At 35.2% G+C, this 72,089-nt stretch overlaps 1 protein-coding gene across 1 annotated transcript; it reads right to left on the reverse strand.

Annotated features, from left to right (window-relative positions):
• Nucleotides 1-30,345: 30,345 nt before the first annotated feature.
• RGS21 (regulator of G protein signaling 21) lies at nucleotides 30,346-57,002 on the reverse strand (the record flags this gene model as incomplete). Its single annotated transcript, XM_080918330.1, has 3 exons — nucleotides 56,933-57,002; nucleotides 50,755-50,921; nucleotides 30,346-30,549 (listed from the first exon to the last, which is right to left on the reverse strand). The coding sequence occupies exons 1-3, from the start codon at nucleotides 56,955-56,957 to the stop codon at nucleotides 30,346-30,348; spliced, it is 396 nt and encodes a 131-aa protein (XP_080774456.1). The 5' UTR covers nucleotides 56,958-57,002.
• Between the last annotated feature and the right edge of the window lie 15,087 nt (nucleotides 57,003-72,089).

Raw genomic sequence — 72,089 nt, forward strand, 5'->3', positions numbered from 1 at the left:
TATCCAAGGTGTACAAGGAACTCAAAAAGCTAGACACCACAGAATCAAATAACCCTATTAAAAAATGGGGTACAGAGCTAAACAAATCATTTTCAGTTGAGGAACACCGAATGGCCGAAAAGCATCTGAGGAAGTGCTCAACATCCTTAGCCATCAGGGAAATGCAAATCAAAACAACCCTAAGATTCCACCTCACACCAGTCAGATTGGCCAAGATCCAAAACTCAGATGACAGCAGATGCTGGCGAGGCTGCGGAGAAAGAGGAACACTTCTCCACTGTTGGTGGGGTTGCAAGCTAATACAACCACTCTGGAAATCTGTCTGGCGATACCTCAGAAAATTGGATATAGTACTACCTGAAGACCCAGCTATTCCACTTCTGGGCATATACCCCAGAGACACTTTAATACACAACAAAGATATATGCACCACAATGTTCATAGCGGCTCTATTTATAATAGCCAGAAGCTGGAAGGAACCCAGATGTCCTTCAGAAGACGAATGGATACAAAAATTGTGGTACATATACACAATGGAATACTACTCAGCCACCAGAAACAATGACTTAACCAAATTCTTAAGAAAATGGCTGCATCTAGAGAAGATCATCCTGAGTGAGATAACCCAGTCACAAAAGAACAGACATAATATGCAGTCACTGATAGTGGGATGCTAACTCCAGAGGCTTGCACTCTTCCAGAAACAACTCACAGACTGTATGAAGTCCAAGAAATAAAGAAAATAAAAAATACACATATATTCACAAAACAAGAAGACTTTGACTATTCCCATGTTGCGTTTTGTTTTGCATGTACTTTAAGCTTATTGCACCTAGTACGTTTTCAATGCAAACTGTCAAGCCCTTGAAAAAAATCAAGTACTGACTAAAAAACATATTCACATGGTTTTATGTGAAATTTATTTAATGTCTGAAAAAAAAGTACTGACAAAAATGTATAATTTTAAGCAAAAAATGTTTAAAATCTTTACATTTATCTTTGTTTTGCAAAATAAAGTCGTTTAGAAAAAAAAAGGAAAAAAAATTTGCTATAATGCAAGCATTTGGACATTAGTCAGAGGACATTATTGGCTTCATATGCCTACTAAATATTCTGTGAACACATTTATATTGTACATGACTGCTAATTTTCTTTTTAAGTTCAAGACCATTTCTTTAATTTATAGGATATTATAATTTTATTATAAGATACAATATTGCATATCTGGTATTAAATGAACATTCAAATTAGCTTAAATAACTTCTACATTGTTCAACTGAATGGTTCTTTTATACTACAAAAACTGTTTCCTATTATTAACTTTTTTCAGTTTTACTCCTAGAAAAAGATGACAATGTAGGTTTGATTAAAAATGAAAGAAAGAACTTTTATGTATACTAGGTAAAATTACAGCATCTTTAAATTCTGGAAGGTATAAGAAAAAATGTCAATAATAGTGTATTATTTTGTATATTTAATTCTAACTTCTAGAAATTATGAAATGAGTATAAATTATGAAGTAAGTATATACAAAATAAGTATATTTCAAAACTGGGTGTCAAGACATGGCATTGAGAACCAACTGTTTAGCATGTAGAACATTTTCATCATGGTGCAAATTTCATTTGACTCAAGCCTGATATTTTTCTAATTAGATGTGGCTTTGTTTGTTGCATCTATTATTTGCTCATATATGTCAAAATGTATGCCTGCATACTTGGATATTGTGTGTTCCTTTTGTGCAACATTACTTGTTTAGCTTTGTGCTGATTTCATTCCATTGTACGAAAATTTTCTACTGACTTTGTCCCAATATTTTCCTCTGAAAAGCATACACAAGTGACTATACGTCTAACTAAGCTTACGTACTTAGCTTAAGACTAGTTGTGCAAAACCTCCTGACCCCAAATTTCCTACCCTCTGTATTTTCTCATTCTCTTCTTTTTCTGCTTAGGGCCTTGTCACTTAATAATGACCTGCTGGTCCATCAATTTCATTACATTATTTTATTCAAATATTGTCTTAGATTTGGCTTTACAGCTGTGAAAGGATACCATGACCAAGGTAACTTTAATAAGAACAACATTTATTTAGTGCTGCCCTACAAGTTCAGAGCTTCAGTCTGTCATCATCAAGGCAGAATCATAGCAGTGCTCAGGCAGGCATAAAATAGGAGGAGCTAGGAGTTCAACATCTTGTTCCAAAGGCAAACAGAAAACATTTGGCAGCTTGGATAAGGATCTTAAAGTTCATTCCCACAGTGACACACCTACTTCAAGGCCACACCCACTCCAAGGCCACACCTTCAAATAGTATTACTTCCTGGGCCAATCATAGTTAAACCACCAGAATGCAATGGATTTATTCATTGCATTGTCTTTTCTCCCTTTCCTAATAGTATCCTGCCTTTCTCTATTTCTCCTTTTACTTTCTTACCATATATATTTGGGTTCTACTTCTGAGGGGAGCAAATAAAGCTAGTCTTCATGAATCTGGCTTGTTTCCACTGTCACAGTGATCATCAATTCTATTTTCCTAAAAATGGCACTCACATTTTAGGATAATCTTTCAGTTTCTCATTTTTGAGGATGATGTTAAGTGTAGATTTTTGATATATGACAAATAATATGGTAAAGTAATTTTCTTTTGTGTTTTCCTGGTGGGAATATTTTAATCTTTAAAATGTATTTATGCTTAGAAAGCACTTTGTCTAAAGGAATAAGGTGATTTTTTGATCTTTTATTCTTTTAATGTTATCTTATTGATTAACTTTTACCTATTTTGCATCCTTGAGTCTCAGAAAAAAGTTCTACCTGTTTATACAAAATGATCGTTATGCAGCTGAATTTGAATATATATATATATATATATATATATATATATATATATATATATATATATGATTTTGGATTTTGTTTACATACCTATGTTTTTTATAGCATGTAGTTCTTACATTGAAAAAAGTATTTTTTCTTGCAATATATTCTGATCAGTTTCTTCTTTTCAAATCTTCTCAGATCTTAACCATATCCACTCCAACCCAAATAAACACCTCTACTTTCTCTCTGTCTCTCACTAGAAAACACATGTATCTATAAAAATAATACAATAAAATAAGTCAAAATAAAACAAATTAAGAATGGCAAAATCAAACAGAAAGAAACAGGGCCAAAATGGGGGATATAAGAAACACATAGATGTAGACACACACACACACATATTTGTACACAGAAAAATTCCACACAGAGAATAAGAAATTATAACATATGCAAAAATTATTTGTAAAGTTAAAATTTAAGATGCCCCGAAAATGCCATTGAGTTCAACTTGTGTTGACAATCGAATGATGGACTTGGGGCAGGCCTTAGTAGAGGTGTGTATATCTAAAGTGAAACTCTGTTGAAGCAAACTCAGTTTTCTTTTGGAGACAGCTTCTGAGTTAGGCTTGTATTCCTTTCTCTCACCACTAGGACCCCATCTGACATTGACCAGGTCAGGCCCTGTACAAGCTGTCATGGTCCTTATGAGTTCCTGTGTGTACTGGTCCTGCTGTGTCTAGAAAGTCTTGTTTCCTTGGTATCTTTCATCTTGTCTGGCTCTTACAATATTTCCTCCTTCCACTTCCACACTTCTCTAAAGCCAGAGGAAGAGAGGGATTTGATGAAGACATCCCTTTTAGGACAGAGTGTTACAACACTTCTCACTCACTGCATAATGCTTGGTAGTAAGTCTCTGAGTTTGTTCTCACCACCCATGGCAAGAAAAGATTCTCCGATGATGGTTTTGGAAAGCACTGACACTTGCAGGTCAGAGACACATGCTTGCCATGCATCACAGAGGGAGGATGTCACCCAGGGGTCAGTCTGCAGCAGGACTCACCACAGTGTGTGAGTGTGGTGTGGCCAGATGGAGAAGATAGGAAAGTAGAACAGCTTGAGCCTTTCGAAGACAGACAGATCTGGAAAGTTGAGCATAGAGAGGTGTATGCTGTTGGGAGGGGCCGAGCCCTACCACCCGAGGCCATGGTGAAGTCATGCCAACCACTGAAAACTACATAGATATGCAGAACTATGGGGCTATGTAGAACTGGCCCTGATCCTCATTGACTGGGGTGTACTGCCCCACCTTGAACCATCAGTAGCATTCCAGAGAGTACCTTGCCCAGGCAGTACAATGGAGCTGGCCCTGATGGAGGAAATGGAAAGGTGGGGTTCGGTGAGGTGATCCTGAAGTGTTGGAGAGTTGACCCCACCACTCATCTGCCATGGGCGACAAGTGTGCAGAGGACATGGCCTCAACCTCATCCCACCTCTGGACATCAGGAAAGCTGCCTACATGGTCATGAGCACAGGAGAGTTGTCCCTACCACTCAGCAGCTGCAGTACTTGGGAGAGCAGGCCCTGCAGTTTCTGGATGGCACCATGGAGCTGGCTCTGATGGCAGGGGTATGAATTACTCTCCTCTAAGGGGGAGAGCATGGGAGAGACTGCCCCTTTACTACCCTTGCCTGCTACAAAGTGGCTTGGGTTATGGTGTAATGCCCTCCCCTGCTTGCCCGTTGCCATCTTTGGCAGTCTGAAGAGCAGGCCCAGAGGGCATGAGAGTGGTAGAGATAGTCCTGCCTTCTCACTGGCTTTAGCACTTGCAAGAATGTGCTTCAGACTGTATGGGCAACACAGTGGAGGTGGCCATGATGGCAAAGGGATGGGTGAGCCATTCAGAGAGAGGGAACGCTGTCCTAGTCCCTTGTAGGAAACAGGACTTGGAAAAGTGGGCCCCCAAACTTTGGGCAGCAAAGTGGGACTGGCTCTGGAGACCCGGATACAGGTGAAGGTAATGTGGCCCTAGGACATGAAAGCAGGACTGACCCTGTCTCCTGCTAATGGTGGCATTGGGTGACTTGGTAGGAGCTGTGTTGGAGAGCTTACCATGGTTGTGCAGATAAGAGAGAGCTAGTGAGCCCTCTGCCACCCAGGCCTGTTTGCAGAGCTCTGAAGTGCTCTACCTCCAAATCTGTAAAATTTCCTAACTGTTGAGACACATTAGAAAGCCAGTCAGTCCTCTTAATCCAAAGCTTCAAGGTTTCTATACCACAAGGTCTCTGTGACACAAGAGTCCCAATGAGGATCCAATATTGATAGTGTCTCAGAAGCCAGAGATCTTGAACCAAACCAATAACGCATTACAATAAAGATTTGCTCCAGTTCCTGCTCCGCTGCTTTGTCTACATTCCCGGAGGCCTGTAGTCAGCACAAACAACTAAGTCTGACCCTGCTCCAAGTCCTTGACTACTATATTTCCCTAAAACAAACCCATCAGCTTTAAATTGTACTCTGACTCCTGCGCTCCATTTTTCAGCCCACAGCCTGGCTTACTTTCCTGGAGGCCCACCAGCATTAGCAGCCCCAGGCCATAGTGGTACTAGGGACCCTAAAGGCAAGGGTAGCACCCAAAAGCTCAGAGGCCACAGAGGCCACAAAAATCCCAGGGAAGACACCCTATTGGATCTGAAGACTAGCTAGTTACTAGAGTTACAGGCCACTCAGTCTAGTAGACAGAGAGGAAACAGATACCAAGGGAAAAATATCCAAAACTACCCATTCAACAAGATAAATTCAGAAATCACATTTAAACATATAATAACTGCAAAATCCAGATATCTATCCAGATATCAATCAACAATAGCCATAGCAATATGGCACCACCACGGGCCAGATATCCTATTACAGAAAGCTGTGGATATTACTACACAGGGGAATCATAAGTAAATGACCTTAAAACTAACATTGTGAAGATGATAAAGGACTTTAAAGTGGAAATTAACCGATCTCTTAAAGAAATACAGCAAAATTCATTCAAACAGGTTAAGAAGAGGATATAAACATGTTCAAGAACTAAAGATGGAATTAGAAGGTGTAAAACAAGAACTAAGGGCACAAATATAACCTTTATTAGTTAAAACATGAAAGAAAGAATTTTAGAAAATAGAAGACACACTAGAAGAAATCAATAGACTGATCAAAAAATGTTAAATCTAAAAGTCTCTTACAAAAAACCCCCAGAAATCTGGGACACTATGAAAAGTCCAAACCTAAAAATAATAGGAGAAGGAGAAGGTTTCTCATTTAAAAGTCCAGAAAATATTTTCAACAAAATCATAGAAGAAAATTTCTGTAACCAAAAGAAAGGAGTGCCTATCAATCTACAAGAACCTTATAGAGCACCAAATAAATGAGACCAGAATAGAAAATACTTCCTGTCACATAATAAATAAAACACTTAACTTACAGAGCAATGAAAAAATATAAAAATCTGTAAGAAAAAAATGGCCTAGTAATATATAAATACAAATCTATCAGAATTAAACCCAACTTCGCAACAGAAACTCTTAAAGTCAGAAGAGCCTAGGCAGATGTTTTTCCGTCTCTAAGAGGTCAGGGGTGCCAGCATAGACTCCTATCCCCAGCAAAATTTACAATCGCCATAAATAGAGACAGCAAGATATTCCATGACAAACAAATTGAAACAATATTTATCCACCAATTCAGCCCTAGAGAAGATTAATTATACCCAAGAAAACACTGGAAATAAACAACGACACACCAGCAAAACCAAAAGAAGGAAAACACACACCAAACACACAAACAATAATTGGACATTTATGTCTCTTAACATCAATGTACTCATTTCTCCACTAAAAAGATACAGGCTATCAGAGTGACAGTGAAAATTGGATCTATCATTCTGCTCTTTACAAGCAATATGCCTCAGCAACGAAGGTAGACATTACCTTGGTGTAAAGGGCTAGAAAAAGATTTTCCAAGCCAACTGGCTTAAGAAGCAAGCTGGAGTAGTCATTATAATATCTAATAAAATAGACTTTCATGTTTCACATTAGTAATGAGAGACTTCAACTCCCCACACTCGCCAATGGATAGGTCATTCAGATAGAAAATAGAAAAATAATGAAACTAACATTAAGAATCAAATGGACCTAAGAGATATCTATAGAACATTTCACACAAAGACAAAATAATGTCTATTGATGGTGTTCTTAGCTTTGCAAACACTTTCTGGTTATTAATTGTTAACCTTAGTGCCTGAGCTATTGGTGTTCTGTTCAGGAATTTGTTTCCTGTGGCAATATCATTCAAGGCAGTTCCTCAATTTTTTTTTTTTTTTAGATTTAATGTGTCTGATCTTATCTTTAGGCCTTTGATAGATATGGGTCTATTTGCATTTTGCTTGCAGACAGACATCCAGTTAGACCAGCACCATTTATTAAAAATGCTTTTATTTTTCTATTGTATAGTTTTGGCTTGTAAATATTGAGTGTCCATAGGTGTGTGGGCTTATTTCTGGTTCTTCAATTTTATTCAACTTGTCTTTTTCTCTGCTATGCAAATACCATGAAGTTTCTATTAGTATTGCTCAGTTGTATAACTTGAAATCAGGGATGGTAATACTTCCAGAAGTTTGTTTATTGTACAATATTGTTTTAGATATTCTGGGATTTTTTTTCCATATGAAGTTGAGAATTGCTTTTACAAGATCTGTAAAGAATTGGGTTGAAATTTTGATGAGAATTGTATATATTCTGTAGATTGCTTTCAGTAAGATAGCCATTTCACTATGTTAATTCTCCCTATCCATGAGCATGGGAGATCTTTCCATCTTCTGAGATCTTCAATTTCTTTCTTCAGAGACTTGAAAGTTTCTAATTCAGGTCTTTCACTTTCTTGACTAGAGTTGCACCAAAATATTTTATATTATTGTAGCTATTATAAAGGCATTGTTTTCCTAATTTCTTTCTCAGCCCACTGATCTTTTGTATAAAATATGGTTCACTTTTTTGAAGTTAAATTTTTATCCAGCCACATGTCTAAAAGTGTTTATCATCTGGAGAAGGTCTCAGGTTGAATTTTTTGGGATTGCTTATGTACTCTACATGTAACATCTAAAAAGTGTGGCATTTTGGCTTCTTTCTTTGCAATTTATATCTTCTTGATCTCCTTTTGTTGTCTTGTTGCCCTAGCTAGAACCTCTAGTACTATGTTAAATAGATAGGAAGAAAAATCAGTTCTGGGGAGAAGGAGGGCAGAAGAGGGAGGGCAGGAGAGGGAGGGCAGTAGAGGACTGAGGGTGAGAATGTAAATTAGTGGGAGCCAATTCTCGGACTAGCTAGAGACCTGGGAATGCAGAGGCTATGAAGAATCTATGGGGGTGACCGTAGCTGAGAGTCCTATCAGTGAGGGTCTGGAGAAGAAAGTGGCTCTCTCTTTTGGCAAGACAAGACTTCCAGTGGAGGAATGGGGTATCAACCTACCCTCAAAACCTTCAACCCCAAATTTTTCTACCTACAATTGATGCAGGGATAAAGATGGAGGTGAGACTGAGAAAATGGCCGACCAACTGGAAACCCATCCCATGAACAGAGTCAACCCTCGACAGTGGCCAGAGAGGCTTCATCCAGCAGTGAATGAAGATAGATGCAAAGATCCATAGCCAAATATCAGGCAGAGCCCAGGGAGTCTTGTGGAAGAGTGACAGACAGAACTTAGCAAGCTGGAGATGTCAAGGACACCACAAGAAGTCCTACAGAGTCAATTAACATAGATTGATCCACCAACCAAAGAAAATGAAAAGGCTGAACTGAGGGTTCCAACACTTTTATATCAATGTGTAGCTTTTTCTTAATGTCATCCCCTAACAGTTGAATCTGAGGTTGTCTCTGACTTTGTTGCCTCTTTTTGGACACCCTTCTTCTAACTGGACTGCCTGGATGGGTCTCAGTAGAAAAGAATGTGCTTAGCCCTGCTGGGACTTGATGTCCCAGGATGATGATATTCAAGGGAGCTCACACTTTTATGTTGTGTAGTGGAGTGGTAATATGGAGAAGAATTTGTAAGAGTGGACCTAGGAGAAGAGGAGGGAGGGTGCTGTGGTCAAGATGCAATGTGAGTAAATAAAGTAATTAATGAAAACCTTTCCCCAGCAGAGACTATTTTATTTATTTTGGACTTCTGTTTTCACACATCAATGTTTTTTCTTTTGATAAAAACCTTCATTCTACCTATAATACTTTAAAGTGAGCTACTCATTACATATTTGCTTTCATTATTTACTGGACTCATATTTATACACTAAGCTTTCCAAACTAAAGTTTGACTTTACTTCAGAGAAATCTGGGGTGACAATAGACTTATCCATGACATATGCTGAAATCAAAAGGAATGGTGTCTTAGTCTCCAAAAGCTTATTTTCATTCTGAATAACAACTTGGCTTTGATGGAGTTTTATTTTCTGTGATCATAAACTCATGGTGTTAATTTAATATTTCTTACTTGCATATAATTTTGGCTAGTTTTGCTTAATTAAAGGATCCATGATTTCTCTGAAGTAAAGAGAATATTGGAAACCTAACCTGATTCATCTGCAAGAGCATCAGAACTCTGACCACTGAACCATCTTTCAATCTGTATATATATATATTTTCTAAGCCGATATATATATTCAGAGTTCTAGGCCAGACAGCTGACTCTGAAAGCTCTACCATGTCAGTTCTGGCTACTGACCTCACTGAAAGCAATCAGAAGAAATGGAGAGAAGGGAAGAAAGAATTTTAATCAATATGTGCATTTAGAGAAGATAGAGACTAAGTATTTCAGTCTGTATACTGCTACATGCTTCAGCTCTGAAGGACTGGGGTAGGTTAAGCACTTCCCCATTTATCTGGTTTTGTCAAACTGTATGTGGTAACTGAGTTCTTGTTCTGCAATATGCCCCTAGAGAAGTCCTGATTACCTGGAAGAAGCACCTAATTCCTTCAAGATGAATGCTCCTGTTTACAGATTACTTTGTCAGTGCCTGACCTTCCCAGGCTCCACTGTCTCTTGAATTCAAGGTGACCTCTGTTTAGAACAATGAGTAGCAACTTCTAGGTGCTTTTTACGGGATCTTGAACAGGACATTTTAAAGGTTGACAGTCCAATAAGTTAGATACTCTTATCTTTGTGCCTTCAGCCTTGAAATGGAATGTGATAGGTTAGGTATCTTCAGTTTTAGACAAGCACTTGAATGATTAAAATGCCTTTGTGTGAGCTTTAGCCAAGACAGGATCCAAAGTAAGGGAGGCAGATGTAAAATAAAGGCAAGTATGCCAGGTTCTTATTCTATTGTGAAATGGCAAACCCATGTGAAGATGATACTTCTTTTGTACAAGTACTTTATAAATCTACAACTAAATCTAAACAAAAAACTCTACAATTAAATCTTTACCAACACTTCCAGTAGTATCTGACTTAAAACTATCTTCATTCTTTTCTTTTCAAATATCTTTTTGGAGTGTAATTTTAGAGAATCAAAACCATAGGACTGACTTGATCATTATAGGAAAGATTGTTCAGTATCAGGATACATGAATATGATGTTAAGCTTGCACAGTGGTGATATTTACAACAGTAGACAAAAAAAATAGTATATTTGATTCCTTGTGTTTATATCTGACATCTTCATTAGATAAGGGGGTTTTCTCTTTTGAGGGTTCTTCCTGTTTATAATATAATCCCTTTGTTTAATCACTGATGTTTTCTTCCTCTCTGTTTCATCTATCTTTCTCCCTCCTTCCTTTTCTTTTCCCTACATTTGCCTCATTGGCACTCTCTCCCCACCCTAATTTACTTATTTTATGTCTTGAAAGATAGTAATTATTTAATTACATTTAGCAAATTTCTCTTCTAACACTTGAGTTCCTAGAACTAAAGGAAAGTGAAAGAAGAAATGGATAATCCTGCCAGAAAGGAAAACTAATAGTCCCTTGACTCAGTCTTTTCCTATAAATCCTATTTGCTCTTTCCTATGACTAATGAATGCAGTGTGAGTAATTTTCACACTCCAGCAGCAACCTGGATGCAAATTCATCTGCAGAAGGCCTTGAATAGGAGTGAAATCCAGAATTTGTTCATTTTAAATGCAAATATTGAGAACTAAGTAGGACAAGCATGTCAAGGTGGAGGGGTGTGTTTCCGGGCACTGCAGAAAGCTGTCATGGTGCCCGGGAGGCTGAGCATCTTACTAGTTTATTAAAATCACTCAGAAAAGGAGGCAGGATCAGTTTTATGGTTTGACTTCAGTTAGTGTGAGATAAAGAACACAAAGCTGGTAAACCTTAGCTATACAGATGCTGAAAAGAAATAAACAGAGAAAAGGATCCCTACAACTGACATTTTCTAGACTGTTTTCTCAGAGTCAAAAAGTAAATCATCTAGCGCGCAATCTAAAAATTATAGTGAGTTCTAATTTGCATTAAAATGTACATCTTAGAGTTTATAATGACAGTGTTACACTCATCTTTTCCCTCTGGGTAATTGTTCCAGCATTCCTCCCAGTTTTTATAAACTAACCCAAATAGCAAAGGCTTGGGAATATATTGAAATTCAGAGAACAAAATTAATTAGAAATCAATCCTAAATAATATAGCATTGCTGGAGGAGTAGAATATGCCCTCTCTCGTCTTGAGTATATTAGGATAAAGTGTCACTGAAATTAGTTTAAGAAGTGTGGGGCTGAAGCCCTGCTTTGGGCATGGCTGTCCCTGCAGCTACTGCTGTGAGCTCGGTAGGGGTGGACCCCAAGACCCTCTTGTTCTTCAATTAGGCTTAATTGGCTAGCTGGTCTTCCTGGGAGGATCATGAAGACACCTAATTAGCAGTGTGTGGTTGATTTTTTCCACCAGGATTCTCTTTCCCTTCCACATGTTGAGACTTTGAACTGGATGAAAGTTTAGAGCTGGATTTTTCTTCTAGAAGTAAGAATTTTGATCCAGAACAGTTGGATAAGAGAGTCTTCTATTTTCTACAGCTCAGTTTTGTTGATACTTTTAAAAATCACACATGTTATTTCCACTGGGAATCTAGTCTAGTGATTAGTTGGAAGAGTTTATTGCTTTTTGTTATCCTCACATCCCAATCATGCCTTCACTCTCTCAAAATAAAGGAACTAGGGGATAGTCAGAAGACAGGATAGGAAACATTTATATGGAAGTAGTTAAAAGGAAGTAATCAAGCTTTGACCTGATATTTGATCTTTACAAAAGCAATGGCATGTTTAAAAATAGGGGGAATTACACCAGCTTACAGCAGTGTGGTGAAATATTAGACATGGCCATATTCAAAAAATCATATTACAGTTTTGAAGTTCTTAAGTCCAATGTTTAGTGGTAAGTGTCAGTGTGCTTTGATGTCAAGGGCTGATCTCAGCACATTGCACAGCTGGTGTGTGTGTGTGTGTGTGTGTGTGTGTGTGTGTGTGTGTGTGTACTTGTGTGTGAGCATTTATGCATGTGTGTGTGTATATACACACATACGTGTTTATTGACAAATGGAAAGTAAAAAAAGTAAATGAGTGACTGCTGTTTCACAGTCTTCTCTTAGCACATTCCCACTGACCTAGTGACCACTGCATCTCTCAAGTGTTTCTTTACCTCTCACTATAACCACTCCTCAGGTATAGCATTCACTCACAGTGAAGTAAGGCCGATACTCAAACTACTTGTGTGTGAGCATTTATGCATGTGTGTGTGTATATACACACATACGTGTTTATTGACAAATGGAAAGTAAAAAAAGTAAATGAGTGACTGCTGTTTCACAGTCTTCTCTTAGCACATTCCCACTGACCTAGTGACCACTGCATCTCTCAAGTGTTTCTTTACCTCTCACTATAACCACTCCTCAGGTATAGCATTCACTCACAGTGAAGTAAGGCCGATACTCAAACTACACTCACACCATAGCAGATTATGAACAATGCTTTTAAAGTATGCATAACTTTAACCTATTTTAGGGTCGTTCGTGGTTCCAGATGCAGAAGACACTTCCAATTTATTTTTTTCAACGTTTTAAAATTGGATATTCTCTGCATTTTCATTTCAGATGATATCCCTTTCCCACAATACCCTCCTCCCTTCTCCCTCCCATTACCTCCCTGATGGTGCTCTCTCTCTCAACCACCCTCTCCCACCTCAGCAATTTAGCACTCTCCTATACTGGGAAAACTAGGCTTTGCTGGAACAAAGGCCTCTGCTTCCATCAGCCAAGCAATGCTATCCTCTGCTACATAAGCACCTGGGGTCATGGGTTTCTCCATACACACTCTCCCAATTTAATTTTGTTTAGTGTTTCTGAAGACCTGTCCTGCAACTCTGTGTAAGCTTTCTGACTTGGACAAGTTCATAGCTCATACATAGAAATGAGACTAAAGAAATACAATGTTTTTGTAAACATTTCTATGTTTATGACTGTAAACAAACATCATAGTTAACATCTAGAAGCAGACATTTGGTTGATTTCTAAGGAACTTCAACATTACAGACATTTACTTTCCTGGCACAAAATTTTGACGTTGTTACTTTTGTGCTTAGACCCTTCAATACCTCACATCTTATCCCAGCATACAGAATGTTTGATGCTATTTTATGAAGCTTTATCTGAGCTCTCCATCTCTGTCTAGGAGCTGGATGTATTCTTTCTTGAACTCTGCCCTCTTCTTTTAGAAGGATATATCTCTTGGGCTTGTTTAATTTTCTCTCTGGTGCTAAACTCTACTGTACAAAGAACAGGTATTCTATCCATGCTATTCATTTGTGAATCCCTTAGAAATCTGCTCATTGTATGTCTTATAACAAGTTTTAAATAAGGGTTCCCAGAGTGTGTGAATATTAATATCTGTAACTGGTGGCTCATCAGCAGGCAACAAAGCAAAGCCAAAAGGAGCAGTTCTGTCTGCCTTTCTTGTGGATATCTGTAATCTTGGCTTATCATGTACTGCTTGGGGAAGGGAGCTGTAAAATTTACAGAAATACCATATGCCTTCAGAGTCAGCTGTGATAATGAGACCAGTGAATGCCTCTGAGGACAGAATACACCTGAACCATTTACTTGAATATGTTGGTGTTCGGACATGGAGATCTCCTAACCTTGGTGACATTTCCTTTACATACATACATACACACACACACACACACACACACACACACACACACACACACACACACACAAACACACATATCAGGAGCAGCAAGGTACACATTTCTCTCTCAAACTCATCACTGATTCCCACTATGTTTGACCTACTTTCTTAAAAAATGCTTAGATAGATGTTTGAGTTGGAGACATGATGGCCTTATTCTATGATCTTGACAACTTTGTTATTTAGTATGGTTAAATTAAATGATTAAATGGTTAGGAAGTCTTGAAACTCTGAAGGAAGGCAATAATGTTAAAGTAATAAGCAAAAGAAAAGAAATAAAAATTTATTCCAAGTTGTCTATTATTCATCTTAAAAACAACACCTGAAATTTCTGAGGCTATTTCCAATTTGGTGGAGATTATCATTAGGGATGGAGTACAGACAGCTAAAATTTTACAAGCAAGAATGATTATTAAGAAGAAAGGTCAGGCACAGTTTCTGTGTGTTTCTAATAGTCACTTTCCTTAAGTTTTTTTTTTTTTTTTTGTTGTTGTTGTTGTTGTTATTGCTACTTAATGCACTTGATCCACAAATGAACTGGATCTATGCACTTACAAATGAGAGAACTAGTAAGGAGCTGTCTTCTTCTACATAGAGTAGAAAATAGGATTATCGTCACCATTTTTGTAACACCTGAATGTTCTACCACATTCTATTTACACAAACTGATTTAAGTTGATATACAGTCTGGCTTCAATGTCTCACTGCATAGATCTCTCAGGAATGGAACTTGGTGGCTGAAGGTGGCTTTCAAAAGGGCAACCTTGGCCCAACTGCAACATCACTTAGCTACTATATGGGACAGCAAATGATGAAGAATGAATATGTGTACACAGGGCAAATTTGGAATTTATAATGACAGCTTCTTGTGTGAAGACAGTAAGTGGTTGGTGTGTGAACAGTGATATTTCAGTTGAATAATCACTCTCCTGATACATTTTAGATGCAATCTGTTTCAACTAAAGCATGACTGCCTTTAAACAAACAAACAAAAATGTGTGCCTCTTCCAGGATATTTCTCTTAGCTACTTGTACACAGCTTATTGAAGAGTCTCCAAAGGAATAAATACTGTCTTACAAAATAATGTATCTTGACATATTAATATAGAGAATTTCTTCTTCAGCAAAAGCCAACTGCCTTTTCTTTGTTGGATATTACACACTGCTCCAAAAAAGGCTTTTGGTAAGGTCAAATTCACAATATGTGCGTATTCCTCACAGAGTCCTTTAGGTACGATTGGTTTCTCCTCTTTGTGTGCTTGTTAATGGACAGTCTGCCATGGGTCTATCACATCTCTGTCTGACATGCAAGCAGAGGCATCGGCTACTTCTTTTTTTTTTTTTTTTTTACCTAATTCTGCGCTCAAGGTGTTTACCCCTACAGTCACAGACCTAGCAGGCAGATGTCACTTTGGCTTCTCTCTGTCACTCTGGTAATTAGGGGGTCAAGAATACCAGAGCTCTGGCTGCACATTGCTGGTAATATCTAGCCCTCACAGTAGTGCTCTTTATCGTTGGGCTAATGCTTTGGATTTCTGGTGTGCCCAAAATTGTAGTAGATTAATTTGTTAGGCTGAAGCTTGTGTAGCCTCTCATGCCCTTTACCGTGAGAGCTGCAACTTGATGCAACGCATCGGGCTCTGTGATGTGCAATTAGTCAGTAAGTGCTTTCATTTTGACACGTACTTTATGCAGCACATGTTGGAGTTCTCTGCTGATGGCAGATTGCCGTATGGTTATTTGAAATTATCATTGAGGAATGCTTCCTTATGAGGTGGCATGTGTGTTTGTTCGGTGTCGCAGTAAGGGCAAAGTGCCATCTGCATGTTGTAGTGCACAACACTTTAAAACAAGGATACTGCTTCTTTTCGTTAAAAAAAAAAAAAAAAAAAAAAAAAAACGGCACTTTTCTAAGTCGCATATTTAAATTCTGAGAAAAAAAATAACCTTGGGTTTCAAAATTGAAAAATTTCAGATAGTTTCTATCAAGTTCTTTGATTATATTCTTCTATTGAATCTCTGAAAAAAATATTTTTTTTTTCCAAGAATGCATCTGAAATAGCCATGGTTAATTGTGGGGCAATTGGCGGGCGGGCGGTGAAGAGTACCCTGGTTCTTGGGGAGATAGGTGAAACCCTGGAGCACCCTAAGAGACGTAGGCGTTTCCTAGTTTCCTGACAAATCAGGCACCTTCACGCTGCCATAAGAACCACACAGTCCCCTGTAAAGTGATGTCAGGCATGTACCAAGTCCCTCCTCCATAGGAGAGGATGTGAAGTGGACCCCAACAAGATCAGCCACACCCCAAGTTCCTCCTCCCCAGGAGAGGGAGGCTCAGTCACACATGCCTCAAGACCCTCCTCCACAGGTGAGGATATGACCACAACTCCAGGCAGAAGCAGGACCACCTCAAATATGTAAACAAGGTTTTCCAAAGACCTTAGGCCAAGCTAATAGGAGGCACCTGCTATCAGACTCTGAACCATTTCAAAAATTGTATATATGTGGGGGACTGCTCAAGAGTAATGGTATACAAGAATGATTCTGCTGTTTGGAAGAGATTTCCTCCCCCAAACTTCTTGGGCCTCCCGCTGGAGCCTCCCGCTGGGGCTTGGTTCAGCCTAGCTCAGCCCCTCATGGTAGCGGCAGAAACCGGGTCAGGCCTAATGCAGCAGCAGAACAAACAGAATTGGTTTCTCCTTTTCTGTCTGGGGTTGAGCTTGAACCCATGAGACCAGCCAGACCCAGCAGCAGAGGCAGCAGAAGCCACAGCCTTCTCTGACCACAGATCTCTGTGTGGGGCTTCCGGTGCCCAGCCCAGAACAAAGTCCGACAGTTAATAAAACATCGTGTTTGTCCAGTTCACATGTGATTATATTTTCTTTAAATAACCATTATCAAAATGGCTTACTGTTGATTATTTTTCAAATTCAAAGACAGTTATTAATTAGAGATTAAGATTTTAATAATCAAAAAGTCTAATTTAAGCAACATTTTAAAATAATTCAGGTATTTCTAAATGAATATATTTTGTAAATTAAAATTTTATTTATCACTAAAATTATAACTTAATAATGGCTCATTTTCTATTCTAGATGTAGAAAAATAAATTCTTCACAATAATTTTATATTACACTTAGGATTTTGTATTATTTGAGGATTGTAGTGATTTACAATGATTTTTATTGTATAAAGCTAGTATATATTAATATTAATTTGCAACATTTCCTATGATAATTATATTACTAAATGGTGAGAAAATGCTTGAGTTAAGTAAGGCACATGTATTTTATAGATATTTAAAATTTTTAATATTTTTGACTGTGCCACCTTTCATAGATGCGTTTATTGGGACTGCCAACTTTCAGTGTGTAGAAAGAAAGGATATGGTTAAGAATCAATGTGCATTACAGTATGTTGTGCATGGTCTTCTCAGCTTTGGTTGGTTGTTGGCTCTTCCTATTTTGTTCCTTATATTTACTTTGTTTCCTTTTACTTTTCTTTCTGTTTATCATCTCTCTTCTTTTAAGTATTCATTCAGCATGAACCTAACCAGAATATCCTCTGACATTGTCCAACATGCAATGTGCAAAGTGTTGTTAATTGAGCTATTTATAATGCTTGTTGTATACTACAATATGAAAAAAAAACAAATAAGAATGATATGTAATTTTAACTCATTAACTTACACAAACTTATATATGTATCTCTATCTTAGTCAGGATAAGATTCCTGCACAAACACCATGACCAAGAAGCAAGTTAGGGAGAATAGGGTTTATTCAGCTTACACTTCCACATTGCTCATGGAGGCATTTCCTCAGCTCAGGCTCCTTTCTCTATGATAAATCCGGCTTGTGTCAAGTTGACACAAAGCCACCCAGTACAATTGACCTCTTGTCAACTTGACACACAAAGAGTTAACTGTTAAGCCTCAACTCTTACTTTCTTATTCATCCCTAAGATCTAAATAACCTTAAGAGTCTCACAGTCTTTATAAAATCTTACATATTAAAATTTCAATCCCTTTAAAATATTCAATCTGTCTTAAAATTCAGCCTTTTTTCAATTCACAGTCTCTTAACTGTGGGCTCCACTAAAATACTTTTTTTCTCAAGAGGGAAAAATATCAGGACACAGTCACAATCACAAGCAAAATCAAACTCTAACTATTCAATGTCTGGGATCCACTTAGGATCTCCTGGGATCCTCGAAGGGCTCAGGTCACTTCTCCAGCTCTGCTCTTTGTGGCACACACCTTGTCATCCAGGCTCCAGATGTCTGTTCTCCACTTCTGCTGCTGCTCTTGGCAGTCATCTCACGGCACTGGCATCTCCAAAACACTGCTGTCCTCTGACTTCACCGAAAGCCTCTTACAGGCTCTCTTCATGGTGCCAAGCCTCACTTCCTTTGCATGACCCTTTCAGTCCTGGGGCATTAATTGCAACTGAGACTGCACAATCACCAATGGCCTTCCATGGCCACTCACAGTGCAGAGCCTCAGCTGCTCTTCATGACCCCTTCAGACCTTAAAAACCAGTACCACCTGGGTGACTCTTACACATTACCAAGTACAGCCACAGCATGAGGTACAACCTTGGCTATCTCTGGAACAAAGCTTCTTTTTGCTCTCAGAAAACACTTTCTAGAAGATTTCACCTTGAAGATGCAGGTCTCTTTTTAATCACCATTAATTTCTTAGTTCCAGCTGACCAGCCTAAATAGTCTCAGTAATGCAAATCTTTCTTTCTTTTTTTAAATTGGATACCCTCTGTATGTACATTTCAGATGTTATCCCCACTCTCCTAATTGCATCCCCTCCCCTTTCATTGCCTCCATGAAGGTGTTCCCTCTTCCAACCACCCTCTCCCACCTCAGCATCTTGGTATCCCCTGAAACTGGAAAAATGAGCCTTTGCTGGACCAAAGGCCTCTCCTCCCATTGATACCAGAGAATTCTATCCTCTGCTGCATATGCACCTGGGGTCTTGGGTCTCTCTATGTGAACTCATTGGTTGGTGTTTTAGTCTATGGGAGCTATGGTGGATTTGGTTAGTTGATAATTTTGTTCTTACCATAGGGTTGCAGATTCTTTCAGCTCCCTCAGTCCTTTCTTTAGCTTCTCCATAGGAATCATTGAGTTCAGTCTGATGGTTAGCTGTGACCATTCTCCTCTTTATCAGTATGGCTCTGGCCAAGCCTCTGAGGAGGCATCCATATCAGATTCCTGCCAGTAAGCACCACTTGGCATCAGCAATAGTGCTTGGGTTTAGTGGCTGCGTATGGGATGGATCCCCAGATGAGGCAGTCTCTGGATGATCTTTTCTCCAATTCCTGCTCCTCCATTTACCCCATTATTTCCTCACATGAGTGTTTTGTTCTCCCTTCTAAGAAGGACTTGGGTATCCACCTTCTGTCCTTTCTTCTCTTTGAGCTTCATATGTTCTGTGAATTGTTTCTTGGGTATTCCGAGCTTTCAATTTAGTAGTTCTGGTATCTTGTTAATCACAGCTGATTTCTCAGACCCATCTAACCAAAACCACAGAATCTTCACAATTAAGACAAAGATTAATTTTATACATTTCATGTGTCCTCCAAATACTGAAATATTTATCATCTGACTCTGTACATATTCACCAACATTTGATAGACTGGAGTGAACTAACCTGTAATATGCATTCTTGAGCAGATTTCAGACTCAGGATAGATGGTAACTTGTAGACTGGTAAGTTTTACCAACTAGATAAGCTTGTCCAATAAACCTGAAGGTTAAAGTTGCTCTTGTAAGACATTTGCCAGTTTCACCTGCATTTCTCAACTTGTGTATAAATCATTCAGCATTTCTTATTTTCTTTTGAAAGAATTTTACTACATTAATAAGTAAATAAATTTTGTTGACTTTTTAATATTTTCACTAGTATCATAGTTTTATGTATTAAAAACTTAAGTATAATATAAATGAGCAACATTCCTCCATTCTATCCAGGATTCAGACTTTTCAGCATTGGAATATATCATTTCTTTAGACAAATAAGTATAAATTTTCACATATCACTCATTTCAAATTCTAAGCATTTCCTTAATAAATTGGAATTAAGGTCTCTTTGTTCTCTGATTTCATAAATATTTTCAAATACTATAATTCTTAGAGCAACTTAATTTCATAGCAATATTATCAGAGAGTTATAAAGATTTTCCTTGTTCCCATACATACAGAACATTTCCCAAGGCCAGCAATCTCCATTCCCCACTCATGTGGTACATTTATTACAGGTAACGAGCCTATATTAATGTGGTACAAGCACAAGAATTTTAGAGTTTATATCTGGGCTCATTTTGATGTCCTATGACTTAAGGAGATGCTGCATGCGCAAGAGTGGTAAGACCTCATAGGCAGTGTATATCTGCTCATGCCAAAAGTTGTGTTTGTCTGTCAGGAGACAGACATGGTTTACTATGTCTCAAGTTTTAACTTTCATTGTTAGTGCATGCTATAATTAAATAATGCACTGGTAGATAAAACTAGTGAACACAGGAACTTAATTTAATAAAGATTCAACTAAGTACTTTTGGAAGACTCAATAAAGGTGAATTGTTTAACAATTGCTGTGCAATTAAATCTGAGAGAAGCTTTTGCAGAAGATTGGTCTGCAGGGCTGCAAACACACACTTGTTTGGGAGAATTTATTTTAGAAAGCACACATACTATACTTAACTCCCCCATTATTAAATATGAAATATTAAATGTTTATTTTTATGAATAAGTAGCAGCTAGAAGGAGTACCCACTTTGTGTATTATGACAACGGGGAGTTACACTTTTTCTTAGAAAGGGTGCAGAACTAAGTGGAGTTTACTGAGATTAAAGGTCAGATTAAAGATTAAGAGAGAAAGATTAAGATTAAAGAGAAGAGAGATACTTCTTTACTGTGATTTATTAACTCAAGAACCCCTGTAAACATGTAGGGATTGAGCAGGTGTGAAGGAGAGTGTGTGCCTTTTGGTCTGAACGCCCGAGTATTTTCTTTTCTGAAGTTGAGAACATAGGAAATTGCCTTGAGTAATCTAAATGCTGACACTACACTAGGTTGGGTTGTCAGATGTGGAAAACATGACCTGTAATGATTTTTTTAATATTCAGATCCTTTTTTGTTATCATTTAAAAAAAATAAGTTATTAATGTAAATTAGAGCACTTTTAGAAGAAGGATTGCCATGGAATTAGATAAACACTGTGATGCTGAAAGTATTAATTGACCTCATAAGAATTATGTTCTAAGTGGTAACCATGATACACTAATTGTTATCACTTCCTAATTTACCATGGGGCTGATCAAGTTTAATAATAATGAGTCTTCCAGGCCGATAAGAAACAGAATTCCTAAGAGAAATAAAGGCATCAGAATAGATATTTTGTGACAAATTTTAATTATTGTTTTTCTTATAGTTACCTGGTATCTTCTTAATAAGAAATGCTCATTAACATCATCACCCATGCAATAGTTAGCAAGACAACCAATGTTTTCATATCAAGAAAAGAAAAATTTGAATCATCAGTTTCCTTTGGCTATCAAAGCTTTTAATATAAGCACAGAACTCAGTCCTAGTTATTGCCAATTATGAAATGCATAAAGGGTTCATTTAGCAAACCTTTATCCAGGTCAGCATGCTGTGGTCACAGAAAAAGAAATGCTTTGAAACTCATAATGGTCATACCAGTATAAGCAAGGGGAGTGGGGTGCAGTGATATTTAAGGAGCAGTAGACACAGATATTGAAATGGTTTTGCCAATGATACAAGTCATATTTCAATATCTGCAGTATCTTCCATGGTGTTGCAGAGTAGTGGAGTCAAGGTCAAAAGGTGAGAGGGAGATGTGTGGGACTTGCATTATGAAAATATTATTACACATTTCACAATTAAAAGCTGAGGAATTGTCTTGAGAATATGGCGTCCACTTAAGAGTTCAAGAAAGGAGAAGACTTGATAACATTTTCAGCTCTGAACATACTCTTAAGCAAACAGAAGATAAGAAACATCCTAAGTGTGGCAAAGAAGAGCTAGTTAGGGAAGTCTTTTGAAAAACAAGAGAACTATGAACCAGGACTATTGCAGTGGGACTGTGACTTATACATTGGAGGAAGATAAAAATTCAGTGGTACCTGTCATCTGTTACAAATAACAATGAAGAACCACGAGCAATGACTGTTCCTGTTAAATTAGGAATCCACTTGATAGGTATCTGGTAACAGAAAGGATACTAGAAACTATGCTATGGGTTCTGGACTGGAAGCAAAATGGTAAGTTACCTTTGGTTATTCACAACCAAAAGTGTTTGAGTGACAGCTTGGCGTTGATGCCCACCTGGATAAGAAAACTTCAGCCCTCAAATTGTGTGATCACAAGGAGAATCTTTTGGATGTTTTCACATTTTCTTTTTAAGATTTAAAAAGTTATGATTAAATATAAGGGTTTGAATTGGCTGTCTCTGTGGACTCGGGTTTTCTTTCCTACACTCTCTACACCTCACAGAGGCTGAGGGTGCTTTAACAGTGCAGCTACTGGAAGATGCTATATTGTTTTAGGTCTGGGATAAAGTTCTGATGTTTTAGAGATTTCCTTTGACAACAGACTTTCAGTTATCCACCCCATTTCAGAAATGCCCTCCAAGACAAATATGTCCCTCATGTCAGCTCACGTGGCATTGTGATGTGAAACTGCAGGCTGCAAGGCCAACTGTCCTATGACACCCATAAAAGAAATGTCTGAGTTATGAAAGAAAAAGAAAGTTTGAATTCTATGCAAGAGAAACTGGGCTGTGGAAAATTCTTATCTTCCTGTTTTCTGATATTGAAAATATATATATCACCACCATAAAGTCTGCATCTGTTTACTTTGCTTAGTGTTGGGGACAGAATGCATGTTCTCATACACTGTAAACTATTCATCTACCACTGAAATGTACTTCGAAGTGTTTCCAACTTCTAGACACTAGCTTTAGGCTCAGAACCCTGTACTCCTTTTTATAAAAGTACTCTTTATGTTGTGTAAGGCTGTAAACTTTTATGGACTAAAATGTTCTAGGAGTAAAATCATAAGTATATGTTTAGAGAGCATCTGTGTTCTGAGAGCAACATTAGAATAGCAACATTAGAATAGCAATGTGAAGGTAAAGTGGGGAGAATAAGGAGAATGCAGAGGACAAAAGTGGACCACAAAGCAAATGGAAATTTCAGAAGGAAGTAATTTATGCTAAAATCCCATAATACTCATAATGGTATCACAAAAAAAATTCCTAGTAGCTTTATTCCCCCAAAGATATAACATTTTCAATGAAAAACAAAATTAAATACAAACCTAAAAGGATATAGTCAGTGAAAAGAGGCCAACATGCACTACATTAAAAATGAATTTATGATGAACAAGAGAAAACCGAATATACATGAACTTTTCATGGTGTTTGCTATGAGAAGAGTAAGCTAGGACAGTTATAGGACAGTGACCATTTTATGAGGAGAAAGCCATGTTACTCCAAAGTAGCCCTTTTATGTATTTCTAACTGCCAGCAGAAGCTGGCCATACTAACTGCAATACACAACTCCTCACCTGGCTGAACATGACTAATATTGCTTCATTTTATGATTTTTCTAAAACATTCCTCCTGTTTTAAGAAAAATTATAAAGATTGAGCTCATTTATTGTAGATTGTCCTGAAGCTGTTGTATTTTAATGTTAAATACACTTCCCCAAGCAGGGCTGCCTAGTCAAATACTCAAGAGGTGACTTCATCTGAACCTTACCATTTTAATTAGTAAAATAGAGGAAAACCAGTGAGTGGGCAGGGCAAGGAAGAGAGGAGAGGTATGAGGACATCAGAAGACTAGGGAAAGTCATGGTAAGATTGAGGATCCCAAGGACCAGCTAGACCCAGGTGATACTAATTGTCATTAAATAGCTATGAACATTATGGATTTTATAGGTCTAGTATCTCATATAGAAGGGCAGTTTGTATCTTTGTCTATTTGATGTAATCTTATTGGATAGAGGGTTTGTTGATTGAGAGTTGAATATATAAACCTGAACGAAAAGCTATTGGGCTGTAGAGTTGTATTTATGTGGTATTTTGGGGTAGAGAAACACCCCGGGATATAAGCAGAGAACAGGCAATAGAAAACCTCCAGGGAAGGGAGTTGCGTGGATACGTTGGGCAGTGGTGGCGGCTCAGACCTGGCACCAGAGGTGCGTGCAGTTCCATAGCAGGGTTGGACCTGAGTAGTGAGACCTTAGGGCCGTTAAAGAGATAAACCCTTTTTTAAATTTTTAATATTTACTGCAACAATTTATACTTTCAGAAAAAATGGGAAATTAAACAAAAGCAAATCATTAACTGAACATGTATGTTGTTTATATAAAAACATATATAAGTATATACATATATATGTATGTGTGTGTTTGTGTGTGTGTGTGTTTTAGGTGTTCAGATTTTTTTAAAGTCATTACGTTATGAAGTCAGTTCTCTATGAGTATAAAAGCCACATTTGGATAAATGAGTCTTATCTGCTTAAAATGTTGGAGTTTAATCGGTGACCTTCTACTGTTAAGATTTATTTAACTTTTGAAGAGATAGTTTCTAGAGGAAAAACCTGCAACAGAATCAATGAATTTATTTTACATTAAACAATATTTCAAAGTCAAAATTTCAGTAGACTAATTTTGTATTCAACAACATAAATCTTTCCTAATGTGCTCTATATTTTACCCAGCATCCATGGCATATTTGCATAGAAGTTTTACACTCAAATTATTTGAATGAGTAATATGAAAGCTTCCTTTTTCTTAGTCACTAATATCTTTTTTAAGACTTTTATGTAAAGCATGGTTTTGAATTCAGGATTATATATAGAGAGTAAACATTACATACAAGTTTGGAAAGTAGAATAAAAGGAATTATTCAAAGGTATTACACATAAAATATTTAATTTTTAAAGGTTTATACTGGCACTTTTAAAATAACTCCATTATTGAAAACCACAGGAATAAATACAAGCATTCAACGTATCTAAATTATGAACATTGTAACATTTCTTATTAGTTTTTATTAAAACTCCACCATATTATAAACTCGTTCTCTCTCTCTCCCTCCCTCCCTCCCTCCCTCCCTCCCTCCCCCCCCTCTCTCTCTCCCTCCTTCCCTCTCTCCCTCCCTCTCCCTCTCTCTCTTTATCTCTCTTTTATATTCTAAGGTGTGATATTTCTTGTAGGCTTGGCTATTCTGGAGTTGACTATGTAGAATAGGCAAGCCTTAAACTCAGAGATTCACAGAGATTCACTCACCTCTGCCTCCCCACTGCTTGGACTAAAGGCTATGCCACCATTGCCTGGCAAATACTCTCTATTCATACATAAAGAAGTACAGTTATTTGGACACATAAATCTTTGGGTTTTTGTAAGGAAGTAAATATTAAAATTGTCTTTTTACTTTTGAAAACAGAAGTAAATGTTTAACATTATATAAGAAAAGTAATTAAATATGATAATTTCTAGGGCTGTGCAGATAAGTCAGTTCATAAATTTGTCTGCCACCAAAGTATGGGAACCAGAGGTCAGCTACTTAGCATTTCTTAGATGTGCAGGGATGGGAATTTAGCAGCTCCAGTTTGTATAGCCAACTGAAGAGTGCTGGTTTCAGTTACTCATTCCCTTCTCAAACTTAAAGTAAGAACTTATCACAGAAGATACCTGGCATCACTTCTGATCTCCAAATGCATAGTCACAGGCATGCACATATAAGTATATCTGTATACAAATACACACAATAATTTTATTTCTTAAAAACATTCAAAGACTTTAGATATAAAACTTAACATAGCCATTCAATTGCAAAATAATAACCTGATTAAACTTTAAAATTTTTTGTTACAATGTGTTGAAAAATAGGCACACAAATACACACACACACACACACACACACACACACACACACAAACAGAAAGTTCAGGCAGTCATCAAACTTTAACACTTCCTGTCATAGTGGTAGAATTAACAGCATGGACCATTATACATAGTTTACAGCCAATCTTACTTAAAGAGAAGCAATTTTTTTTAAATTAAGATCTCTTGTTAAATCAGAAGATTTTGGGAAGGAAGAATGGACTAATGAGTAGAGTTGAGGTTGAATTACTCAAGGTATGTTATACAGATCCAGGAAAACACAGGACTTGCTTCAGTTAATACACACTGTTATCAAAGAGAAAAACAGCCATTGCTTCACTTGGTAACATCCCAGAGTCTTCTCACTTATAATTAATAGTAATTATGCATATATTCTGTAGTCTAAAGTAATCTATAAATAGCAATTATAAAACCACACTTCCTCTTTTTCCTTTAATGGCATTTTTAAAGTAACTACCACTTAACATTCATTTATGGTGCTTCTTTATTGAAATGCAATGGGAAATCTGACAAAAAGAGGCACGAGGTTTGTGTATCTCTTCATTCATATAACTATGGGTTACAGTTCTGACAATACCCTGCCTTTTTACATGGCTGTAAAAGGAGTTTATTTTAAATTAATTGACAGCACTATGAAATAAATTGTTTTGCTATGTGGCTAGAAAGTAAAGCAGATGAACATCAGGCATAATTGTATTCAAGTTGCTGTATTGGCTTGTGTGGGTGAAGGCTAAAGCATGAATGATCTGCATGGGAAGAAATGTTAGGGAGAGGGAGCACCTCCATGGAGGCAATGGGAGAAGGAAGAGGATGAAATTGATAACATCCGAAATGTCAATGCAGATAATATTCAATTAAAAAATAAAATGATAATAAAAAGATTAGAGATACAGGGGCCAAATACTTCAGTTATCAAAGAAAATTCTCCCCCACCTCTCAATCTATTTGGTATTGCTTTTTCTTTTTCTCTTTCTTTCTTTCTTTCTTTCTTTCTTTCTTTCTTTCTTTCTTTCTTTCTTTCTTCCTTCCTTCCTTCCTTCCTTCCTTCCTTCCTTCCTTCCTTTCTTTCTTTCTTTCTTCCTTCCTTCCTTCCTTCCTTCCTTCCTTCCTTTCTTTCTTTCTTTCTTTCTTTCTTTCTTTCTTTCTTTCTTTCTTTCTCTTTTTGAGTGGATGTCTGGTTTTCCTGTAATAGTTCAAAGTGACCACTTATGTTACAGTTGTGGTACAGTGTAGCCTTCATGTACTTTATGAGTATTATCTGATAAATATTTTTTTTTAAATAAGGTTTTCTTTTCTGATTCTTAAGTTTAGAGGTACAAAATTTTCTCCCAATTTAGTGGAAGTGAGTGAAGGCTCACAATAAGAATGAATGGAAAATTTATTCTAAACTTTAATTCCATGATTATAGATACAAATGCTTCCTAATCTTTTAGAGCAACAACCACCACCACAACAAAATAAAACAAAAACAAACAAAACAAAACAAAACCTTCTAGACTATTCTCAATGTGTGATTGTGAATGTTACTGTTGTTTTTAAAAATCCAGAATGCTGCTAATCTTTTTGAAAAGGATATTAGAAATGAAACAATAAAGAACATTACTTTGCTTTTATTAAATAACACATACTCTTATCAAGTATACTAAGAAACACATAGCTTCTAGATCACACAGATTAAGAACTACTATAGAGAAAATTTTTAAAAAAGGAAGGTAGGAAATTGCTTTTTTCTACAGTAAGCAGAATATGAACTCAAGTTTGGAAAGGAAAAGCTGGAGGCTAGATTGCATTTTCAATGTTTAAAAGGTTTTAAAATTTAATAGTTATCAGAAAAATGTCTGTTGATTATATCTTCAAATTGAAATGGACATTTCTTAGGCAAATATATGAAAGTACATTTGGACAAGTAGAAAAATCTGTATTGATGAAAGTATTAATATTTGATATACAAATAATTCAAAGAAGTTAAGCTAAATTTATTTTTGTTGTAATCCATAAAATTCTTAGAGTCTAAGATTCTTTTAGAAAATTGATCATCTTATTTTCTTCAGGCTGTGTTACTGGTGGGTGTTAGAAAATAGAAAAGGCAAACATGTGGATGACACAGCTCATGTTTATAACCCCCAGTCAGAGACTGAAGTGGAAAGATTGTGAGTTCAAGGTCAGAATGGTAGACCCAGAGATCTCATCTCAAAAAAAGAAAAGAACAAAGAAAAAAGTTAAAGCAATGTAAAGAATCCTCTTCCTATAATATGTAAGTAGTTTTTGTTCAGTTATTTTATAATATTATTAGCCAATTACTGATAGTTTTACATTTTGATAATTTTATTTCTTTAAGTCAATTCAGATGTTTTAAAATGATAGTACAGCATGATTATTTAATTTCATAATCAATGTTCACGTTTTCCCCTCTTCTGTAATATTTTCTGCTTGCATTATATTTATCAAGTTATGTATGATAACTATGGATTAAAATAATATGGAGTATGAAAGAGCCATGGGTAGAATATAGAATATTGCATGTAGGAGGCACTCATGGTATTTTTCTAAAATCCTCATATTTTGAAATTCTGCCATTGACTTTGTTTTCTGATTTATTAAATTGTAAACCCTAGAATTATAATTTATGCAGGAAAACGTCTAGAGGCAATAGAAGGAGAGCTCTACTGTGGCACATTTCAGGTTGGCATTCCACAAAAGGTTGTTTTCCATCCACTTTTCAACAAATCATCATGATCTCAGGATCTTCTTGTGTGATAGACCAGCTCCTGTGGCCTCAGGGTGGTGATTGTGGGATCATACTCCCCTTCACTTCCTGACAGCCAATGATAAAAGTTTTGCTGTGTTATAATAATCTATAAACTGACTGCAGAGATGATTCAAACATGATGGGCACCTTGCCAGAGTGTAGGAGGTTTGTTGGAGCTTAGATTCCACACTTCCATGCAACTCAAGTGGGAAGGGGCCACACTGTTTCTTTGGATCAAGCATCAGCGTGACAATGTGGTGACATCTACTGCAGTTATAGCTCTGGCACACACCAGATGTGTGATCTCAAGAAACAACTGAGTTTTAACATTCTTCCCCCCTCTATTTGGAAGTAAGGGTATGGTTTAATGATTCTGTATGCTTCTTGTTTTTACATTTCCTGGAATCAATAAAATATCTCCCCTTTAAAAGATACTGGAGCTAGAACCTCTAGAATAAATGTTGGTATAGTACAGATATTATACAGTAGTGGACACCTCCCCTCCCTGCAAATACGCCATTTCATTTGTATTGTGCCAGGCTTGGCAGACTTTGCAAGTGCACAGGGAAAAGTCCATCCATCTGCTTGTATTTAAGTGTTGAGTTTTCACGAGGAAGGGACAGCAAGATTTTTGTGTACCAAATGAATGGTTTATAGAAGCAAAATGAGTCACCAGTGTTTTCCCTTCATTTAAACAATTTCCAGTCTCAAGAAGACAATGGCAACGAATAGAAACAAACCTGTGAAAATAAAATGGAAACACAAATGACCTTTTGAATCATTACATTATATCTATGGGGAATAAGTTATAATTGTTACATTTACATCAGTACGTAATTTTGCAAAATAAAATTTTAAATTTTATTTGAGTTTCATGATTAAATTCCAGGTGAAGTTGTAGTAACTTTTTACATTATGGGACATTCGCTGCCACGTTATTATTCATCATCTGCAGTTGATTGTACCTCTTAGCTTTCAGTTCCTCCTAGTAGGAGAATATATAACCCATCACTCACAAGACCCTTTTCATAACACACCAATGTCAGGCTATTATTGAGACAAGTAATAGATTTTGAAAAATTTGGTGTCTGGCACTCTCAGGCTTATGTACCAGTGTACACACACCCATCACTTTTCCTTTTTAATCTTTAAAGCCGCAGTACTTTAGATAATCACAACGTTATCAGTTATAGTTCATGGAATAGTTGGATCCAGCAAATGAAAAATTATGTTTAGGTTAAAAATGTTCTTTTTACAGAAGTGAGGTTTTCGAATAATGCAAATGGCATTTTAAATGCTGTATATAATAATAGGCAGTCCTCTGCTCTGTGACATGAAGATATGTATATTTTCTTGAAATTATATAAAAATATTCACTTATGGTTGAAAAGTTTATTTATCTCAATCAACTCCCTCTGTATTCTTCCAGTAGATTGTCAAGTACCTGATAAAATGACTAAATTTATAATGTGATATATATATATATATATGTACATATATGACATATATATCACATATATAAATTCTAATAAATTGAAATTTTTCAAAACCCTTAAATGTTGTGCATTGTGTGCATGTTTTATATTCTAGCCTTTCATATACTCTTTTATTTACCTTTTTTTATAGGAAAGGCAGCCATCTTTTATGATTTCCAGTCTGTTGGCTATTTACCAATTTCTTGTAGATTTCTGACTTTAGAAAACGAGGAAAGGAATCCTTAGCCATGAGACTATAGATTAATTTCTGAGCCTCATCAAAGCATTTTGGAGTTGGCTCAGCGATATTTCTTGAGATGAGGTCTCTGGTACTGAAGTCAATGTTAATCTGTAGAAAACAAGGTTGCATGCCATTACATGAGATTCAAACCATGCATCCCTTAGCAGGATACTACATACACTTTCAAAGTTATTTCATGGAAAATAGCATACATGTGTTGTTTGACACAATGAGTTCTTTCTCTGTTTTACAATGTTTTTACCTTGAGAGGTGACATTGGCAGAAAACAGCTAAAGCTGACTTTTACTATTTTTCCTTTAGTGGCCAACCATTCCATATTATATTTAATTTTACTTTTTATTCTTCTTATTCTCTACATTCTAGTTGTTACTCCCTACCAGTTCTTCTTCCAACATTCCACACCCATTCCTTCTCCCCATTGTCTCCAATAGGATGTCTCCACCCCGCACCCCACCCAATGTTTTAAAAGGGCAAAATGAAAATGCAAACAGGAATATGATAATTTAAGATGCTTTTATTCCACACCAGCTTATTTTTCTAAAACTTGGATCTGAATTCCAAGCACACATTTACATAGGAATAGCTATAATATCCTAGACTGTGTTTCCCAATCCTCCATATACTCAGTAAACCATGTGGGTTCCCAGCACACTGCTCTTCCAGCACACTTTCTTCATTACCATCACATCTTCTGCAGGTAAAAATGTGCATATGTTGAATTACACACACACACACACACACACACACACACACACACACACACACACATGCTCCTACAGAGAAACAACAAAAACAATCACAATAACCACAACCACCACCACAGCAACAACAAAAACACACCAAGAAGGGCCTAGAGAAAGCATTTGATAAAATTCAACAGCCATTCATGTTAAAAGTCTTGAAAAGAGCAGGGATCCAAGGCCCATATCTAAATATAATAAAAGCAATATATGGCAAACCAATAGCCAACATCAAACTTAATGGTAGGAAACTTGAAGCAATACCACTAAAATCAGGGACTAGACAAGGCTGCCCACTCTCCCCCTACCTATTCAATATAGTATTGGAAGTCCTGGCCAGAGCAATTAGATAACAAAAGGAAATCAAAGGGATACAAATTGGAAAGGAAGAAGTAAAAACATCACTGTTTGCAGATGACATGATAGTGTACATAAATGACCCCAAAAATTCTACCAGAGAACTTCTACAGCTGATAAATAAGTTCAGCAAAGTGGCTGGATATAAAATTAACTCAAAAAAATCAGTAGCCTTTCTCTACTCAAAGGACAAACATGCACAGAAAGAAATTAGGGAAACGATACCCTTCACACTAGTCACAAACAATATGAAATAATTTGTTGTGACTCTAACTAAGCAAGTGACATACCTGTATGACAAGACCTTCAAATATTTAAAGAAGGAAATCGAGGAAGATCTCATAAAATGGAATGATCTCCATTTTTTGATTGGAAGGATCAACATTGTAAAAATGGCCATCTTACCAAAAGCAATCTATATATTCAGTGCAATCCTCATCAAAATTCCAACCCAATTCTTCATAGAATTGGAAAGAGCATTGTGCAATTTAATCTGGAATAACAAAAGACCTAGAATAGTGAAATACATCCTTAACAACAAGAAAACATCTTCAGTAATCACCATCCCTATCTTCAAGCTCTATTACAAGGCAATTGTGTTAAAATCTGCATGGTACTGGTACAGAGATAGGCACATAGATCAATGGAATAGAATAGAAGATCCAGAAATGCGCCCTCACATGTATGGTCACTTGATTTTTGACAAAGGAACTGTAAACATTCAATGGAAAAAGGACAGCCTATTAAACAAATAGTGTTGGTCCAACTGGCACTCAGCATGCAGAAAAATGAAAATAGACTTTTTCTTATCTCCTTGTAAAAGTTCAAGGGCAAGTGTATCAAATACCTTCACATTAAACCAGATACACTAAAACTATTAGATGAGAAAGTAGGGAAAACCTTAGAACACATAGGCACAAGACAAAATTTCCCGAACAGAACACCACTTCTGGGCATAAACCCCAGAGATGCTCCAACATACTACAAAGACACTCTAAGGTCACATATCTACAAATGGGACTTAATGAGATTGCAAAGTTTCTGTAAAGCTGAAGACACTGTCAAGAAAACAAAATGACAGCCAACAGATTGGGAAAAGATCTTTACCAACCCCACATCTGATAGAGGCCTAATATCCAAGCTATATAAAGAACTCAAGAAGTTAGACACCAGAGAATCAAACAACCCTATTAAAAAATGAGATACAGAGCTAAACAAAAAGTTCTCAATCAAGGAATATCGAATGGCAGAGAAGGATCTAAGGAAATGCTCAACATTATTAGCCATCAGGGAAATGCAAATCAAAACAACCCTGAGATTCCACCTCACACCAGTTAGAATGGCTAAGATCAAAAATTCAGATAGCAGCAGATGCTAGCAAGGATGCAGAGAAAGAGGAACACTTCTCCACTGTTGGTGGGGTGGTAAACTGGTACAACCACTCTGGAAATCAGTCTGGTGGTTCCTCAGAAAATTGGACATAGTACCTGAAGACCCAGTTATTCCACTTCTGGACATATACACCAGAGACATTCCAACATACAACAAAGACACATGCACCACAATGTAGCCCTATTTATAATATCCAGAAGCTGGAAAGAACCCAGATGTCTTTCAGTAGATGAATGGATCCAAAAATTGTGGTATATTTCTACAATGGAGTACTTACTACTCAGCTATCAGAAACAATGACCTTATGAAATTCTTAAGAAAATGGATGCATCTAGAGAATATCATCCTGAGTGAGGTAACAGAGTCACAAAAGAACAGACATAATATGCAGTCACTGATAATTGGATAATAACACCAGAAAGCTCTGAATAGCCCAGAAAGAACTTACAGACTATTTGAAGTTTAAGATAAACAAAGGCCCCCCCCCAAAAAAAGAAAAAAATTATTATGCTTAAACCTTATACCAAGAAAACGTTGACTATTTCCTGGTTACATCTTGTTTTACATGTACTTTATGCTCATTGTAAGTACTAAGATTTTAAGGCATACTATCAAACCTTAAAAAAATAAGAAGTACTAACAAAAGTGAATACATATGCTTTTATGCAAAAATGCTTTTAAAATCTTTACATTTATCTTTGTTGTTTAAAATAAACTTTTCAATTAAAAAAAAAAAACTCATTGAAGGCCAGAAACTCATTGTAAATTAGCTCTCAAAAAAAAAAAAAAAAAAAAAAAAAAAAAAAAAAAGAAAAGAAAAAAAGAAAAAGGAAAGAAAGAAATCTATTACATTGTAATACCTCATTCACCTGGAAAACTGGTGAAATTTAAGCCAACTTTTTCAGTAGCTACTTGATCATCTCAATCTGTATTTCAGAATTTTCCAACAGAAAAAAAAATCTTATTCAAGGCAACTGAATTAAACTCACAATATTCATGATGTCTAAAATATATGTAAATTTTAATATTATAAGCTCCCCAAAGGCAGGCACTGTATGTCCATTATCATTATTTCTTGTACTTAGCTGAATACCTACTACAAAATAAGAAATCAATAGGTATTTATGGAGTAGAATGAGAACATCTTAGGAGAAAAATGTGAGAGTTGATAAAGTGCTGTAATTTGGGGATTTGGTAAGAGAAAACTCATAAACATCACTTATACAGCATTGAAGTGCAGCTAAATTACAGGTAAATTGAGCAGCAATTAAGTCCAATTCAGCTCCTAACTTGCTATGTATATAAGAAAATCAAAATTGTAGTTTTAATTTTTAAGGCAGAAAAGTGAACACTATGGGCTCTTACCTTAAAATGTTTTATTTGCTAATGATTAAATATTATAAAATATTTTAGTGAATATTATTTTAGGGAGAAAAACAATAAAATATAATTAAATTGAAGAATCCATTCAAAATGCATGATTAGATCTCATATAGTTCCCTTTGATGAAGATTTCAGCTGCTCAGTGGTACCAGATCCATCTTTAATTTTATTCTTTGTTCAGTTTCTTAGGTCCTTCCCCAAAGAGCCACTTGAAATGTTGGAACCTCTGTAAACATTCCCTAAACCTAGAGTCAATTGTTCCTTATTAATATAAGAGGTCACATGGCCATTTTTAAATCTGATGCCTCAGGGACCTTAGACCTTGATACTGCTGAGCTTTGATTTTCTTACTTTTATCTATTTATAGTCTGAACTAGATTATGTCACTGAATTGAAATGTAGAAGAGTTTTAATCCAGCAATAGCTGCTCTGGCAAGGGATCACACCCAAAAATATGATCCATCTGGAATGCAGTCATGCCCTGGACTACTGTATGATCTGACTGAAATAACATCGTGCTCTTGGTATAAACCTTTAATCCTTATCAATGACAGTAAGTTTACTTTGTAGAAGAAAGCAGTTAGGCTTGAAAGGGACCTTTAATTGAGGGCAAAGTAATGAATCAGAGAAAGATGTGACAGAATGGGTCACAGATAGAATACACCTGGATCCCATGCGGACAGCAGAGCAAGAGTGGCTACTTACAGACCACATGGAGCTCAAGAAGGAAGACCAAAGTACAGATGCTTCAGTCCCTCTTAGAAGGGGAAACAAAAATATTCACAGGAGGAAATACAGAGACAAAGTTTGAAGCAGAGACTGAAGCAAAGACCATCCAGAGACCGTCCCACCTAGATATCCAGCCTATATTTTGCCAACCAAACCCAGACAATATTGCTGATGCCAAGAAGGACATACTGACAGGATTCTGATATAGCTCTCTCCTGAGAGGCTCTGCTAGAGCCTGACAAATACAGAGGCAGATGCTTGCAGCCAACCATTGAATTGAGAACAGGGTCCTTAATTGAGAAGTTAGAGGAAGAATTGAAGGAGTTGAAGAGGTTTGCAACCCCTTAAGAACAGCAATAACAAACAACCAGAGTTCCTGGGGACCAAACCACTATTCAAAGAGTACAAATGGACAGACCCATGGTTCCAACTGCATATGTAGCAGAAGATGGTCTTGTTGGGCATCAAGGGGAAGAGAAGCCCTTCGTATTGCCAAAGCTCAATGCCCCAGTATAGGGAAATTTCAGGGTGGGGAGGCAGGAGGGGGTGGGTGGGTGAACACCCACATAGAAGATGGGATAGAGGGTATGAATGGGAAATGAGGAAAGGGATAAGATTTGAAATGCAATTAAAATATATCCAATAAAATAAAGTACAAAAGAGAAGCAAGATAGAAAAATGGTGTGGGGTATGCTGTAGGTGTTATGTGTGTGTGGCAGTTTTTCCTGTATAGTTCTATGGATCCAGTTCACAGAGAACAAGGTAAACACAGGTGAACTGAGAATAGCCAGAATATGAGAAGGAGCCAGATAGTTTGAATATATTGCCAAAGTTAGTATGAGGCCAGGCAGAGCAATTTAGCCAGAAGCCAAAACAATCCAACTTGAATTAGTTAACTTGGAGAGGAGTTTGAGCCAAAACAGCTGAGTTGAACCATCCATGCCAAGTTCAGAAAGAGCTAGAAAGAGTGAATTTATTGAGCAGTCAGTCTGAGAGGCTGAAATATTCATGTCTAGGTTATCAGGTGGAGGCTGGAAGGTGAAGCCTTCAAAGTCTGGGCTTGCAGAAAGTTAGGTTGTGCAGAGGCTATAAGCTTCCAGGCCTTGGCCTAGCAATAGTTAGAAATGCTCTGGGATCAGACCAAGCCATGTATGCCTAAAGCTTGGATACAAGTCTCATCTCATTCCTTCATTAGAAGAAAGTGACACATTTACAGAGAGATATTCTAAGTAATGATTGGAGGTGTCTATTAGGTCCCATATGCTATCTCTATTGTGGGAAAAGACATCTGATGAATTGAATTAATCATAGTTAATACTGAACAATTAAATGTCAGATACCTAAAAAATTGGAGAAAGATTTCTGATGGATAATGAAGCAAAAATTTGAAGGTTATAAAGAGCTACTATCTTGGATGTCTAGGGCGTAAGCCAAGTCTGAGAAGAATGAGTGAGATTTAAAAGGGAGACCCAGGTAGGTCTAGTATGTCTTATGTACTGCAAAAAGGAGTTTAGTTTCCTTGGTATAAGACTGAAAGAGCATTGATTACCATCAGGAACTTGTCTTGTTTTGTGAACACCAATGCTAACCTATTAAAAAAATAAATATAGGAATATATGAATATAAGCCTCCATTTGCTTCTTAGATATGTAGAAATTCTTCAGTAGCATCAAGTATAATTTGTATTTTCCTAAATGATATGTGAAACAACTTATCCTATTATATGTAGACATTCATCAGAAGAGGTTTGACTAACAATAGTATTCATTGGTGGCTATTGTGTAGTCATGCATACTGTCACCAAATCATTATCATCACCTTCACCACCACCATCACCGTCCTCATGATCACAGTCATGCCTAACTTAGGCATTCATGAGCCTTGCTATGTAGTCCTGAGTTATTCATTTCTTCTGTTCTCTGTCTACTTTGCAGCCAAGGACACTACCTCTTAGATGTATCTTCTCTGCTTTTATACACACTTTGAATAGCCACAAAACTATAAATTTCCAGGATATTCTTTACATTTTACTGCTTCTGAAGTTTTCTATATTATCCTGCTTAACTAAATCACTTTTTCATATGAGTCTTTCACAAGACATTTTTGTGTTTAAGGTTAAATTCAAGTCACATTTTCTCTGGGATTATGAATAGATTAAAAAATGATGACTTCACAGGAAATTTTCTGTCACAGAAAATCTATCCTTTTTGCATTTCTCACAAAGATAAGGACTTAATAAACACATAATGAAAAATTCAAGTGAAGAAATTATTGGGTATTTATTCAAAATGATTCTAAAATTTGAAAAGAATCACATTTAAAGGCATTAATAATAATTGATACTACTATCAAAAACATATCTGACTTGCTTGTTTCCTTTCCAAGTAACTGCCATCCTCAGCTATTGATATCTCCGTGATGAGCAGATCATTGTTCCCAAGAGATACTCAGTAGTTTTATGAAGATGTGTCTTGGCAGTTCCACTTAATGTCAGTGACAAAAACATCACGCCCGCATGTTTATATAAATGTCATTATTTTTCTTTAACTTGTTCAAGCTTGACACAGAAGAATTATCTTTGATGACTCCTTTACTGATCATTATCTAGTGTGGTCTCTCTCTCTCTCTCTCTCTTCCTCTCTCCCCCCCCACAGTGTGTGTGGTTGTGTGTGTGTGTGTGTGTGTGTGTGTGTGTGTGTGTGTGTGTAAATTGTGCCTTTGATCCTAGAGCTTCACAGTAATTATTTTTTATTTTCAGCATTGTGCATACAGTTTAGGTTTTACTATATATACTCTTTCCTTTCTCTACGATATTTCTTATAAAATCTTTTTCTCTCAACACTATGGACTGTATTACCATATCAATTTCATAACTGTTTATTGTATAAATATTTGTCTGGAATTCCATTAATTTTCTGTGATTTGTATGTGAAACATTCCACAGTGAGATCTGTGTACCTCACTCTTTTTTTTCAGTATTCTGATTGTTCCTTGTTATAATAGTAACTTTTTTCTGCCTGATTTAATTGTCCTCTGAGATGTTTACTGTCTCTGTCTGCTAGTCTAGGCCTAGTCCATGAAGCTCTAGCCTCCATACAGTCTTATCTAGTCCTAGAATGCTTTCAGACTCTGAGACTTACTAATGAATAAGCTCACCCTTTCTAATTCTTTCTGAGCTCTGTAGGACTGATTCAATGTAGTTGGTCTGTCTCAAACTCCTTTCCAAGCTAACTAATTCAATCTGGTCTCTCACTTGGCCTTTGACTGAATTGTGTCTAACTTTAACAATCTGTTCTGATCTTCTGGCTCCTTCTCATTCTCTTCCTCATTCTGTCTTCACATGTGTCTGGCTTATTCTTTGTCCCTGTAAAACTGCCTCTTCTTTCCCTCTTAACTGCCCTTGGAGTTCTTCCCTTTCTTCTCTCTTCTCATGAGACCTGGGCATATCCTAGTCTACCAACTCTCTCTGATTCAACAGTTTGTCTGCTACTTAATTAGACACCACTTTCAAATGTAGGTGCTTCCCTCTACAAACTAACTTTATGTTTATTGTTTGGGATAAATGTGTGTGCTAACCACGGAGCAATGTCAAAATTAGAAGCTGTTTCTTTTTTTCAAGTAAATAGCACAATCCTGGGGTTCATACGGTAATCAGATATCCTGCAACACTTGGATATAACCCAAAACATGCTACCACATTTTCTATTTCTAAAGGGATTCTTACGTAAATCTTTTAAACATTGTTTTCCCACCTAAACTTCTCCTGCCTTGTTTATTCATGTAGCATTTTTCCCTGTATGCTTGATTTCATAATGAGTATTCCTTCAAAGCCTTCATGTGTCACAGTAAAGATGTTTCTCTTATTTTCTTGTGGGTATAGAAATATTGAAAAGTTAGGTTTATGCTTAAACATATTTGGGTATAAAAACCTTAGTTAATTTTAAGTGTTTAGTTTTATTTATCTAAGGAAAAATATTTGTTATAACAAAAACATTCAACAATTCAGGGGATGGAATTAACATGTCTTTTGTTTACTATCTTCCCAAGTATTTTTTTTCTAATTATTTGTTTTCCATATATCACAAACATATTAGCAGAATTCATTTCCAGGAGATAGTTCTCTCATTTATTTCTAGTTTGATTTTACTTAGCAACTATGTCCTTTCCAATGATCGAAAATTTTGAATAATGGATAAATTCTAAAGTAATTTGCAAGAGTATATAAAGATGATTTTTAATATGCAAACAATTTCAAGTGGAATATTAATAGTAGTGTGCTAATTGTTTATGCTGATCTTTCATGCTGTTATAGATACTTGTAACTTGTAAGATGATTACAGTTTTTTACATCATTGTTTAGAAAAATGTATTATATATTTAAAAAATAACCATTTTATATAAACTGAGTACAATTTATTTAGAGTATTTAATGAACAGTTGTATAAAACCATTAGAATCTGAGGATAGCAAAAAAAAAAAAAAAAAAAATCAAGATGTGATTAGGAGGACAGATTTTGGGAAAGCAATCCAAAGTAAATAAAATAATGTTTTCTAGAAAAAGGTCTCTTCCAAGAAAGTTGAAATTTGACACTGGGATTTGAATTATTGTTATGTGTAGGGAAGATGAAATCTGGGGCATGCCTGTAGTAGGACTCATTGAAAGAATCCTGTTGAGCTTCTAAGGAGTAAAGGCATGACCCAAGTAAAGGAACCCCTGTAGCACTGTACAACTTCTTTATGTATTGTGAAAGCGATGAGGAGAATTTTAAGAACGGTAATAATGTGAACACGTGTCTCAGTAGTCACTGATTCTGAATGATCTTAATAGCAAGGTCTGAATGAGGAAGACAATCTGGAAACCTTATCAGACAGGTGGGCAGTACTTAAGGAGTGATGCTGTAGGTGCAGAACATGTATTTTCCACACACATTTAGTAGGCAGAGAAAAGAAGAATTATTATCTAATAAATATGACTAGAGGGCATGTCTTAAGAATGGCCAGCCTTGAGGAAAATTTCAGTGAAAGATAGAAATGCTGATTAGATATGGACTCTTAGAGAAAGAGAGGATGGAGTGGTAGCTTACAATGATCTATTCAATACAATGACAAAGCAGAAATACCACTAAAGAAGATTTAAATAACATTGGCAGATGAAAGCTTTTTATGGGAAGTAAAACTTACCTTTCAATTCTGTTATATATAAAAAAACTACTACACACTACATATGGACAATATAAAATTGATTATATGAGAGTAGCCATATAACACTTTATATTAGTATAAATGAACATTTGCTTTTGTTTTTATAGATAGTCTTAGATTTCACATGTTTCAAAATTGTGTTTTATTTGCCTTTATTTTAAAAGGATGTGGCTGTCTCCTATTCTTAAACTCTGCCCTTTGGGCAACACAGTCTCCTGCCTCCTGCAGACCCTGAGCTTCTTCTCCTTCATGTCTTTCTGCATGCCACCATTCTTCCTGCCATGATGATAACAGACTAAACCTCTGAAACTGTAAGCCAGTCCTAATTAAATTTCCTATTTTATATAAAAAAGAAAGAAAGGTTATCTTTTATAACACAGATTACTTCACTTTCAGTCTAAGAAAGTACATAAGTTTCTGTAAGGCTAAGGACACTATCAAGAAAACAAAACAGAAGCCAACAGATTGGGAAAAGATCTTTACCAACCCCACATCAGATAGAGGCCTAATACCCAAGGTATACAAAGAACTCAAGAAGCTAGACACCAGAGAATCAAACAACCCTATTAAAAATGAACTAAACAAAAAGTTCTCAATCAAGGAATATAGAATGCCTGAGAAGCATCTAAGGAAGTGATCAACATCATTAGCCATCAGGGAAATGCAAATCAAAACAACCTCATACCAGTCAGATTGGCTAAGATCAAAAATTCAGATGACAGCAGATGCTGGCAAGGATGTGGAGAAAGAAGAACACTTCTCAACTGTTGGTGGGGTGGTAAACTGGTACAACCACTCTGGAAATCAGTCTGGTGATTCCTCAGAAAATTGGACATAGTACTACCTGAAGACCCAGTTATTCCACTTCTGGGCAAATACATCAGAGACATTCCAACATACAACAAAGACACATGCACCACAATGTTCATAGAAGCTCTATTTATAATAGCCAGAAGCTAGAGAGAACCCAGATGTTCTTCAGTAGATTAGTGGATACAAAAATTGTGGTACATTTACACAATGGTATACTACTCAGCTTCCAGAAACAATGACTTTTATGAAATTCTTAAGAGAATGGATACAGCTAGAGAATATCATCCTGAGTAAGGTAACAGAGTCACAAAAGAACAGACATAATATGCAGTCACTGATAATTGGATACTAACCCCAGAAAGGTCTGAACACCCCAGAAACAACTCACAGACTATATGAAGTTCAAGAAAAAAAAAAAAGAAAATAAGAAACCATTATGCTTAATCTTTATACATCAAGAAAACTTTGACTATTTCCAAGTTACATCTTGTTTTACATGTAATTTATGCTCATTGTAACTAGTAAGATTTTAATGCATACTATTAAAGCTTAAAAAATCAAATACTGATAAAAATATATTCGTATACTTTTATGCAAAAATGCTGAAAATCTGTATATTTATCTTTGTTTTTTAAAATAAAGTTGTTCAATAAAAAATAAAGATTGTTATTCTTTGAAATGAGAGTTGCTATCTTATCACAACCATTTTGAGGCTTCTAATTCTTGCCATATTTTGCAAAAGCCTTTGCACAGTTAACAGGAAGAACGAGCAAATTATTGCATTGAGAAAAAAGCTCTATGGGTGTTGTCCTTGTTTAAAAACATTTTTATTTTAAGACCCAGAATATGTTAATACTCGTGATTTTGCTTAGCTGAAAGTTAAGAAAGCCAAATTCCCTTCTTGTACACTTGCATGTTTTAAATTCTATCTCCTTTCAACAAATTATTTTCACAGGGAAAATACTTTAAAGACTTCCTGTTGGTCTCATTTTTAAATCTAAACTCTCTTTTGTATATTTTTATGTAACTTGAATGGACGGTTTTCAGTTTGGTTCCCACATTCAAATTAGGTGGTCTTTCCTCATTTAAAATGCAAAGTGTAGCAGGATATTGTTACTGAGTAAAGGATGTAAGCATGCATAAGTAAAAATTTTTACCAAACCTGAGTATTTAGCATCTGAGACCTCATTCACAACGCTAAAAAATAATGACTATTTAAGTTAAAGCCATCGGTAATCATGTTTTTGGTTACTTAATTCCATTTAATCTCTACTAACACCTCTTGTACTACTTCATTCTTGCATCAATAAAGGCAAATGAAATATATTCACAGGGTTGCGATTAAAGCAAACACAGCTTTTTGCAGCATCTGTAAGCAATATGAGCTTACTCAAGACCGTATCCGCTTGTTATCCGTGGTGTTGGTGACAGAAATAGATGACACAAGTTGGGGACCATCGCTAACACATTAAATTGGGCAAGAGAAAAAGGTTAATAGAATTAAAAAGCAACTTCATTAATTAGACAAGCAGTCAAAGCAAAGATGGAAATGAATAAGAACCAGATGCCTGTTCAGCTTCTGTGTGAAAAGGAGCTGACACATATAAAATTATAATGCACACAGATTTCTAAATACATATGCTTGGGATGTTATTTTATTGTTAGTGGAGCTGGAAAAGGGATAGGCAGCTCTCTCCTACCAGCAGCAACTGGTTGTCCTGGTTTAAAAGCACAAGAATACAGGGCAGCTTAAAAAGAACAGGATGCAGAGAGTATCCAATTAAAAAAAACGAACACAGGGAGTTTGCATTTTTAATTTGAAAAATAAATTTTTGTTGGTTTGGACAAATGTATGGAGACATTCATGTCACCTTTTGCCTCCTAATATAGTATTTGATTCTGGACTTCATAGTCTAAGATGTCACACAAATTACAGAAAATATGAGAAGGAAAATGAAAACTTCCATAGCAATGAAAATATATTTTGTCTGACTATTTATGCCTTTAATACCTTTAGAGAAAAATATCAAGTCTCCTAGTGTGTAACATAAACACTTAAAAATGAGTAGTAGAACTAGAGGAGGAATTTGAAAGCTTGAAGCATAAGATGAAGATTCTTTCCTCACCTCACTGATCTGGTAGATGGAAGGGTCATCTTTTTAAGTTTTCTTGTCTATCTAACTATCTAGCTATCTGTCTGTCTGTCTATCTATCTATCTATCAATCAATCAATCATCTATCTGTCTATCTATCTATCTATCTATCTATCTATCTATCTATCTATCTATCTATCTATCTATCTATGTATCTCCATCTCTAAAATTTGGGTCATATTCTCCTGCATAGTGGATGCTTGTAACATTTTTCTGAGGCAGTGAATACATGTGCTGATGAAACAAGACAGCTCACATAAAGTCACTCAGTATAAAATCATTCTCTCTCTCTCTCTCTCTCTCTCTCTCTCTCTCTCTCTCTCTCTCTCTCTCTCACTGTTTCTATAATCTGTTCATCTTCATCTATTATCTGTGTTACTCATTTTTAAGAGCTCCCTTTAATTGAAGATTAATAAGATGGTTGTGTAGAACTCAAGGGGGTGTGGAAGATGTAGGGGTGTTTTATATACCCTGCCACACAGCTCCAAGCTACTGTCATTACTTAGTAAATTGCTCCGGCTTTGGATGGCCCTTTTCTTGATTCTTGTTTCTCTCATTCTCCTGACTTTTCTTCTTCCCTCCTGTTTCACTTGTTTGCATCTTTTCTCAAATCATAGTTAAGTACTAATTTGTTTTTCTGATCCACATTTTCTGATCTCCAAACTCAGATTTTCCCATTATATTATTCCCTTGTACTATATTTTAGTTTTATTTTATAATGCTTGTAAAATCAACTGTAGTTCTTTAAATCCCAGGGCTTTCTAAAGTGTTGGGTAGATGGTCTACTGAAGAAGTAATACTTTCTCTTTTCTTAGATATACCGACATAGGGTGTAACATTCAATACACACACAACTGTCAGTGAATAAATAAAATAGAAAGCAACCAAGAATCAAAAAACAAGTATATTTAGGAAAGACTATATTTGGGAGTAAATTGTTAGCTATTAATAACTAGTAAATAATAAAGTAATTCTCAAAGGGACGTCAACACATTGGAGAATCTATAATGAAATAATGTCTATTAATAAACATAAAATGGACAATAAAAAGTATTATTCCAGAAACACTAAAAAATATCTGCACACCTATTTTCAAAGGCTATTCTCCATCAACAAGCCACATACCTATTTTTTTTACTCAGTTCAGTTTTAAATTAACTGAATTTGAAATAAAGAATAATTTAACATGCTTTATGGAGTCAGCATGTCTGTCCAGATAGAGTGCAATTTCATCAGTCTTATAATTATTGTTTTTAAGCAATTTTTCTAAATGAAAATGGAAAAAACTAATAATTAAATCCATCATTGTTTTTAATGTATCCTTTTTCCCACCGGTAAATGAGTGGCTTGTGACCTTCATTAAAGAAACTTCTTTTTGCAATAGATGGAATGCGCAAGTGGCAAAAATACAGAACATAAATAACTGTGGTGTACGTATTTCTTACTGGTACACTATTATGCACCGCTTCTATCTAAGGCTCAGGGGTACCTGGGGCAGCAGACTAAAGTTCGTAAGAGACAGAATACAGAACATCTGTTGCAAGATTGTGTCTTCTCAATGTAAAGGGAAGTTGCATCCAATAACAACAGTGGTTGACATGCCAATAGGGATGGGGGAAATTTAGATGAAGAAGCCTAGGCAACTTGAGAATGAATCAGTTTTATTTTTTGCAGGGGGTGAGGGGATGAGAACCTGTAAGTCCATCCAAGCTCAAGTGATCAGCTTTTAATACATGTAAATACAAGCAACACTGAAGGTATATAGTAGGAAGTGTTTACCTGAATATATGTAAAAATAATGATTAAAGAACAACTTAGGATTGTAAGAAGAAGTATGGGGGCATGAGAGGAGTCAAGAAGAAAGTGGTAGAAATTATGTAATTATAATAGCCAGATATGAAATTGCTTTGAAATTTATTTTAAAGTAAGATAAAATATAACAATAAAATGATAAAATGTTGTCTGGTTGCTAATATAATAAACCGGAGTTTGGAAATATTTGTTTTTATTAGTATAATTAGTTCAATATCTAGCAATTAAACTTGAGTTCTTGTGCACGCTCATTATGTACTCTGACTAAAGGTTGTACCTATGAATTTATATAATTTATAAACACTAAATTGTGGTTTGACTGCACATCTTTCTAATCTTGCAGGATGGGAATGAACTTCTGGTTACTAGTACTAGTGGGTAAAACCGTACATTTGATATTGTTTTCCTGTTTTTTTTTAATAGTTATTGTATTTTATGTATGGGAGTGTTTTGTCTTCAAATTTGTATGTGAATCACATCAAGCTTGGTGTCTCTAGAGGTGAGAAGAGAGGTTAGATTCCATAGAACTGGGGTAACAGAAGATGGTTTTAAGCTAACATATGGAAGCTGGGATCCAAACTCAGACCTGCTGCGAGTATGCTCTACTACTGCGTCAACTCACCATCTCCTAATAATCTTCTTATTAATGACACATAGGACCATTGGTGAAAAATAAGATAGAATTATCATTTATTTTATAAAATAGTTCTTGAAAGCCAATTAATATGTCGACTTCAAAATATCTAAATGCATAATAATGGTCCAAACTGAAATATGACTACAGTCAATACTGAGAATCCTGCTTTATTTGCTACTCTCAGGTGCTTTTCATATCAATTAGTGAAACATGAAATAAAAGTTTCTAAAATAGTCAAAATGTCTAGTCATTTACTCAGAATAACTGGATTATACAATTTGCTTCATGAAGTTTTTTTCTCCATAGCCCATCCTGGTGGGATTTCCTCAAAGAGTTTCTCATTTGGAAAGCAGATGATTTGTTATCACATTTTGTACAGTGTATATCAACACTTCACTCTCTACTAAAGCCTTAAAAAATTAGTCTTTACATTTTTCCAGAAACCTACAAGTGAGATTTTTAACACTTTAAACTTTAATAGCTCACTTAAAGACATGCTTATAGAAAAGTATAATTAAAATATTTAAAAATATCATAAACCTTCCCACATGGAATCATTTCTCTTCACAATACGTCATTTATTGCCGTTATGTGCTTTATGTGCATAGTGTGCTTTCCTGTTTTGGATGAAGAAAGTGAATCTCAGAGGTAAGAGGGTCTACAGTAAAAATGAGGCACTAGATTTGAATCCAACTTGCGATACACCAAGCATTACATTTATTGTAGCATCTCAGGGTTAAAGGGAGAACCAGAGAGAAGACATGATGACAGAGTGTGTGTAAAGTGCACCCGAAACAATTATATCTGTCACAGATCGAAAGGCCAGTTTTTGTCTGTAGTCTCTGCCTGTTTGGATGCTATCCTGCCAACCATATAATGTCTGCTTTTAAACAAGGGACAGTAATGAAGTTTAGTACAGTCTAGATGCAATCAATGAAAACTGATTAAGTCAGTAGCATTTCTACAGCTAAAAAATAAAGATGTAATTGTTTGGAAGGAAAGAAGACTTAGAAGACACTTAGAGAACATGTCTATACCACCTTTCTTCAGTGTAAGATTTTCTACCCAGAAAATGGGTTATAATTTAATTCTTTATTAATTTACAGAGTACAAGCTGAATGTAGGATAAAGAATAGTCTCTTATGAACTGCTCTGAAATTAACTTTCTGCTTACAAAAGTCATTGTGTCTTCTAACCTACTTATAAGAAAAGCATGTAGTTTCATCAAATTTTTCTACCAGATAAATCTAGAATCTTTCTCATTACTTCTTTATCTCCAACAATAGAAATAAAGATATCAAACCTATTCCCATCTTTTGGCTGACATTAGCAATTTCAAAGTACTTGCAATTTCTGAAAATATCACAATGCTTTATACCACAGTGATAAACTCGTGTATGTCTTCAATATGAAATATTCTACCTTCATTTTCTCTTTTTAAAAATCATGAATTATATTTTAAGACCTGTGTCCTTATTTTGTGAGTTTCTCTGAAAATCTATTCTATACCTTTTGCTGTGATTATAATCTCTCCTTACTACTATGACAACAATTAACTTTAAGTATTTTGTTATTATATGCTCCCCTTTTTCTTTGTGCTTTTTTGTTACAAGTCAGTCTCTCTTCCTATCTTATTAAATTTATTATTTAAAAAAAATACTCAAAACTCTGTTTAATAAATAAACCTACTAATCGTTATATTATCTTTAATACGTAAGTAAAAGTCAATGAAGATTTGACAAATTAGTTGGCAAATAAAACAAAACATTTAAGTGCCCTGAAGCATTTGCATTAGAAAGAGTTAATGGTACATAATAGAAAAGAATGGTTAAACGTTGACTAATTCCGGGTTACATCCTGTTTTACATGTACTTTTTGCTCATTGTAACTAGTAAGACCTTAATGCAGAGTATCAAATCTTAAGAAAAAGAAAAAAAAAAAAAAAGCCAAGCACTGACACAATTGTATTTGTATACATTTATGCAAAAATGTTTAAATTTTTCTTTTATCTTTGTTTTTAAAAATAAAGTTTTTTTTTAAAAAAGAAAGTATCAACAACAAAAAAAGAAAAGAATGGTTACACACACACACACACACACACACACACACACACTGATATACATGAATTTTGTCATGTTAAAATATATACTTCAGAGTCATTTTGAAACAATATAACCATTACTTTAAAAGGGACCATACATTTATTTGTATTTTATTTAGTTAATTAGCTGTGAAAAATATTAAAACCTATCAAAGTTTTATATATGGAAACAGTAATTGCATTGTATAGCTAAATTATTACTGAGGATGCTTATTTTAGACAGAGAGGCTAAGGAATAAGCAACTGTTTGTGAAATTGTTAATTATATCTTTGACTTCAGCTACTTTGTTTTATATTTTTGATTTTTATTTTACTTATGTGTACTGATATTTTTGCCTGTATACGTGTCTATGTACCACATATTTGCCTTGAATCCTCAGATGCCAAAGGAGGACATCAGACAGCTTTCTATTTTGTGGGTGCTAGCAATTAAACCCTGATCCTCTTCAAGAGCGCTGAGCTATCTCTTCAGTCTCTCAGCTCTAACTGTAAAATTACATTTTCATTATATTTATCCAGGATGTTTACTGTGATGTTAATGTAGCCACCGTTAATTATATTTTCTAGGAAGAAGAAACACTGGCTTGGAAATGAGGATTGCAATAAAATACACCTTTTCAGTGTTGCTTTCAAACTTTTAGGAAATGGCACATTAATCAACTTGACAAACCATAAGACTACGTTGTCAAATTTCCAGAATTATGTATTGATTTTTAGGTGGTGACTTGGAAATGAATGTTGAAGCATCTCCACATGAGTTAAAGTTCTTTTCTATCCCCTGTGACTTCCAAGCTACACTTCAGTACTTCTTGTGTCTGTTAGTGTTACACCAAACCAGTAATGACTGCAGTCATTAATGTCCATCTAAAAGTTGCACTTACTAAAACTTTGTGTCCTAGAATTTTTAATTAGTGTATTTTCATTCTATTTCTCTTACTCAGTATCTATGAGGAACACCGCGATACTCTCTGCACAAATCTGAATCTGGAATCATAAAATATAACAGGTATTAGTGACACATGCATGGTTTTCTTACCCTGGAGGAAAATCACTGGTGCTATGAGCTAATTTTTGGCCTTACTAGATTACTGCAGCTTTGTATTTGCCCACCAATTTCATTAATTTTTTTGAGTGTGTGTTTCATATTTTCAAGGTATGTTTATCAACCTTAACATGTAAGCTCTTTAAATACTAGTTACAATTAATATTATACTATCTGGTATCCAATCTTCATACTGAAAGTTCAATCAAAGACTAATGAAACTTTTGATATCAGAAATATTATTAAATTGCTCAGTGAAAAACATTCTTAACCAAGTATAATGGGCTGAGTTTGGGTTTCTAGCCCCTAAGTAGTGTTGGGAATGATTGTAACCCTAAAGCTGAGAGGTAAAGAGATAGATTCTTGGGACTAGTTGGCAGACAGTCTAGCCAAAACAGTAAACTCAAGTTGCAATGAGAAACCTTATCTTAAAAATTAAGATGGACAATCAATTGGTGTGCTGTTTCCTGGGAATAATCATCTCTCCTCTCTGCCTTTTTGATTACTTGTATTTCTTCATGTAGTGGTTAGGTCTGTGAACTTTTCCCTGTATGTCTTGTCATGTATGAAAATTAGAAGACAGAAATTTGAAGGAGAGCGAGAGAGCGGTGTTATATGGGAAGTTTTAAAATGAGAATAGGGAAAGGTTAGGAAATACAATTATATTATATTCTCAAAAATAAAATTAAAATGTGTAGTTAAGAAGGATGATTAGATAGCAACAGATATGGAAACTAGCACCTGGCATATACACATACACATCTGAGAAAATCTATACATATATATGCATACATGCAAAGGAGCATATGCATACATAGAATACAAATATTAAAAAACAAATGATATTTCAAGAGATATTATCAGAATCCTTCTAGAGTTGCCTGTAGAGAAATTTTAATCCAGTCACAAGGCTGCTCTGGCTGGAATAAAGAGATGCCTTTATTATACTCATTCAATCCCAGACAATGTAGGTAAGCTTAGTTTGTAGAAGGAAGCAGCCATGTTTATAACTGATGTGTAATGTAGGGGCAGACAAAGCAACAAATCAGAGAAAGGTCTGACAAAAATGCATCAGAGGTAGGATACAGTCAACTCTCATGAGAACAGACAAGGAAGTCTACTAAGAGCAGCAAAGCAAGAGAGAGTTAAGTCAGATCTGTTCAGTCTGTTGAGTTCAATCATTGCAGGTTATAGCTGTTTAATTTAGTCATTGGGTAGTGAGTTCCATGTGTGCAAGGTAGAGGCATTGAATTTGTTTGATATTTCATGTCATTCAGTGAAGGTCAAAAGAGGCAGTCGAAGCCAGAGTTATTAGAAGGAGCCATAAGATGAGAGCAAGTTGCCAGAGTTAGTAAAAGGTCAAGCAGAACAATTCAGTGAGAAGCTAAAAAAGAGCTAGATTGAATCTATTAGTTCATAGAGAAATCTGATAGAATAGCTGAATTGAACCATCCAGCCTGAGTTCAAAAAGGTTAGAAAGGGTGGGCTTATTTAACAGTAATTCTCTGAGCTGATAATAACATTAGGGGAATGAGTTAGTTGCACCTTCTCCCCTGAGATGCTTTGTATTTTTCTGATCTTTAAGTTGTGTACAAGGGACATTATCACTTCCTAAAGATATTGGCTCATTTTTTATAAAAATGTTTCATACCATTGTTTGGAATACAGAACACTATTACATGATATAAAGGCAGACTTTTAAGAAATTAAAAACTAAACCTGGTGATAATGCAGTGGTAAGATTGTTTTTTTTATATGTATTTTCTTTTAAAACTATATGGGCATTGGATATATTTATATATTGGAGTCTACTGTCAGTTTTTCATCTATATAAAAGAAATAATTAGGTTACTCTTTAGATGGAGTTAATGCCATTTCTAATTGTGAACTGTGACAGGTGGAACTTCATTATTCTAAGATATTTTACATACCTCTTTTGGTGCATCAGCTACAATGAATTCTGAGTAAATCATCTTAGCTTTGGTAGCAATCTTTTCTCTACATTCTGTTTTCTTGAAGTCTTCACAGGCAAGCCAGAACTCAACATTTTCTTCACTAAATTCTGATTTTAGAAATGTTCGGAAAGCATCCAATCCAGCTACAACATATTAAAAAAACATTGCATCGTCTATAAAGATAGTAACATTTCCCAAATAAGTCCATTGAATCAAATGAGAATTTATTGGAATAACATCTACTGGCTTATATTTATCATTCAGATAATGTAATATTTATATATTATCATTTTCATATTAGAACAGTTAGTTTTTGTGAGTAATAACAACCCAAAATATTTTCATTATATTTTGAAAATCAACTTCATTAATAAAATATGTGTTTTCTATTTCTAGATCCTATTTTTCAGAGGATGTCTTGATGAGTACTGACTAGTGACTATTAAACTGCTTCGTTCAATTAGTCATGTAATATTAACTAGGATAAGAATATCTTTCTTTGATATAAGCTTTTGAGAAATAATTTGAAACTAGGGGAATGAGATAAGTTGATTTGGGCTCAAAGGAGAAGACACAATGTTTGTGTTGACTATATTGGAACATATCATCCTTAAACCAAGAAAGTAACTGGCAAGGTATTTGGGATTGAGCCTTTATTCTCCTCTTTATTGGACAATTTTAATTCTTCAAGTCAAGAAAGAGAGACTTTTTCCATTGTTGCTTTAAGCAATGTACTCGGTGTGAGAGGCCACATGATCATGTTTTTTTGTAACCATATATTTCTCTTTTGACTTTGGAGTAGAGGCCACAGGGGCCCCACTTATTTGCAGGCTCAGTTTCTTCAGCTTGAGACCATGATATGGATTTATAAAAAAAATAACCCCAGTTCCTTCTTTACTTATCATACCATATGTCTCAACTCCACTCCCACAAACACACATTATCATACATGCACTCAAATATGCAGCAATAAATATGTATGGGTTTAAAATTGCAGCTTAGGCTTCTTTTTCACAGTAGTCCTCATAAAAATGTGCCCTTTAGAGGTCTTTTGTGAAATAACCACAGTTAATTTGAAAAGGTGATTCTTGCCCAGTGTTTTCTACTATGTATGGTTGAGAGTACAGCTACATCTCATAAGAGAAAGATCATGTTCAGATTTCTTGTTTTAACTATATTCTTATGCTATCATAATGTCTTGGTATTTAATCTTTAATTTGTATTTGTGTAGATATGCTTGTAAGTTGAGGCTATATGTTGGATTGGGAGCATGATCTTTGGGATTTTTGTCACAGAAGAATTTGACTTCTGAATACACCAGTGATTGTGCTCTGAGCACTGGTTTTTCCAGTGCAGACTGAGAGAGTTATCCCATCTTTTCTAAGCACATGGAAGAAATGAGTTCAGGAAAATTTAGGGGACTGAATAATTAAATAGCAATAGATGAAAATAAGAAAGGCATGGGTGTTGTCCAATATTTTATAGTTTGCTTCAGGTGGGAAAATGTGAAATTGAGTAAGAAAAATATCAAATAAAGCATAGCTTTCTATGACAAAATCTCAACTATATAAAACACTGAATCAAACTGGCATGATAATTTTCTTACATGAAGTAATGCAAAAATGATATTTCATTATAAAATATATCAGATACTAATTAAAATTCTTGAAATAAACGTAAAAAATGTGGCTGTCATTCTTAATATTTTTTAATCATATGAAAATTAGATTATCTGTGTGCTAAGGTTATCTCTCATAAATTTAGATTTTTAAATTTGTAGTAAAAGGTAAAAGATTTTCTGAAAGTACTTCAAGCATTGCTGGATTTTTGAAGTCCAAACATACAAAATAAAGCATTAATTAATAAAGAAGTTATTAATTAATAACTTCTATTCTTCCATGATAATATTGAGGGTTACACTAGGGCAGATCATGCTCTTCTCTTCAAGGATATTATGAGTATATGAACATTGGAAATCAAGAGAGGACCCCATTATCTGCTTCTCTTCAGTTTCTAGAAACATCTACCCTAAACAATGCTACCTTACATACTTTAATTTGCATCCAAGGAGCAAAATTAACAATTAACATTCAGGTCAAATTTCCTCAGTTTCAGTTGTTATGTCTCTACTTTCCTTTCTGATTTTGTTAATTTGGATACTCTCTCTTTGCCTTCTCATTAGTCTGGCTAAGGGTTTATCAATCATGTTAATTTTCTCAAAGAACCAGCTCTTGGTTTTGTTGATTCTTTGAATGGTTCTTTTTGTTTCTATTTGGTCAATATCTGCTCTGAGTTTGATTATTTCTTGCTGTGTACTGCTCTTGGGTGTATCTGCTTCCATTTGTTCTAGAGCTTTCAACTGTGCTGTCAGGTTGCTAGTGTATGCTCTCTCCAGTTTCTTTTTGGAAGCACTCAGAGCTATGAGTTTTCCTCTGTGTTATTTTCATTGCATCCCATAGGTTTGGGTATGTTCTGTTATCATTTTTATTAAATTCTAGGAAATCTTTTATTTCTGTCTTTATTTCTTCTTTGACCATGGTATTGTTTAATAGAGCATTGTTTAGTTTCCATGTGTATATGGGCTTTTTGTTGTCTTTATTGTTGTTAAAGACCACCCTTAGACCATGGTGATCTGATAGGCTGCATGGGAGTATATCATTCTTCTTATATCTATTGAGGCTTGTTTTGTGACTGATTATATGGTTAATTTTAGAGAAGATGCTGTGAGGTTCTGAGAAGAAGGTGTATTCTTTAGTTTTAGGATGAAATGTTCTGTAGATGTCTATTAATTCGAATTGGTTCATAACCTCTGCTAGTTTAACTGTGTCCTTGTCCAGTTTCTGTTTTCATGATCTGTCCATTGAGGCAAGTGGGGTGTTGAGGTCTCCTACTATTATTATGTGGGGTGCAATGTATGTTTTGAGCTTTAGTAGGTTATTTTTTTTTAATGACTATGGGAGTTCTTGTGTTTGGAGCATATATGTTAAGCATTAAGAGTTCCTCCTGACAAATATTCTCTGTAATGAGTAAAAAGTGTCCTTCCTTATCCTTTTTGATAACTTTTGGTTGAAAATGTACTTTATTTGATATTAGAATGACCACTCCAGCTTGCTTCTTGGGGCCATTTGCTTGGAAGGTTTTTTTTCTCAACCTTTTACTCTGAGATAGTGTCTGTATTTGTCTCTAAGATGAGTTTCCTGTATGCAGCAAAATGCTGGATTCTGTGTATGTATACAGTCTGATATCCTATATCTTTTTATTGGGGATTTGAGTCCATATATGTTAACAGATATTAAGGAATTGCTCTTTCCTGCTATTTTTGCTTTTAGAGGTAGAATTTTGCCTGTGTGTCTTTTTTTTTGGTTTTATATATATAAAAATATATATATTTGCTTTTACTAGGATGTAGTTTCCATCTTTGTATTGGGTTTTCTACCTATAATTCATTGTAGTGCTGGGTTTGTGGTCAGATATTGTGTAAATTTAGTTTTGTCCTGGAATATCTTGGTTTCTCCATCTATGGTGATTGAGAGTTTCGCTGGGTATTGCAGCTTGGGCTGACACTTGTGTTCTCTTAGGGTCTGAATGATGTCTGTTCAGGATCTTCTAGCTTTCATAGTCTCTCTTGAGAAGTCAGGTGTGATTCTGATTGATCAGCCTTTATATGTTATATGGCCTTTTTCCCTTACTGCTTTTAGTATTCTTTCTTTGCTTTGGACACTTGGCATTTTGACTATTATGTGTCAGGTGTAATTTCTTTTCTGGTCCACTCTATTTGGTGTTCTATAGGCTTCTTTTATGCACACGGTCTTCTCATTATTAAGGGTAGGGAAGTTTTCTTCTAAGATTTTTGTTGAAGATATTTACTGTGCCTCCTATTTGATATTTTTGCCCTCTTCTATTCCTTTCATCCTTAGGTTTGGTCTTCTCATTGTCTCCTGGATCTCTTGGATATTTTGGGTTAGGAGATTTTTGGCGTTTGCATCTTCTCTGACTCTTTTGTCTCTGTTTTCCATGTTTGATTTGGCCCCTGAGATTCTCTCTTCCATCTCTTATAGTCTGCTGGAGATGGTTGCATCTGTGACTACTGATTTCTTTTTTAGGTTTTCTACCTCCAGAGTTGTCTCGTTTCATGTTTTCTTTATTGTTTACATTTCCATTTTAAATTCCTTCTTCAATTCCTTCATCTCTTTGGTTCTATTTTCCTCTAGTTCTTTGATTTCTTCGAGTGTTTTTCTTCTTTCCTCTTTAAAAGCTTCTATTTCTTTATGCTTTTCCTTCCATTCTTGTTTAAGGATCTCTATCATCATCTTGAGGTATGTTTTCTGGTCTGAGTCTTCTTTTTTCTGGAGTGTTTGGCATTATGCTGTTTGCTGTGATGGGAGAGCTGGGTTCTGGTATTGCCAGGTTGTCTTGGTTTCCATTGGGTAAGTTCTTTTGCTCTTCTCTTGACATCTTGTTATCTGTGATTATCCATGGTCTTACTGTCAGTGATTGGTTCCTGTCTCTCTCTTGTACCTTTCCTGTGTCCCTGGATCTCTGCCGTTGCCAGTGGCAGATAGTCCGAGCATTTTGTCCTCAAGCAGGTATTTTTCAGGTGGAAACCGATTCCCTAAAGCAGAGTTCCTGTTCCCGTGAACCAATGGGGGGTAGTGCTTTCTGTGTGCTCTGCCCAGACCTCTCTGCACCCCAGCTACTCACAGCACAGTCTCACCAGGCCTGTGTCCCTGGATCGCTGCTGTTCCCGGTGGCAGATGGCCTGAGATTTGAAAACATTTTAAATAAGTCTGGACTAACATACTACATACAATAAAATTTATTCTTTAGGGCATTGTGCAAGATAGAATTGCTTTTTCCATTTTTCACTCACAGAGGACATTAATTGGAGGAGAAACTGAAAGCTAGCAGCAAAGCTCAGTCAACACAGAGGCAAAATTAGTAAAATTATTTCAGTGGTTTTCTAATCTACTAAGTATTTAAAGGGTTACAAATAAATTATACTGCTACTATTTATCTTCGTTTACAAAGACCAAATTAGCTAGCTATGTAGATGAATTTATAAGTTTGATCTTTTATGTGAATAAATGCCCAGAATGTGTTATGAGAGTACACTTGTCTTCTTCTCACTTGTCCTCCTCTTTTCTGTCCTGGATGGCTGTTCAGGATGACAACCACTAGGGGGACTCTAAGAGTCGCTTAACAAACTTGATTTAATCCCATGGTTACACGGGGAAGAACATATGAAATTCCCCATTCGACATAGAAAGTGTTATGTCATATCCGAAGCATTTTCAATGAATGTCTTTCATTGTACTTGAGACAGTAGGTGGGTTGATTTAGGACTTAGCCAATAAAAGTAAAGTATTCAGAATACCTTAAAGCATTTAATCCAATCTAACTTTAATTATGATCAGACAGCAGTGCAAAATATGTACAGCTTATTATTTATCCTTTTACGTACTTGATTAATTTAAAACAAAAATATCATCTTGTTAATACTATTGATACTATAAATATATTCTGTATAACCTCTACAGTTCCCTATTTTCCTCTCAGAATCAATTACTCTGAAGCAAACTGTTTATAAGACAAATAGGAATTTTTGAAATTGTGGGAAAATTTGTGACTATTTGTATTTAAATATGGATGGCAATTTTGAAGTATTTTATATATACCTGGTCACAATTACAATACTGAGCCATGCTTTTAAATATAAACACATCTTCCATAATAAAAAATAAAATGGTTTGTGTATTTAAAGTGAAGACCACTTATTTTATACATACAAATAATTTTCTATTTTAGTTCATGAGATTGAAATGGAAGTGGTTAATTTAAATTCCAGTTGTTGATAATTTGCATATTTCTTTAGGCTTTTTATCAATGGCAAGCAATGATCAAATTCATGAAAAAATAGGATAAAATAATACAAAGCTTCTTGCTTGCTCTTTATTTATTGTTACTTTCCCTTATATACATATTTGAACTTTTGACCAACTTAACTTAGGCTTAACTAAATCTATTTTCATTCCAGATCTTAAATTTTTATGCTTAAAATGCTAATCAATATTATAATTGATGAAATATTTGTCATTTTAAGATTTTAATGAATTGTTTTTATTATTGTTAAAATGCACTATTTCTTGAGACTTACCTTGGTTAGCTAAGAGCGAGTCCATATTTTCAGACCATGCCAGTGTTTGCGTAGTTGGAGACCTGTAGAAACAACATCTACCCTTGACAATAGCATTGTGATCTTTTTCTTTGATAAATTATAGTAATATTTAAGCTGAAAGTATTTTTTAAATTACACCATTAAAATGAGCCATTGAGGAAACAGGAAAATGCCAACAAAAATCACATAGTATTTTTCTAATGTATACAAACAGTAACATGGTGTGGTTTATAATTTGATATCAGGAAATTATTTATCAATCTAACAAAAGTGTTAGTATTAGTAAATAATGATGTTTTAGTAATGGTACCAGAGATATATTGGTTATCTGAAGCAATTATAAATTTTTTCCGAATATATTGTTAATTGTGTCACTGTGTTCTAAATCAAAAATTCTTCTGATAGCTATCAAAATTAATGAATGATTTTAAAAAAGTTTTTATAGCCTACAAACTTGTCAGTGAAATAATCATGAATATTGAGAAAGTGTAGAAAGACTTCAAATATTCCTAATGTTATGATATGGAAGATGTTAGATTTTGATATTTTGTTTTAGTTACACTATTCTGAATCAATTTTATTTCTACTTAGGCTGGTAGACAAATTCTGGGCTGATTTACTTAAATGTAGGAATCTGTCAAGAGAGTGTGATACATTTTTTTTCAAAGGAGTACAAATTTATGGACTACAGTTATCTGAAGAAGGTATACATTAGGGGATATTATGTAAAATGGTAAATCACCTTTAAGATAGAAACTTTGTGAGATAAAAATATATAATGTATATGTATTGTTCTCTTCTTATTGTCCTTTTTGTTGGATATTCTCTGCATTTACATTTCAAATGTTATCCCCTTTCTTCTCTCTCCAATTCCCCTTCATTTTCTTCTTTTCATGAGGTGCTCCCTCTCTCAAACACCCACAGATAAAGATCCTGATGAAACAAACCCCATCCAAAGCCACTCCTAGTCAAAAAATTTGATTTTATAGTTATAATGTACAGACAGAAAGGGTCCGGCTAACTAGATTATATGTTTAAACAATTGACAATAGAGACAGTCACACTTCCAGGTATCCTTATAAATGTTGCATTGCATATTGATAATTCTAAATAGGGTTTTCTGAAGTGCTTCTTATGTTTTTATGTCTCGTTGTTTGTAATTTACGGCAGTTTTCTGTGACTTTTAAAGAGTTGACTGTTTTAATATTAGTTGTATTTTTATATAAGAGGACTCAGGAGAGGCTGCTGTGAATTCATTTTTCTCTCTTTTCTTCCTGACATTTTCTAGCTCAAATTCCCTTTCTAAGAGATGGACTTTGGACCTCCATTTTTACATTAACTTACATTTGAAGGCACAGTTTGTCTAGGAGACTTTTGCACTGTGGTGTCTCATTGAAATGGACATTTCAAAATATTTGCATTGGTTACTTGTCATTGTTCATAAATTAAGTATTAGTCTTAATTCTAGATTTAATTTCAAACTGAAGTGCTTTAGTGCATTTAAACTGTTCTTTCACTATGATTATGTGGTATTTTATGGCTGTCATGTTGTTTTGTTGGAGTTCTAGACTTATCAGAAAGGTCATTTAAATTGCACCTGTATAAAAGTGGTTTTTGCAGACTGAAATGTACTGGTTGATGTAATATTTAAACTATTTGAAAGTCAGTCACTGCAGAGTATATGCTAATGCATAGGGCAAAGGGGAGCTTAGCCATATAGGATATCCTTTGGAATCAGTAGTAGCTCTCAGGGACATAGAAAAATTGTAAATCAGTTCTAGTATACATGTTCACTTCTCCGTTTACATGCAGATTTTTTTAAAAATAAATTAGTAGAAGTTGTTATTTTCTAGCACCCACAATGTGGCTAGGCCATGAAGTTTGTGCTTAACATACAGACAATGGTTGGTATAAGACTAATAAACAGGAGATGTGGCTTTCAGAATGCCGAATAAGTACAATGAAAAGGCTCACTGAAAAGTGTAGGTAAATTGTTTGGGTGGAACATCCTAAAGCGCTATGGGCAAAGGAAGCAGAGAGAATGTGACTACATGCTGGAGAACCACAAAACAGCCGGACCCTCCTGTCACCCTCGAGGAAAGTGATGGTCAAGACTGCACCACGGGCCTTTAGGTAGAGCCAAGGAAGTCTGAGCGTGGAGACCCATCCATAAGCAATAGCTTTTCCTACTTTCCTCATTGTGGAAAAACAGGAAGAACAGGAAAAAGACAAGTCTGGAAGCAAAAGTGCAGTTAAGAACAAAAGGAAAACTGTTGTTGTGAATTACAGAGCTGTACTTAAAGTGCTCTGTATTCTGTAGATATACACACAGAATATTAGACATCCTACAATTAGAGTTGCTAGAGTGCTCTACTATAAATTCAGGTCAGGGAATGTTGACTTTGCTCTAAAGAGCTGCTTTTCAGCCCGTAGAAGGGATACCCCTGTGGATAGAGAAGATTCCTGGATTGCTCACTTTTCTGACCTGTTATGCACCTACAGGATTCAATTTTGAGTATTTATTATTCTGTTAGAGCTGGAAGAAGTGGAGTGTTTCCTATTCAGAAATTAGGTAGAGAATAGCTGATTTAAGGAATAATGTTTCCTACTACTGAAAATATTTAATTTGGGTTTCTTTTGAGTTTGTATTCTTTGGAAGGACAAGTTCTGGTATCAGTAAATGAAGTACAAGCTAATATTTAGCAGAACATTAAAATGTACAACTGCACCTTGAATCTATATAATATACTCCAGATTTCATTAGGCATGTCACATATTTTTCATCAGTTAACAATGACAATATTAGTGTATTGAACTTGCCTATTATCAGTGACTAAATGGACTATAAATGCTAGTGACTTGTATGGTATCATTCCGAAAGCAGTAGGTAGAATTAATACTTAACTGCAAGCCTGCTTAGGATTCTAACTAAAAAAAATATTCGCCAAAAGCATAAGGTAACATATATGTGCTCTTTGGTGTACGTGCAGTAGTTTTCCTGCTGTAGAATATCACACAAACCACCCTGATACTTTATACAATAGTTACATTGTAACACTTAATCATTCAATAGAAAGTTTATGCAATACATTCTTATAGCTTTTAAATTATAAGGTAAATGTAGAAAATGTCTTAGGTTAGCTGTGCATGTAAAATACAAGCACGTATTTTCTAAAATGCAGCTATAGAAATATTAGTAAAATTTATTAAACAGAAATTAGAGAATAAAAAAACAGCAGCTAATTTAAAACTGTAGAGGCTTTATTGATTTTTTAAAAACTTGTGTATTGGCATTTTTGTGCTTTTCATTTTAATGGTGTCTTAATTAAACATTAGTGGAGGTATATGTGGTTCTTTTTTTTTTCCTTTGTGTGTGTGTGTGTGTGTGTGTGTGTGTGTATGTGTGCACGCATGCACATGAGAGTGAGAGAGGGAAGGGGGAGAGAGAGAAAAAAAAGAGGGAGGAGAAAACTTTATACAATTCTGTTGCTTTAATCAGAGTAACTTTCCATGTGTGTATGATTTGCCAGAAAATTCGCTCTGTATCTGGAGCCAAAATTGCACTTAGTAGTTCATGGGGTTTTGGCTGATTTTCTGTCTGTTTTCTTCATTAAGCAAGTGCCATCAAGGCCAGCAGTATTCATATTATATGTCCAGAGAAGAGCCAGACCAGATGGGAACTGCGTGAAAGCAACCAGTTATCTCGCTAATTGAGCCAGCTAGAACCAGTTGTACTGCATTAAAAAATGTGGAATCCAACAACTTAGCTGTTCACACTCAATTAGCAGTGTGCTGGAGAATGGAAAACTCAAGCAAAGAGTTCATGTGCCCGAGGAAGTGACAGCTGCTTTCTTACCCAGCACTGAATATCCATGTGCAAGTTTCTTAATAAGTTCTGTGATAATGAATGATTCTTACAAAGATCATATATGCTGTGTCTTTATGTCATTGCTTTGAAAAACCTTGATGCAAAGAGAGGTCCACTTTCTGTTGACTTTAGTGTTTTTTAACTAGCAAGCAGAGAATTTAGAACCAAAGCAAACCATGCATTCCTGACATATTCTAGAAAGAAAAAGCATCAGTAGAGGCAGGCAAAAAATACAACAAGGTTACGTAAAAGACAACAATAAACATTTTTTAAACCATAAATGAAGGTAGCATGTCATATAGACTACTGAATACTCAAGAGCTTCATGTATGCATCTTCTGAGATAAAAAGAGCTTTAAACAGCAACTCACTTCACTGGCATTGTGCGTCCCACTGTCTGCCTGTCACAGATGATGCAGTTTCTCTTTCTGACTGCTCTTCAAGCTGAAGGTACATGACAGCAGGAATATTACAATTAGTATGCAAATGTCTGTCCCTGGGTTACACGCTGGCATTTCTTAAGTCTTGCTAGTCTTAGCTTTTATCATTTTGTTAAGTTCTCTCTCACCAAAACAGTTTACCTTCCAAGGAACACAAAATTCATTGAATAAATGTGACATTTCTTTGAGTCACGCATAAAAATGTAGCTATTGCGTTAGAATAACAATTCTGCTAGCTGACTTGCTAAATTTCCTATGCATTCATTGTTATGAGAACTATTATTCTTAGGACACTAAATATTATAACATGTGCTTAATAGTTACCTTGAGGCCTGTATTATGTTTAAAGATTCTTCATTTTCCTTTATACTTTGATTTTGTGAGGCAGGCTCAACGATTTAGCATACTCAAACAATGATTAAGTTTAAAACTTTTACTGATAAACAAAAATCTTCTAGGAAATTCATTATTCTGTTACCTATATTTCTCTAGTATTTTAAGCTGTGAATCTCTTATAGTTTATGCCCATACATTGTCATCCGACACTGATGCTTAAAATAATAATGCCAACATATCAATCACAATAAAGTCCAAATGCTAGTGTTTTAGTAAATGATGTTTGGTCATTTTTTGTCAAGCTTTGATTGCTATTCTTTGTCAAGCTTTGATTGCTGCATAACCATGGTAACAGTAAAAACAGGCATCATTTTGACTTGGAGTCAATGCATCCCTATTTGTTGTTCTATGAAAATTCCTAGTATTTGAATGACCCTGGAGTGCTGAGGCTAATGGAAGTAGAAGTGATGACCTAAAAATCAGGGAAATCATCAATTAACTCAATTGATTTTGTTAGTTCAAGCACCATTAAGCAATGTTCTTATGATATGCAACAACTGAATCATTAAACATGTTCTGGGGATAATACAACACTAAGTTTATGATATATGTTTGAAGTTATTTTCAATATACATTACATTAGAAAATAAGTTTATCAGTACTGGATTTTTTAAAGGTTTGCTAGTATGCACTGAAAACTTACTAGTTACAATGAGCATAAAATGCATACAAAACAAAACGTAACATGGAAATAGTCAAAGTTTTCTTGGTGTGTAAAGATTAAACAATGATTTTTAAATACCAAGGATTGCCACAAGGCTAGTTCCCGAATTGAAATGAAATATCACAGTCTCATCAAATTTCCACACGGTGTTACAATTGTGTAACAATAAATTATTTAAAATACAAAAAATAAACTTAAACTTTAAATGTATTCTTTGTAAAGTCATTAAAGATATTTAAGAAATAGGAGTCAGAAAGCCTATTTTTTACTGAATTTTTAAGATAAAATTGAATTATATGCTTTCAATTCAATAAAATTATTTTGTTAAATTCTCCTATATATCATAATCACTATTTACTTAATTATGACATTCTGTTCCCTTTATAAACCTTCTGTTCATTCAGAATAAATTTTTGAATAAACTACCTTTCTATAGTTATGATTATGAAGAATTTATTGTTTTGGAAATCTGATGATTTTCTCTCCTAGCCTTTTATATAATCATAACTATAAAAAGGTAGTTATTCAGAAAACAAATTTTGTATATCAATATGAAGATCCACACTGAAATGAGCAGGAAAACAAACTTTCATTTTTTTAAAATTGGATATTTCCTTTACTTACATTTCAAATGTTATCCCCTTTTCTGATTTTCCCTCTGGAATCCCCATATCACATCCCTCCTCCCCTGACTCTATGAGAGTGTTCCCCCACTCACCCAATTACTCCCATCTCCCCAACCTGGCATTTCTCTACACTGAGGTATTGAGCCTTCACAGGGCCAAGGACCTCTCCTCTCATTGATGCCTGATAAGGCCATCTTCTGCTACATAGGTGGCTGTGGTCATGGGTTTCTCCATACGTACTCTTTAGTCGGTGAACCGCCAATAAACTTGGTGGGTAAATGCTGTTGGACAATGTTCAATACATTCTTATATGCAATTCTCCAAATGAAGACACTGGATATCTAGCTATCACTAGTTTTTAATTCAATGATTTTCACTTCAGTATCAGAGCTTTCCCTCAGTATGGGAAGTTGAATACCATCTTTCTAAAGGTGTTGGCATGCTCCTACATAGACAGTAAGAGTATGTTACTTTACATGACAATGGGACCAATGTAATCATCTGGGATCATTTTAGAGGAATGGCAGGAGAGTTTGTGTGAATAGAAAGAGGAATGTGAATGAAATGTGAGATTTTGTTTTTCCATAAAAGTATGTTCTTTTATTTATTTTTTTGGGGGGGATCCTGACTACTTTTTTTCTTTCTCCAGCTTTTCTTTATAATCATAAGTGTAGAAAGGTAGTTTTTTTTTTTTAATTTCATGTTTTTGTATTGTACAAATTAGTTTATTTGCTTCAAATGCTGTCCCCGTTTGCCCCTCATAGAAACCCTCCCCATCATCTCCTTTCCCTTCTCAGAAACATGAGATTGAAGCAGTATGAGAATCAGACACATGCTAAGGAATTCAAATGGCATCTAGACTTAAGCAAAGGCTTAGGGAATCGATGCTCCCCTCAGACCATCTAGTTGTCTACCATATGAACAGTCTGATTCTAACTTGGACTATGATTTCTAGGGCTTGAAGTTGTTTTAAGACATGCAGTGTGTGGCTGTTTCTTATTTCAGCAATAGGTATCTGATATATCCTGGGAAAACTACTTACTAATTTTTTAAAAATAAGATGGGGGTATAATAAAATAAATATAAGTTTCAAGTGTAGACCAGAGATTTTATAGATAAATGTGACATTTAAAAATTTGGCACAAAAAATTGATCTTAACTTCTTTGAGCTCAATTTTAGCGAAATCAAACACTACCTTCATCACAAATTTCTTATATGAGAATAAAGAGTTATATGTGATAAATCAGTGTGTTTTAATGTTACAGTGTGTGAATGATTGTTTTATTCTTATCCCACAAACTTAAAAACTTTTATGGCTCCATTGATTAGATGCTAGGGTAACAAAGCTTCTGGGAATCACAGTATGGCAAGCCTCTCTGGGGAGAAAGGAGTATAGTGCATAAATTCTTAGAGTGTTTAGCATGCTTAGGTTTAGGCACATCAGGTTTTATATGAATTAAATTTGAAGTTGATACTTTTGGATATTGCCATGCTTACGTTATATGTGGGATGAATGGGGAAAAATGTGAGAGTAAAGGCAAGTGTAACATCATCTGTTAAGTATAGATGTATTTATTAATTAAAGTAATTAATTTATTTATGGCTCACTTATTTACATCTGAAACCCTGCCTGCACTCTGTTCCCCACTTCCTAGAGTTTCTTGCCCCATTCCTCCTCCCCTTCTCCCCTGACAGGGTGGGGCCAGTCCCTGATACTATCAGAGATACTCTGTTATGCTTACAGACAAGGGCCTAAAACTGTCCTCTGGTAAGTTCTACACAGCAGCTAATGGAAACAGATGCAAAGCTGCCCAGCTAAATATTGGATGAAAGTCAGGGACTCTTATGGAAGGGTTCGGGGAAGGATTGAAATTCAATTCAGGTAATTTAAAATTTATGAAGAATAAGCAGAATCAGAGTTGTATGGTTTTGGGTTTATGGCTTAACCAGGCTAATTGCTCTCACAGGTGAGACCATGTTTATGCTTCTCAGCAGCAGGGCTTGGGCGACTGAACTTCACATAGTTTCCTGTTTTAATAAGTAGCACTCTCATTAAAAAGTCTAGTGCAGGGACATGATAGTAACAGGAGAAAATTAGCAAAATGTCAGTGAAGGACACAGTAACGGAGTTGGTGGAATTCTATGACGGTGATTCATAGATTGGGAGGGAGAATTCTAAAGAAGTCAGAAGACAAAGATGGATTAATAGAATCAGCTCAGAACTTATGTGGGATTGGAAAGGTGACCATTGTACAGAACAAATGAGGCAAGCTAAAGAATCTAAAGCAAGTTGTGGGAGTGGCCAGCATCAAGTCCATACTTTGCTCCCTTTCAATTACAAAGGAAAAGAGTGATTGTTTTCATTAAGTTCTTAAGCTATTTATAAGAGAACTATGAATTTTAAAATTTCTGTTTTATAATCAAGAGAGAGAGAGAGAGAGATAGGACAAATTACTAATGTTGCAAATGTTTTAAGCATTAACAATAGTGCTGAAGAGTATCTCTCAGGTTGCTTGGTTAGAAATGTGGTGCTAAATTTGGTATATAATTTGGGTAAGCATGTTGGCAGATCACAGTTTTACCTAGTCATACCTCATGGAAACATAATCTAATATATGTTCCTATTGTCTACTTAGGGATACCAATGCTACCATTAGGAGAATATGTCTCAGAAAAGAGAAACAAGATTTCTCATGTGAGTAAAAACATTGACCCTTTAAAATAGTTAAATGACATTTGGATATTAATAGATTCCAACATACAAATTATTTAAAATTAATTTCTGGAGTGATAGAATTTAGTAAAGTTAAGATTATCCATATAACAATCTATCCACACTTTAGTAGGAAGAAAGTAAAGAACTTTTAACTTAATTTTATAATGTCATAGTCCATTATATCTGCTATTAATTGGACTTCTAAATTTGAAATTTTTCTTATTGTTGCTAAATATTTTAAGCACACACACACACATGCACAGGCACTTAATTAACTCCCTCCCATGCATGTATTATGTATCTATATTGCTATTTTATATGTGCAGCATCTGTCAACTCTTCTCCTGAGGTAGCTTTTCCTTTCTCTAAACTCTGTGGTGAAGAGCTTAATATTCAATGTAGAAATATGCAAAACAAGTTTATAGTCTTGGGAAATATTCACAAAGCTAAATAATGTAATATTAAAAGAAGTTTCTAGTTAGACCATGCACACATTTGGCCAAATTTATTTTCTTAACTTTCTTGTTCAAATTTTTGCAGTGAATTTTTGATAAATTGAAAAGAGCAACTCTCTCTAAACTATTAATAATATATTTAATAATGAATACTATTTAGAAGAAGCTGATTATATTCTCTTTTATTTGAAAGCATCATGAAAGGAATAGACACATACTAATATGCACAGAAACAGAAAGACACACACACACACACACACACACACACACACACACACACACTCAATATGACATCCCAATATACCACTGTATATGGTCTGTTCTGCTACTTTATAAGATAACAACTCCAATTCCTTTATTATATAATATTAAAGTATATAAAAGTCATGACATAAATTCTAGCTTATTTTATTTTATTTCAACCAAATTTATATTTCCCTGATAGATAATTTATCCTCTCCTATTTATTAGTTAACTCTAATGTAAAATGAATGATCTAAAAACTTCTTATTAAGAAAATTACTCTTTTCCCAAACACATATGATTATTATGACATATTTTTCTCACAGCCAATAATCTATCTCCCTTTGTATAATAATTTTGATTTTACATTTTTATCTTTTCAAATTAAAAAAATAAAATTTTCTAGAGCAGCAAAAGCAATAAGAACTATTCCCTCTGTTGTAAAGAACTGATTAAATGCCTGGCATGCTGCTTAGGGATACTCAATCATGTAACTTTTCTGACAGGCTAAATGGGTTTCTCTTAATTTGTAGATTATTGCTGAAGGAACTCCCTTTTCAGCATTATGAAGAAGGCAGGAAGTCATGAAATAAGTGCACTGCCGGGAACCGGACAGTACTGTGTCTCCCAGTGTATCTATCATCCTCTCAATATTGGGCCTTTTAATCTTCTGGTTAGTGGTGCTTAAGCTTGACTTATAGACTGGGTACAGGAAATTCAGAAATGTCATACATGCATTAATTTTCAATCAATTGGTTTTTAAAAAATGTGCTTCTCAGGAAAGGACAGTCTGTAATTTGTTACCCTGGATGCTATTGTAATAATGTGGTATCCAGAACAATCACTAAACAATAGATCTTCCTGTTTCCTATTGTCTACTTGCTGTGTCCAAAATTCTTGTTTTGTAAATTATTTTTGTAAATACACACACATGTGTGTGTGTGTTTGTTACTGTCACCTCTCACACAGATTTATTTTATTCATTATTTCTTAACAATGTGCTTGATTTATAACTATCCATTTATATTTTGTGGTGCAAAGGTCAAACACTTGGCTGCACTGAAGTTAGGTAAGCACCCTATCACATTTGTTTTTGGAGGACTCTAGATTGATAGGAAGAAAGCATGGAACAAAAGACTTTCCCAGTGGTTCACACTGCATGTAAGTATAAACACCATAGCAAAACAGAGAACAAACAGTGATATATATGTGTCTCTTTTTCCAGTTACCATGTATATTTATTTAACCACCAGAGTAACAAGGCAGAGAATTATTGCATTGCCTAAAATACATCTCCCAAGCTGTGACTTTAAAGACATGCCTCTACAACACTTCAAATCATTCATTTTTATACATCTGTAAATTTGTCATTTCAAGAAATTTTGGGAAAAGGTGTCACATAATATGTCAATGTAAGACTGTCATGAACCTGCGGTCAACTCATGGGTTTTTCTATATGGATAGTCTTCTTACTTTTTGCAGTGTAGTTTTCTACTATGTCATTTTATATCCACTTTTTGAAGAACACTGGTTATTGAATCTGTTAAAAATAAAGCAGTTGCTGGCCTCATATATATGTAGATAGATATGCTATAGGGCATATATATTTAAATAGTTAATACAACTTTTGTAGTATTTAACTACACATATATTAAAAAGTCTGTATAAATACTTAAAAGGGGGGCATTATTTTTATGGCTTCTACAGTGTGCATATTTCTGCGTTTCTCCAATTCCTTTCCTGTCTTCTTTAGATGATACTGCTCCCTTGGTATTTCTGCTCATATTTGCTGAATGACCCAAGCCTCTCTTTCTGTACATCTTTATTGTTTGTGTTATGGATTTAAATAATTATTTTTATTGGATATTTTCTTTACAGACATTTCACATATTATTCCCTTTCCCAGTTTCCCTCTGGAAGCCCCCATCCCTCCCTTCTCCCCTCCTCCTGCCTCCATGAGAGTGCTCTTCAACCACCCACTCTCTCCCATCTCCCTGTCCTGGCATTCCCCTACACTGGTTTATTGAGACTTCAGATGGCCAAGAACCTCAACTCTCCTTGATGCCTATGTTGCTGGAGCCATGGGTTCCTCCATGTATAATCTTTGGTTGGTGTTTTAGTCACTGGAAGCTCTGAATGGTCTGATTCATTGATATTGTTCTTTTTGTGGGGTTGCAAACCCCTTCAGCTCCTTCAGTTTTTTCTTGAATTTCTACATTAGAAACTCAATTCTCAGAGAGAATCTGACTCTGTATTTCTCAGGCTCCAGCAGAGCCTCTCAGGAGACAGCTATATCAGGCTCTTGTCAGCATGCACATTTTGGCATCCACAATATTGTCTGGGTTTGGTAACTGTAATGGGATGGGTCCTCAGATGGGGCAGTATCTGGATGGGCTTTCCTTCAGTCTCTGCTACAAACTTTGTCTCTGTGTTTCCTCCTGTGAATATTTTGTTCCTCCTTTTAAGAAGGACTGAAGCATCTCTTCTTTGGTCTTCCAAATTCTTGAGCTTCATGTGGTCTGTGGATTGTATCTTGGGTACTCCTAGCTTTGGGGCTATTAACCACTTATCACTGACTACATGCTATGTATGTTTTTTTGGTATTGTGTTATCTCACTCAGGATGATGTTTTTTAGTTCTATCCATTTGCCTAAAAATTTCATCAAGTCATTGTTTTTAATAGCTGAATAGTACTTCATTGTGTAAATGTACCACAATTTCTGTGTCCATTCCTCTGTTGAAGGACATCTGGGTTCTTTCCAGCTTCTGGCGATTACAAACAAAGCTGTTATGAACATAGTGGAGCATGTGTCTATGTTATATGTTTGAGCATCTTTTGGGTATATACCCACGAGTGGAATAGCTGGGTCCTTAAGTAGTACTATGTCCAATTTTAGTATTGCCAAACTATTTCTCAGGGTAGTCTACCAGTTTGCAATCCCACCAAAAATGAAGGAGTGCTCCTATTTCTACACATCCTTGCCAGCATCTAGTGTCACTTGAGTTTTTGATCTTAGCCTTCTAACTGGTATGAAATGAAATCTCAGGGTTGTTTTGATTTGCATTTCCCTGATGCACAAGGATGTTGAACGTTTCTTGAGGCAAAATATTTTGTTATTTCATCCCTTTTTATTCATTGATATGAACATAAGACATACCTTTTCAGTAGACTGTTGTGTGTTTTCACCTGGGAATTTGCTTTTCAAAATTCCAGCAATTGATGTTTAAACCTCTATCTCTTTATTTCTCCTGGGCCTTACCTTTCCCAAACTGACTATAAGTACTTAGTGAGTCCTTGATCTATAGTCTTGCCCTGTTTGCCTTGTCATGTAATTTGTCTCATCAAATATGTTTTAAAAAGAACTAGTTTTAAAACTTTAGACTTTCATATAGATATGATCATTATTTTTGGATTTGAATATTATATAATGATTTAACATTATTTTAAAATGTTCTTTAGGAAAAAGAGGCAACCATCTTGTCAATCTTATATTTAGTAAAAAGAAATTCCTGATTCATATTTTAAAATATGATTTTGATACAATTTTCATAACTTATCATAATGATTCTCTAATCATGCTTTCAATTGCTTCAAAGTATTTTAACCAAATGCCTTTACCTTTTAATTTATATTTTTTAATTTTATTGTTATCTATTTTAATCAGTACATAACTACATAGCCCAGATTGCTTCAAACTCAGTATAGCCAAGCAAGCTCTTTCAGCAAAAGTAAAGCTGAGATTATAGTAATGCACTACAGTTAATAATTTGGTAGCACTTTAAGGGTTTTAAGGTTGTTAACATTTTTGAAGTTGGCTTATCAGTTTTGTTTATATATTTAATTAAACTTATCTTTATATATATGATGTAAAATATAAATGTTATGTTAAATTTATATTTGAAACAGAAACCTGTTTTACAAGACATATTAGTGTCTTTTCATTCATTTACAAAGAGGATAGAAAGATGTTCAAAATTCTAGTGTTATATTCAGATCTATCTTATTAAAGAATGCTGCAATATATAGTCTTTCTTGATGTGATCTGGATACACACAGAGAGGTCACACTTATCAAACATAAATATTAACTCCTATCAATTATTCATGAACACAATTATAATATAATATAATCATCCAATCAATCACTAATATGAGTCTCTGCTTTATTCCTAAGGACTCCTATCTGAGTTTCCTCAGCTCATAAAATCCAACATGTTTAAAAATGAATTTGTAGTTTTCTGTCACTTTTTTCTTTTTTTCTTTGTCCATTTTTCCCAAGCATTCTTCTTGCTTATGTTTAAAATATGTATTACATCATTCTAATACAAAATGTATAAGTTATGAAAATGCTGTAAAACAGTGCCTGTCAGGTTATATTTTGAAATCCTTGATATTTGTCTATAATCAGAATTATCCCAATATCACTGCTGTCCATCATTTTTTTGTAACTATCATTCTCTGTCTATACGGTTCTTACTCAAGTCTATTCTGCATACTTTCAGACAGCCATACTGAAGGGGTGTCATTATCCCAACACTTTTGGTGCTATGACTATCCATTATATGCAAACCTCTTTTGACTTCCCACATTCTCCAATATGTGGCTCTGATCTGATTTTACAGATCATCTTCCAAAGTTCCTTCTTTTTATTTTCTTCTTCAAAGTCTGTCTTTTCACTGTAGGTCTCAATTAAGGCAAACAACTAAGGGTGGGATGAGCGCAGTTAACTGGAATTCTGCACATTAGTGCTCATACTACTTTCACTCAGTATTTGGCTCATCTTAACCAACTACCACCTTCTGATTTCTGCTGTTGCTCAGACATTGTTCTTAATGCTTTTCTGACTCTCATCAAAGGAGTTGGAATAAGCAGAAGCCTCGGACATGTCATCATATCTGTAGGATCTTTAGTCATCTGATCTCATGGATTTCTATCCCACGGCCTTGTCTTGTGTTTCCGATTTGATTCAGATCTTAAAAAAATTGATATATCATTTCATTATGTATATGCATGTTTGAATGTGTTTGGGTATGCAGCTACCAAAGGAGGCCAGAGGAGAGATTTTGTTCCCTTGTAACCATGTGATATGTGTGTTGCAAACTAAACTCAGATCCTTTGCAAGAGCAGCATGTGTTCTTAGCCACTGAGAGGTCAATCCAGCTGCTACTTTTGATTTTCTTAGTCCATGTAGATTAGTGAAATAATTATTTACTATTCAGTTCTTTTCAGCATCTAATACAGTACTTCATACATAATAATATAATGAGCTTAGATATATTATTAAAATAAACATTATAAAATATAATTTAATGTACAAAAAGAAAAAGACCTATATATTTCTTTATACACATTAGAGGGCTTCATGTCTGATTTGGTACTTTTCAATTTCTTATCTGTGTTGATCTCTACTTTTCTCCTCTGTGTTTTACTGCATGCATTGAGTGTAGAGAACACAGATTTGGGGTACAATTAATGTACACATCATTTGAAAGCATCCTTCTCTTTCATAAAATCTAAGAAATTGCCATTGCAGTTTAACTCATGTTAAAGATATTTCCTTAAACTAAAATGATTAGTGGTTTCACAATTTTATTTTTATTAATGGACAAAAGTTAGCACACTTATCTAAATTATAAGATGGTTAAAAAAAATCCCGCATATCATCCCTTATAGAAATATTAACCACAGAAGTAGAAATCTTTAAGGGGTAACTTCAGCAAATGTTAT

Source organism: Micromys minutus (assembly GCF_963924665.1).
Source record: "Micromys minutus genome assembly, chromosome: 6".
Classification (NCBI taxonomy): Eukaryota; Metazoa; Chordata; class Mammalia; order Rodentia; family Muridae; genus Micromys; species Micromys minutus.